The sequence below is a fragment of the Lycium barbarum genome, chromosome 11 (genome assembly GCF_019175385.1).
Source record: "Lycium barbarum isolate Lr01 chromosome 11, ASM1917538v2, whole genome shotgun sequence".
Classification (NCBI taxonomy): domain Eukaryota; kingdom Viridiplantae; phylum Streptophyta; class Magnoliopsida; order Solanales; family Solanaceae; genus Lycium; species Lycium barbarum.
Window position 1 is genome coordinate 117,046,454 of NC_083347.1, and position 72,089 is coordinate 117,118,542.

At 36.9% G+C, this 72,089-nt stretch overlaps 4 protein-coding genes across 4 annotated transcripts; 1 reads left to right on the forward strand and 3 right to left on the reverse strand.

Moving 5' to 3' along the window:
- Nucleotides 1-21,286: 21,286 nt before the first annotated feature.
- On the reverse strand, nt 21,287-27,724 carry LOC132620176 (beta-galactosidase 15). Its single transcript, XM_060334869.1, is given in 5 exon segments — nt 21,287-21,348; nt 21,451-21,500; nt 21,502-21,659; nt 21,745-21,921; nt 27,626-27,724. Coding segments are annotated over 5 exon segments (546 nt in total).
- A 4,420-nt stretch (nt 27,725-32,144) lies between these two features.
- LOC132617616 (uncharacterized) lies at nt 32,145-32,589 on the forward strand. The gene has a single exon (XM_060332663.1). The coding sequence runs from the start codon at nt 32,253-32,255 to the stop codon at nt 32,463-32,465; it is 213 nt and encodes a 70-aa protein (XP_060188646.1). The 5' UTR covers nt 32,145-32,252; the 3' UTR covers nt 32,466-32,589.
- A 4,800-nt stretch (nt 32,590-37,389) lies between these two features.
- On the reverse strand, nt 37,390-38,411 carry LOC132617795 (uncharacterized). The gene is made up of 2 exons (XM_060332874.1): nt 38,138-38,411; nt 37,390-37,893 (listed from the first exon to the last, which is right to left on the reverse strand). The coding sequence occupies exons 1-2, from the start codon at nt 38,193-38,195 to the stop codon at nt 37,739-37,741; spliced, it is 213 nt and encodes a 70-aa protein (XP_060188857.1). The 5' UTR covers nt 38,196-38,411; the 3' UTR covers nt 37,390-37,738.
- A 2,731-nt stretch (nt 38,412-41,142) lies between these two features.
- Nucleotides 41,143-41,941, reverse strand: LOC132618046 (uncharacterized). The gene is made up of 2 exons (XM_060333108.1): nt 41,720-41,941; nt 41,143-41,470 (listed from the first exon to the last, which is right to left on the reverse strand). Exons 1-2 carry the CDS (start codon nt 41,867-41,869, stop codon nt 41,192-41,194), a joined length of 429 nt encoding a protein of 142 aa, XP_060189091.1. The 5' UTR covers nt 41,870-41,941; the 3' UTR covers nt 41,143-41,191.
- Nucleotides 41,942-72,089: the final 30,148 nt, after the last annotated feature.

Consider the following 72,089-nt stretch of genomic DNA (forward strand, 5'->3'; position numbering starts at 1 on the left):
CAAGGATCGAAAAGCTGGGAAGCTTTACCTGTCTCAGGGGAAGTATTTTGAGAAAGTCCTCGATATGTTTAATATGTTTGATTGTAAACATGTTTCTACTCCGTTTGCTGCTCATTTCAAACTGTCTGCTGACTCTTGTCCTAAGTCCCAAGAGGACATTGAAAGGATATCTACTATCCCGTATGCTAGTGCTGTTGGTAGCCTTATATATGCTATAGTTTGCACTAGATCTAATTTAGCTTTTGCGGTAAGCATGGTGAGCCGATCCATGCATAATCCTGGAAAGAATCATTGGAATGCCGTGAAGTGGATTCTTCGTTGTGTGAAAGGGTCAGTTAATATTTGTTTGGTATTTGATAGAGCCAACGCATCGTCTTATGATGTTGTTGGGTTCGTTGATTCTGATTATGGTGGTGATCTCGATCGTAAGAGGTCTATTTCTAGTTATATTTTTTCACTATGCTCTGGCGCTATCTCTTGGAAATCACAATTACAGTCTATTGCAGCCCTTTCTACTACCGAAGCTGAGTATATCGCTGCAACTGAAGGTGTTAAAGAAGCTACATGGTTGCGAGATCTTCTTATTGATCTTGGTGTTCAACAGGGTACTACCGTTGTATTTTCTGATAGCCAGAGTGCTATTCATCTTACCAAGGCCGATTCTCATCGCTTGAAGACCAGACATATTAGCGGTAAATACCACTTTATCAGAGATACTACTGCTGTAGGGGAGATTGTGGTAAAGAAAGTTCACACGTTAGAGAATCTCATATATATGTTAACCAAGCCGCTTTCTATTACTAAGTTTAAGAATTGCTTAGACTTAGTTGGTGTTCTTCATGCTTAAATTGTCCTTCGGGGCTTTATGGGGCGACGAGTGTTGTTGTTGATGCATTTTGGTCCAAGGTGGAGATTGTTAGAATATGTCCCAAAAGGGTTTATCGAAATTGTCCCTTTCTAACTGGGATTCGATTGGCTTGTCCCATTCCAACTGGGATTTTGAACATCTTCAACCCCTATTTAAAGGAGATTTTCAGCCAGAACATCGAGAAAAAAGGAGAACAACTATCAAGACTATCAAGACTACACACAAGACTATATTCCACACTTAGGTTAGAGAGAGTTTTCATTGAGAGATTGTAATCTTTCGTTTCCTTTGATATCGTTGTGCTTCGACGCCCTGTTGAGATAGTTTTGTACTCCTCACCTTGTAGTTGATTTCTCTGCCCTTCGCGCCCCGTGATTTTTCCCGTCTTGGGTTTCTACGTAAATCTTGTGTTCATTACGTTTATTGCTTTCTTACAATATTGTTCTTGTGTTGGTGCATCATAATCGGTTCCACTGCATCGCTCACTTAATTCTTAACAACATGTTATTGTTGTAATCTAGTATTTTTAGATTGACTAATACATTACAGAAAATGGCATGTGGAGATGGTGGACCAGAAGAAAGACGAAGACAAACAAGAAGAAAGTGAAGATAGTGATACAAGACTACGCAAAAAACACAACAGATAAGGCAAAAAAGGAACAACCTGCTCACATTGCTAGAAATTCTGAAAGACAGAGTTGACTGCTGAGGAACTTGCAAAACACAACACAACACATGCTTGGTTAGTTCTGTCTAACCACATTAACTGAGGAAAAAAAGTACTATAGTCGTCTCAATCTATGTGGCACCTTTCCAATTTTGAATTCAAACAAGTCTTTGTTTGATCGTAATTTTTTCATATATCTTTATATTTTGAGTTAGTGCTGTGACTTATAGAATTTTTTACATAGTTTCCAAATGTGTAAATTTTATTTAAAAAAACTTACAGATTCCATGTCCGAATTCACGGGTCAAAATTAAACTGTTTGACTCTCTAAATCCGAACTGTGCCACATAAATTAGGACAGAGGGAGTATGACAGTTAAAAGAATTATCAACACTAACACTAATTTTTCTTGATGACAGAAGAGGATTATGAGGTTTCAAAGAATTTTTTGCATATCCTTGAACATTGTTTGTGCCTAAATGAGCTGGGTTAGGGGCATAGGACCCTAACGTAGCAAGTTCCATGATAAACGATAAAGATCTTTAATGATCATCCACATATGTATGCTCTCAAAGATGTCTAGCTCCTTGTCCAACAATTTTCACATATTTCGCTATTATTAAATGATAATCTTTAATGAAAATCCACAAGATTGAGAGGGCGGAAGTTCAAAATGCCATGTCGTGACCCAATTTCATAAGTCATGAGGCACTAACTCCCCGACTTAGCGAGCCATCCACAACTCACTAATTACATAGTTTAAGTATGGAATAAACGAAATAAACAAACAAGTCATTTGATAAGTCTTTTAAAACCTTATAGTCATAATATGCAGAAATAATAATGCAACCAACCCCGAATCTGGCATCACTTAGTATAAGAACTAGCTAGAATATTTATACAAGTCTGAGGACATACTTAGTACACTGTCTGAATGAAAATGACAAAAGTAGTAATGATAGAAGGGAATCTGGTGCTATGAATCTACGTGTAGCTCACTCTGAACTCTCGAGAAGGTCTCCTTAATGACTAACAACCTCGCGAACAACACTCGTACCAGGAATAGAATCTACACACAAAACGGTGCAGCAAGTGTAGCGTGAGTATGGGAAACAACATGTACTCAGCAGTATCGTCGATCGATCCTATTTTAAAGCGGAGATGACGGCTGGTCTTCCGAATACTTCTACACCAACCGCGGTTAGTACTCCGTAATAATAGTAATAATCCGATAATCACTTGGATCCTCAAGTTTCAAGCCTAGGTTGTAGCATCTAAACCCTTAAGTACAATCCAACAAGTCAATCCAAACAGTTGAAGAGCTCAATATCAGTTAAACACATCAAATAACAGAAGTAGAAGAAATGTTAAGAAATGCAAGTGATATGCAATGCAAGGCCTTTCCATCACCAGTACACACACGCTCCTTCAACAGGGAGCGCGACCCATGGGGGACTTGCGAGGTCCATATACCACCCGGAACCATTTCCCTTCAGGTTCCCTAGCCACATTTGGCTCTCAAACACATAATCTAGCCATTCTTAGGCTCATATTTCCTATCACTAGCCAATCGGCTCATATCAACTGCATCACTCGGCCAATCGGCCCATATACTCATATCAACCGTCCGAAATCATTTCCCTTCGGACCCAACATATGTATCCTCAAGTGTAATATGCATGAGATATCATATGAAAGTATAAATAAGGCATGTAACATAATAGAAATCAAGGCTAAGCAATAAAGACTCATTATTTAGCTTTTTTCCATTTTTAGACGAGTATGTAGGAGTGATGAGAAACACATAATTCATAACAGGACAAGTAATAAGCATGTAAACAACAAATATAAGGGACCTCATATCCCAAGCACAAACACTATCAATCTACACTACTAGCGCCCAAAGCATGGCATTCAGACAGGACTATACAATTTAAAGTACGCAAGTACCCCCATCATGGCACCGGTACCCGATACAAGTGATCGTCACCTCACAAGTATCGAGACCCCCTTAATTAACCCATTACTCCCTCTTAATTAGACCAATTATACCAACACAACGCTTTAAAACAAGGTCAAGATCTCAACTAGCCTGAACTTAGAGTCGGACAGTCACAATGGAGCGTTGCCCTTCCGTAGAGCCTCCAAATGATCCCAATATGTTGAAATATGGTATCTAGGTGAGAAAATGAGACTAACAATATTCATATTGATATACTTAGATTTCGAACCCCAAAAGTCACCCAAAGTAGGATTTCGAGCCACGAAGGGAGAAATAGGAAATTTGGTCCAAAATCGCTTTACCCAAGATGTATAGAGTCCATAAATCAAAAACCAATCAAAACCGTCCATGATTTTATGCTTAATTGAAGAATCTCTAAATTTAAGCCTAGGGTTTCAAATCCCCAAGTTACCACTCTTAATTCAAGAATCCTAGCATGAAAAACTTTGCTAAACTATGGAATAATCATAAAAAGAGGTTTAGAATCTTAGCCAAGAGATGATCTATGCAAAATCTCCCAAAATCCTCTCAACCCGAGCTTGTAAATGAGAATTATGTGAATGGGATGTCAAATTACGAAATGGGGTTTTCTAGAATCTGCCCAAGTAGTCTTTCTTCGCGATCGCGGGATCCATCCATGCAATCGCGATAACACAAAAAAATAAACCATCGCGATTGCGATGACTAGTCTGTCAGCAGCTAGCAGTCGCGCCATGTGGCATCGCGATTGCGATTAACAACACCAGCAACAGCTGAAATCGGATTTTTTTGGTTTTTCACCAACTCACCCCGAAATCCAAGATCCATCCAGAACCACCTGGATACAAACCAAATATGCATCTTAGCATAAAAACACGCTACAAATTCACTCGCGCACTCGGAGTTTCCAAAAGAGGTCATCTAGACCAGGTCAACCCCGAACGCGTTAAAACTAACTTACCAACCAAATGACCAAAGTACCCCCCGAAACCCTTGGGAATCGAACCAACTACTCAACCAAGCTATAATTGACATTTCGGAACTAACGAACTCGATGGAATTCCCAAAAAGACTCACTTACCCCCCGTGTTGACTTCGGTCAACCCAACACTTAAGAAAATCCAAAACTCTATTTTCTCATTCAACCTACACCCGATTGCCTCGGGAATTACACCAACCCTCCCCACAACTCAATTGTACTTTAACGAAGCTAGGGGAAAGGTCAAAAAGGGTAAAATACTTAAAATAGCCAAAATGACCTACCGCATGCCATTACTCAAAACTTTTAATACATGGCGATAATAATAGGCAAGAAGAAAACGGGTATGTCACAAAAGTGAAAATCGAGGAGAAAGTGAAGAATCAGAACCTGAAAGGCATGGCGACCTGAACGAGAAAATGATCAAAATGGTCCTTAATGTATTGGAGTTGCTTTATTTTGGTCCTTGATATATCCATGTTGACAGGTATAGTCTTTAATGTACGTATAAAAGGTGATCCATTTGGTCCTTATCCCTAAATCTAACAGCATTTGTAACTCTTTAAAAATAACGTCGAAGCCTTCTCCTAGTCAAAAGCATCAAAAACATTCTTATGGTCAAAAGATATCCTAAGCGAAGCATTTATCAGATAAGCTCTGGATTTTGATGACCTTTGAATGAGCCTCCTTCCAAACATAAAACACTAGCAAAAGCATAGTTATCATGTCTAAGACCCAAAAAAATGCATTTATTTGAAACAAAATTAAGCAATTTCTATTACACCCAGCAGTAATGCATTCCAAACAACCAGATTCATTTGTGGCATTCCATTAAACAGTTGACAAGGAATTACCAACTTCCCTCACCTTAGTACAGGCGTACAGGCAGACAATAATATTGTCGAAGAACAAATATCTGAGCTTTTCAATTTTCCCAAAGGCCCTTTTCATTTACCCAAAGAATAAAAATCCTCCATTCAGAGACAAAGAGACAAAAAGATGAATACTCGTTCCTATGTCTTCATCCGTTCACATTCATCGCTGTTAAACTTAGTGGAGCCTGTTTGAGTTAGTCGAGTAAAAGTATTTTTAACACATGGACTTAAAAGTAATTTTGAAGTGGTGGAGTGAATTTAAAAAGACATAGTTACATGTGTTGCAAGAAGTGTTAAAGTTGAAAATAAGCGTTTGACGTGTTTGGTGAAAAAATATTGAAAAACATTAGATTCTATTAGAAAGACTAAAATGCCTTTAAAATTGTTAACACTGAAAATGAATTAAGAATTGAATCTTTTTAATTATAGATTGATTTCCAGTATAAGTTAATTTATGGTTCAATTTATTTCTAGTTCTAAATTTATATATTAAGATAAAATTATTTTAATTTATGAGAACTTTTTTTCTCTTGGATCAGATGGTCTTTCATATATGTTCAATCAATGTAAATCTTATTTTAAAATCAAGAATAAGTTCTGCAAGTTCAGCTTACACTATACGCCCCTAAAATAGTGATGTTTCCATGTCTTTAATTAGTACGGAGTATTTGAATGTTTTATAATAGAGATTGAGAAGGAAAAAGCAAAATGTGGAAAAAATATTTCTAAAGGAAAAGATAAGCTACGAGAAGTGTGTAAACCAAGGAAATGACTGTTAACTAGGCTTTAAAGTTTAAAAGGAAAACTTACAGTCAAGCTGATCCTTCTCTCATTGCATAAAGAAAATATTACCGTACTAATGCTAATTTATGTTGATTATATTGTCCTCACGGGAAACAACGACATATTTTTAGAGGATCTTATCAAGAAACTACAATCAGAATTTTCTCTCAAGGATCTTGGCTAGTTTCGTTACTTCCTTGGCCTTGAAGTTCAGGAATTACTATTTCTCAAAGCAGGTACATAAGAGAACTTCTAGATCGAGCCAAGCTGACAAATTGCTCTCACTTCAACACTCCCATGCCACTAAAATCGCAGCCCTTACCTCTAGACTCAAAAACCATCGACTTAAAACAATATCGAAGCTTAGTAGGTGCTCTTCAATACCTCACCTACACGTGACCTGATATTATTCATGCAGTCAACAAAGACTGCCAACATCTCCATCATCCAACAGAAGAGCATATCAGAGCCGTCAAAAGAATTCTTCGCATTTCGAGATAGACTATCATTTTGTTCTAGAAAATGTTGCTCTTGGGGACTCACGACACGATATATTCCTTCTGGTCTTCATATTGCAGATGTATTCACAAAATCTCTTCCAAAGCTTCCCTTCCGGTCCTTTCGAGCCAAGCTAGAAGTACCTTCAATCATTACCTCTAGCTTGAAAAGGGTGAAAGGGAAAGAAGTTGAATGTACCAACTACGCAATCTGTCAACCAAGGAAAGAAATGTAAAGCAATATTCTGACCATAAGGAAATCAGCAATGTTGTTATATATATATATATATATTTGGAAGAGAATTATGCATTCAATATTCTCTCTTATATAGCCGTTAGCCTTTGTTTGGAAATCACTTCGCCTTTCTTTATTTATCCACCAATCTCTTGTGTATATATTGACATCTTGAATGTCATAACACAACACAAGGAATGAGATCACATCGTTATTATCTTTGATTGCCAAATATATCCATATATAGCTCTTGCGTCGAGCTGACATGAATTCTTCCAGAGTAAGTGAAGTTCTCCACTAATCCATGCTTTACCATAACATCTATCTTAAAACCTGCAAGTTTTTTATTGGCATGCTTCTATTGACTGATTTTTCTTATGCATGAGCACCCTTCATTTGCCTTTATACCTCCTGTCTGACTTCCTCTTAGCTTTGTGCATAACATGTAATAAGAGTTAATAAAAGTTTCTTTAAGAAATTAATGACACTGAATTATACTTGCATAAAGCTGTCTATTTAAATATCCTTAAATATGTTGATATATGAAAGAACAGAAGGAATTGCCTTTTAAGTTAAAAAAAGGTACGCTCATGGTTTGAAGGACTTTCACTTCATAAGAACAATATAACTTTTTCATGCTTTTGTTGGAATTTGTCTGTTTATTTAACAATGTGAGATCTTGATCACCACTCATCTATATACTTCTCATATGAAATTTTCCTCATAAAAATAACATAATTAACATTAATGAACCGGTGCAGATCCTACACACGTCATGTTGACACGGGTGCAGCACCGAAAGTGAAGAGTCCGAAAACTTAGCTCTTAGTTACCTATGTTTATATTTCTGTTCCATTATTCATTTTAACCACATATTTTTGCAAGCTTCTACTCCTAACTCAACATGGGAATTTCTCACAGTGTAATGATGGTTTTAGCTCCACGTACTACATAGCTGAAATTTCCTCTGGACTTATACCGGAAGTAAAGAGGCTCTTGGTTGGAAGATACCAAGGATTTCCCAAGTTCCATGCCAAGATTCGTAGCTAGAAGCAGAAGTCATCTCAATCTCAGTATACTAATCGGTTATTTTGCATGCGAGACAGACGTTCCTAATATATAATCATCTTCCCGGAGGTAACTTGGAGAAATTTATACTGGACAGAGCCAATGGAACCTTTGACTTTAAAGTGCTACACAAGATTGTCCGAGACATTGCTCTTGCAATTGCTTATCTCCACGATCAATGCATCCCAGGTATTATCCACCGCGATGTCAAGCCAAGTAAAATAATTTTGGACAATGAACTCAATGCTTATTTGTCAGATTTCGGGTTGTCAAGGATGATGGGCACAGGAACCTGCACAACCACAAACGTTGCAGGAACTTTCGGGTATGGGTCAATGTTTTATCCGACTGACAATCGACATATGCATACGACTTAAGGGGATTCTAGTGAAATTTGATTTTAGTACCGACAAGTCCAACGCTTTCCAGAGAAGTTGATCAGAACATGCCAATTGCCACGCACTATAAACTTGAGCAAGTCTAGAAGTCAACTCAAAAAGGTCAAAGCATTGGAGTATTTTCACCGAGATATCAATATCAAGGTCCTCCCATCTCCCTACAGAAGAAGATGGGATGTGCTGACCATATATGATCCCATTTTTGTGACAAGATACCCACCCTTGCTACTTCTTAGATGTTCAAGCTGTTCATCTATAACGTTTCTTGGTAACTCAGATATTTTGTCTATACCACGTCCTTCATTGTAATGATTCACATAGTTTTGGCCAATATGATTAGTTGTTCTCCCACGATTCTTCCTTAATCTGGTTACAAAACAAGTCAAAACATTAGCACACAACATAAGTAGTTGAAAATCATATATGAACCCCCTTAAATCAACCAATTAAAATTGTAACAATTTTTGGGTCGAAGTAGGACAAATATTAGTAGTCTCATCATAATAATCATGTATAAAGTTTGGGATGCTGAACTCAAATTGTAAATTTTTCTATATCGATGATCAATGGAAGCTTAATTAATTTTAAGAAAAAAGTAATAGAAAATCAAGAATGATCCTCTCTTAATTAATCTTTTTCAACTCAAAGTTATCAAAAACTAGTGGGGCAATGATAATTGAATGAAAATCTGAAGATTCACATAAATGAAAAGCCTATGAAAAACACAGGATAGAGTCAAATTAAACCTTTGATACAAATTTCTTTCTAGCCTTAAGAAATATATATATATATATATGCCTTAAATATTTTTGAATATTCTCTCATTTCTTCATTTAATAGACTATAGTTGATGTATACACGGGATAGTCAAATTAAATCATTGATACAAATTTTCTTTCAAACATTTAGAAATATTTATGCCTTAAATTTGTTGAATATTGTCTCATTCTTCATTTAATAGACTATAGTTGATATATTCTCGGGCTTTAAAATAAGCACTAATACAGAAGCAAAGTTGCTAAGTACGTGAAAGGTGATTTAATGAGATATAAAACTCCACACTTATCAAGCTCTTTTTAAAGAAGAGCAATGAAACAGTTTTTTGGGAATGTAATTATAGAAATAAATGAAATTTCCATATTAATTGAGTATTTTTCTTTTTAATATTTGGAAAATATCTTTTGGCGATTTGAATTTTGTAATATTATTTAATAAAATTTATTTTATTAAGACTAATGTCTATTTTTGGAGTTACTTGCTTTTTCTCTTTTGTAATTCTAGCTAGTACCACACAATCACAACCGTAGCGACTAATACCCCACCACCACTATTGTGACTCAGTGGCGGATTCAAGATTTTCATTTAGAGAATTTGAAAAAAATAATAAAAGCTAAATATAAAAAATAATGTTGTCAATGGGAATCAAACCTAGGACGCTAGAGGCAATCTTGAACACCCTGAACCCGCTTGAGCTAACCTTTTGCATTTTTTCAGGGTGTTCAAAAATTAATATATGTACATAAACACAGAAAATCTACCTTATATATACACTATAATTTTTTACCGAGGGTGTTCACCCCTTTAAATCCGCCCCTGCTGTGGCCAAACACCGACACCGCCAACCACAATTGCCAACCTTTACAACACCAACCATATGAATATAACATTGTAATACTTAATCAAATCTGTATGCAGATGCAAACTTTTTGATCTTTTTATACAAGAAGAGCGTTCTCTAATTTACCTGAAAGACATCTAATTTTTCCGAGTTTCTACTCCTTGGCTATGGAGTCACTGCACTAGTGACGGCTATGGGTGCGAAAAGAAGTTTCTTCAAAATGGAAAATCAGTGTCTTGGACTGAGTGGAAGCAGCGGCGGAGCTCAGCAAAGTCGAAGGTTCCAGAAATCACACTTTCCTATGTGTATCGATGGTGTGAAATGTTTGTGTTTGTTGGGTCTTTCTGTTTTTTTGCTTTATGTTATGAACTATTTTACTGGTTGATATTAGAATGTATTATTAAATGTAAATTATACCACATACACATTAAGTGATAAATACAAGTTGTAGAAGTTGTATATTAGTTGTATATTTTAGTTGTATCAAGTTGTAGAGCAACTTGTACAAGTTGTATATTGTAGGTTGAGGATCAAACTTCTTCTATAAATAAGGAGTTATGCCTTCTCATTTGTAATATCAAGAAAAGATGATAATACAATCTCTCCCTCTTCTCTACAAAATTGTTGATTAGCTTCTCTTATTTATTTGCAATTATCTATAGTTTTATAACACGTTATCAGCGCGAGTCTCTAATCTTTTATTAGAATTTAGTCTATATTAATGCTACCGTCTCGGAAAGCTTGACGGAACCACCCGTGGCTCACTGGAAATCAAGGTATGTTTAGAGGATTTGACTCTTAGTATGTTATGTTATGTATCAAAAGATAGAGATGGCCGATATAGGTAACGTAATCTGAGCCTTTTAATTTGCTTACTTTTAGATTTAATATCTTATCAACACTTGCCAAATTACTATGTATACGTATTAATATGAAAACATGCAGTAGCTATTTTGATGCTTGTCTTCATCATGACTATCTCAATGATGAATTTATTAAGAGTGATAATATTTTGAGAGGCGCCAAATTTGCTTCATTGTAATTGAATTTGTTAACTATCAGAAGTGATAATATTTTTATAGGCTTATGATTGCAATTGAAAATATGTTAGAGAAATTTTTTCTACAATATATATGTGCCTTGATTTGCTCTTGAAGTAGCCATATCTTAAAAGAGGCATGAAGCTATCATAATTTGATATGCTTAAAGCACGATAAGATATATTCCATTCCTGAAAAATGAGAACTTTTGATAAATGTTGCAAATGCGGATCCGTTCCCTGAAGTGAATGAGACAATATGTAGTAAAGCTTATAACATTAGACGTGCGCTAATTTGATTGTGAAATTATCACGATTTATCTCCAGAAGAGGTAGAATAATTGAGGAAAAAAATCAAATACTCTATGCTTTACTCTCGAAGTATTAAACTCAGAAATCGGCTCACGAAGTAGCAAACTCAGAAATCTGCTCCCGAAGTAGCATACTTTGAAGTCTAATCCCGAAGTAGTAGAACTTTGAACTATACTCGGGAAGTAGTAGAACTTTGAACTCTACTCCGGAAGTAGTAGAACTTTGAACTCTACTCCGGAAGTAGTAGAACTCTGAAATCTACTTCTTAAGTAGTAGAACTCTGATATTTATTCCTGAAGTAGTAAATATTAATCTACTCCCGAACTATTAAGACTCTGCATTCTACTCCCAAAGTAGTAGGACCCTGAAATTTACTCCTGAAGAAGTAGAACTTTAAACTTTACTCCTGAAGTAGTAAAACTCTAAAACTTTACTCTTGAAGTAGAAAGAATTGATAGTATATCTGAGACAATATATGAAACAATGTCTTCTTGTGCATGAGGAAAATAATGAACTATTGTTGAACATCGTATTTCAAGCACATTTGAATAAATGAGTTTCATTTCCTGAAGTGAACGAAGAAATATCACAACCTATCTCCTGTAGAGATAAAATACAAGGAATACATGTTGTTTTTTGTGCTATGAAATTAAGATATTGCAACACGTACCTGTTGTACGTATAAACATCTTGAGTAATTTTATTAAAGTATCATTTCAAAGAAAAAGGAAGCAGAGTAAAATGCTTTCTAGTATAACCACATTGATACATTATGGTTAGCTGTTATTGATTTCCTTGAAGGAAATAAAAATTAATGTATCTCTTCCTGAAGGATGTAATTATTATGTGGTTGCCGTTTTGATACAAAATATTCAGATGTTAATGGCTCATCTTCTTGAAGGAGATATTTAAAATACATAAGTTTGGAGCTTAACGTTTACTTTCATAATTTACAGTTTAAAATTGTGTTTAAATTTTCATTTGATTACTGTTTTCCATCATGACACCAGTAGTGTCTAGCTAAATTTTCTTTCATAGTACCAGAAGTATCTAAAAATATTTGGTAGTGGAAACTAATGATCAAGGGCTCTAGAAGAGCTAATTGTTTAGTTATAAGTATCATGACAGCAACAATTTCCAAATAGTATCTGATTATGGTAAATACATTAAAGTCTCTCGAAGAGGATATATATGATAGCATCATTTGTCCTAGATCGTAATCGTTACGATCAGAACAAAGATTATAGTAAACCTGAAGTTTACTATTGGTTATCATATTGGGACTACAAATGATTAGAAAATTGAATGTCTTTAAGTTACTACGGGTAAGAAATATGTATATGCAACGTTACCCGAGCATGATGGATCACATGTCACAATAAACCAGAAGTGTATGACATAAAATCTCATGCAATAGTAAACCAGAAGTTTACTAAACTAAATAGCACTCGTTATGGTAAACTTGAAGTTTATGGGTATAAATAATTTTATCAATTGACAAGACTATTTTGGTCGTCCTGATTTAAATATGATGTGCTGATTGAGTATTCAAAATATATTGAAGAACTAGAACATTCTTCAAGAATTTGTTTGTATTGCTTGTTCTCATGATAAGTTGATTACACGAGCTAATGTTGGGACTGAATCTTGTAAAATTCTGGAAAATATAAAAGGTGAATATGGGCCCCTTCACCTTCAATGTGGTGTCTTAATTAATAGATGCATCTATAAGACGGTCACATGCACGTTTATTGTCAACTGGCAGTTTGACATTTACGAAGTTGCTTGCTCAAAATAATTGAGTTGGAAGCACAATTTTCAGATTATATAATCAAGACAATTCATCTTGATAATGCTAGTTTATATGTAAACTGGTTTGGCACTGGATGCCTCCATAATATAGCTAAACCATTTCTTATGAGAACAGAGTTTCAGACCTGGTTAGAGATATGATATATTGCATACAACGACACTTGTAAGCTTCAGACCAATAAATTATGATAAATTCTCCCCTCATAATTGGTTCAGGGTCAGGAACTAGATGTTTCCATCTTATAGCTTTTGATGTGCGGTAGATGATTAATTGATATACCATGATGCACACAAATGGATTCCCAAAGAAAATGGGGATATGTGTTAGTTTTTTCTAACATAAGGGGGAGAGAATATGCAGCTAAGAAATATGTTGTGAATTATCATCAGTATGATCCTCAGATAATTCAAGTCAAATGCTGGAGGCATTCGCTGACCCAACTATTTCATATTTCATCTGCAAAATGCTCATAATGTCCTTGAAGGACAGAGTCTACAGCATGCATGAAGCATGGTAGACCAATTGGTTCCGAATGTAATAATCAGTGAAAAGGGAGATGAGCAAATGATCAAAATGATCATAATAAAGAGGCAATGTGCTCTTGAAGAGCCTACGACATAACACTTCATGAAACCTTATGAGAGGTTCAGGTACCTGAAAATAATAAAGTGATGAGATCTTAGTAAGTTATGTCGAATTGCGAACCAATACAAAACTATATCTCGTCGACGGTATTTTTGGTACAATATGGCTCTCAATATTATATAACATTGTAAGGATCCGAGTTCTACGTCTCTTAAAGCATGCCAACGTAGAAATAATTACCAAGTGATATGATACATCTTGGTAAGCATAAAGCTTATTGGACCTGCAGTCCAGACACCAGAAGATGTCACATTATTTAACTACTAAATGGATGTTGTCACAGTCTATATGTTTTACTTGATAAGATTAAAAAAAATGAATAATTCAAAATGCCTGAAGCATATACAAGTTTTTGGAAAACTTGTTCATAATCCTTATATGGATTAAATCACGTAAGGTGAATGTATTTTCATCATCTTAGTGAATATTTATTGACGAATGGTATTGTCACACCCCGACGAGGAGTATGACAGGCTCCGACCCGTAAGTCGAAGTCACATGACTTATCTGTTACTTGGACATCACATACCATAACTCAAGAACGTCTGCTCTCGGAAAAGGAGCCAACATAAATGTATTCGATAAAGCAGCACATATATACACATGCGGACCGACAAGGTCGCTACAACATCAAGTATATCTCAAAGCCGACAAGGCGATCAAAACATATCAAGAAGCCAAAACAAGGCCGACAAGGCCATACATAACATTTACATATCCCACAATGTCCATGAGCCTCTAGGAGTATACCTATGAACATATATTACACCAAAAGAAAAATACCAAAAGATAGCAAGCCCGGAGTAAAGGTACTTGCTAGCACCGCTGGAGCTGGGAAGTCCTACTGTGGTTGCTCTTCAACAAATCTGTCAGGACCTGCAGCACGAAATGCAGCGTCCCGTGCAAAGGGACGTCAGTACGGATAAATGTACTGAGTATGTAAGGCAGGAGGGCAACAACACAATTAAGATAAAATGGGACATTAGTATAGGCAAAGAAAAATCCAACATCTGGAAGTAGCACCAAATGCAATGCATGATAAAATCATTTATATGCTCATATGTATATATAATAAATAGTATCCATGCCCGGCCGTAAGGCTCGGTGTCATATATGTAAAATCATGCCCGGCCATTAAGGCTCGGTGTTATCATCATTAGCCTGCGTCCAGGCCTCCCGCGTCCGGAGAAATATCAAAACATGCCCACTGCAGTGGTGTGCGCATCTACGCGCCATGCCCGACCGACTATAGCGCGGCACGGTGTAGTAAAATAGTGCAATACATGTATATATACGTATATACCATTATTGGACTGGACTGAAAAAAAAGAACTGCGCAGAGTTCCGCTTTCCTTCCGCGATGCGGAAGGAAAGTACAGAGTTCTGAGGGCTTCCGCTTTTCTTCCGCGATGCGGAAGGAAAGCGCAATTCCCTAGAGCTTTCTGCACAGAACTCTGTTTTCCTTCCGTAGCACTGTTCTGAGGCTGGTTTTGAATGAGAAAAACTAGGATCTGATTCTTGTCCTTTCGGGGGTGACATAAGGTCGTTAACCCCCGAATAGTTTATGGAATTCATCTCGAGTCCAAGGAATAATCGATGACGACGAGTGAAATAATGTCTTAAAACCAATCAAACAACAAGACCTTAAGATTGAAAATACAAGCATGGAATGAAGCGGCATTTGTTATGGAACGCTCGTGTTTATGTACTAATTGTATTCGTGCCAAAGAAAGGGGGAACGAACACCTTACATACCTTATCCGTCGAGCCACCACTTAAGAATTCCTTATATCGACGCTTGCCCTTCACCCGAGCCTATATATCGAGAACGATATCATTAATCACACCTTCATCATAAATCCATCAACTTATAAGTATTAATTGTGGAAGACTAATTTTGCATATTTCCATCAACTCATGAGCACCAATTTATGGAAGTCCAATTTGGGTTACAAAAATTTGGGCAGCATTTCCCCTATATCGTCGACTTCTTCCAAATACCCAAAACAACTCCCAAACAATACCAACAACATCAACAACAACATTCTTAACATTCTACAAGACAAATATATGTATTTTCACTCAAAATCTTCTTCAAACCTCAATCCATAAGCCAACAACATCAATACAACAAACTACAACTCTTATTCTTGTAACTATTCCTTAATCAAAGTAAATAAGAAAAAGATTAAATGATTCATACCTTATTTTTCCCTAAAGTGGCAAGATCTTCAATACCCACTTGTTTCCAATCTAGCTTCAACACAAAACGATATGATACTCGTGACTACAAGTTGTCCGGTCTTCGATTAGTACTCCGGAGCTTGAATTTTTCTCAAGATCCTCACTTCTATGTAATATTTAAGAGACTTTTTGGAGCTGAACTTTCTGGAACAATTTAGAGAGTTTTTGGATGAAAAAAAAATGAGGGTTTGATCCTTTTTATAGGGGCTGGGCCGCAGCACTGTAGCTACAGTACTGTAGCAGTGTTGTTTCTGCTTGTTGGCTCAGTTTGTAACGTCTATAATTCTCTACTCCGATGTCCTATCAACGAGTGGTTTGTTGCATTAGAAACTAGACTCGATGAACTTCATCTTAGAATTTTGAAGCACCTTAAAACTCCTAATATTCATGGAGATATACCCCTCCAAAGTTGACTCAAAACCCTGTTTCAAATTTTTCGACACACTTAATTTCCTTGATTTTCTTGGTCCCCGAGTCTTCCGTAGATTATTATATGAACTCAAACCCGCGTAACCATGAGATGAATGCGCCACGTCTAGACTTAACCAACTAACGCCCAATAGATCCCACATACGCGACTACGAGGTGTAACAGGTACAAAGACCCTGTTTACCCTTGTCTCTTTATCATAATCAGAACATTTCATATTACTGTGCAAGTTGATGACTTGAATATTATTGAAGCTCTTGAAGAGTTTTCCAAAGTAGTAGATTATTTGCTAAAAGAGGTTGAAATGAGAAAATTGAATTGGTCCTGAAGTACCATATATTTGTGCAATTGATACATTTATATATCTTGCTATAACTACGAGCATGATATAGTTTTACTTCTAAATGGAGATATTGAAATAGATCAATTGCATATTGCAGATGAAAGCCCAGACATGAATGTGTTTATCCTAACAAATATTGTCAAGTGTTTTGGATATACAGGACATTCATATGATCTACATACGAGTTCGATACAGATATGTTATCTATATCCATGAAGGATTACTGTCATACCATGTTATTTATCGACAGTCAAATCACAGGAAGATAACTGTAGTTTATAAAGCAAGTCAAGAATGTACTTGGCGTGACTGCAACAAATATTATATGGCGATGATGTAACTCTATCTAAGGAATGAAGATGCAGATCATCAAGCAGTTAGTCAAATGATCATTTGACAGATGTGATCACAAATGCTCTGTCAACCTCAAGACATGATAAGTTGGTATACAAGATCGGAGTACATCATCTTCAAGAATTATGCGATGCTTTAATCAGGGGGAGCAAATACGCGTTGTACTCTTTTTCCCTTAATCAAGATTTTGTCTCATTTGAGTTTTCCTGATAAGGTTTTTAATGAGGCAACTAGCAATGCATATTACTAGATACGTGTACTCTTTTTCCTTCACTAGGATTTTTTTCCACTGGGTTTTTCCTAGTAAGGTTTTAACGAGGCACATTATCTATTAATAAAACATCCAAGGGGGAGTGTTATGAACTATTTTACAAGTTGATATTTGAATGTATTATTAAATGTAAATTATACCACCTACACATTAAGTGATAAATACAAGTTGTAGAAAGTTGTATATTAGTTGTATATCTTAGTTGTACCAAGTTGTATATTGTAGGTTGAGGATCAAACTTCTTCTATAAATAAGGAGCTATGCCTTCTCATTTGTAATATCAAGAAAAGATGATAATACAATCTCTCCCTCTTCTCTACAAAGTTATTGATTAGCTTCTCTTATTTATTTGCAATTATATATAGTTTTATAACACTTTACTATTTTTTTTTTATGACTTTATTTATTTCTCCTCCTTCCGTTCTAATTTATGTGATATAATTTGATTTGACACAGAGTTTAAAAAAGAATGAAAGATTTTTGAAAATTTGTGGTCTAAAACAAGCCATAGATATTTGTGTGACTGTAAATTATTTCATTAAAGGTAAACGGAGAAGTTTTAAGTTAAATTATTTCTAAATATATAAATGTATCATTCTTTTTGAGACATATTAAAAAGAAAAGTTCATTACATAAATTGGGACAGAGGGAGTATTAATAAATATCCCTCTAGGTGTTTCTTAGTGGTTTCAAAAAAAAAGAAAGGTCTCTAAAACATAATCCTATCTGCCTTGTGCACTGGGATCAACTGAGTGAAGCTCATGCTACTTGGGAAGATGCCAATGCTCTCAAAGTGAGGTTTCCTACATTTATTCCTTGAGGTCAAGGAATATTTTGAGAGGGAAGTACTGATATGACCTGTTCTATTTTGCTGCTTTAGAGGGTTGTACGTTTGCTTGAGTGGTTGTACATGCTCAAGTGGTTTAGTTAGTTAGCAAGTTATTATGCTTACACTTTAGTCCTTTATTTCTTATTTGCAAAGTCAGTCCCTAGTTCCATCTGGATGGGGAATATATGTAGCTCACATGTTCATTGAGCAGGTTATCAATCAAGAAATACCAATTAGTTTTCTCATGTTCTTACTTTAATTCCTTTATTTTCTTCAATTCAATACTAATTACATCAGAAATAGTATTGCAAATTTGTTACTTTTGCTATTCTAACAAATTAATCAATTAATGCAAAACATAGCATAAACCAAAAATTATAATGAAATAGAAGCTGACCGTATAATAGTTTTGGAATGTTCCACCAGTTTGGAAAAATCGTGCAACAGAATAAGCAAGGTCCTCGGCTGTTCTTAAAGGATCTTTGCCACCCCAATTCTTGAACCATTATAATTTAAATAAAAGTAACATATAGTCAATTGTCAATATTAATTCTAGTACAATAAAAATAACATACTGATTGAACAACTGAACATCATATCAGATCTACATAATCCATTAAAAAACTTAACATCCAGTCCAATTTTCAGTCCACATCTTTGGGCTATTTGGATTGTTGGGGGTAAACCGATCGCAGTAATAACCATTGCAGGTGTTTATCTGGAAACAAAGTATGATTTTATTACATCAATACACTAAAAGAAAACGAGAACAAGAAAAGGCCTCGACTACGGTATATGCGTATATATAATCGTGTATAATTTTTAGTAGCGAATTTATGTATATCGCTGCTAAGAAAGTAAACAATGAATTCGTCCAGACTTAAACTAAAAATAGCCGGCGAATGTATAATATATGTATAATTCATGTAAAATATGTATATAATCACATATCATTAATCTATAATCTATATATATCAGCTAGGAAATTAAAATTGCCATGGGTTGGGGAGCATCAGGCTGTTGGCACATGATCCATGGGACACCAACATCAAGTGATTGAGCCATGTTAGAACACCATTCAACATAAGCTTTGCCAGCATCACCATAAGCTGATTGTGCGTTTCCATATTCATTCTCAATCTGTGCTAGAATAATTGGACCTCCTTGAGATGCAAATAGCTTCTCTTGTTTCACCATGTCCACTATTAGGGTGTGTTCGGTACGGAGGAAAACATTTTCCGGAAAATGTTTTCAATTTTCTCATGTTTGTTTGGTCAAAAATTTTGGAAAACATTTTCCTCAAAATTGGGGAAAATGACTTCCCTAATAAAAGTAGAGAAAACAAGTTCACAAGTTCATTCCACCAACCACCCTATCACCACCCAACTCAATCCCAACCACCAAACCCCAACCACTCCCAACCCCCACCCACGCCACCCCCACGCACCACCCCCCCCCCCTCGCGGCCAAAAATATTTTTTTTTTGAAAAAAATGTTTTGACATTATTTTTGGTTTTTTATTCTAGAGGTTGGTGCATCAATGGGAGCTCATGTGTGGCTCCGCCACTTTGGGATTGAGTTGGGTGGTGATAGGGTGGTTGGTGGATTGAACTTGTGAACTTGTTTTCCCTACTTTTATTAGGGAAGTCATTTTTCCCAATTTTGAGGAAAATGTTTTCCAAAAATTTTGACCAAACAAACATGAGAAAATTGAAAAACATTTTCCAGAAAATGTTTTCCTCCGTACCGAACACACCCTAATAGTGGACATGGTGAAACAAGAGAAGCCCCCCCCGCAAAAAAATTACTTTTTTTTGCACCCCACCCCGCACCTCCTCACCCACTCCCACACCCCTACCCCCCAGCAAAAAAATATTTTTTTTGAAAAAAAAAAAAAAAAAAATCCACCCCCACCCCAACCCGCACCCTACCCCTTCCCCACGCCCGCACCCCTACCCCCGTCACCCTCCCCCCCCCCCCCCCCCCCCCCGCAAAAAAAAATTAATATTTTTGAAAAAAAAGTTTTGACATTGTTTTTGGTTTTTTGCACCCCCACCCCACCCCGCACCCTACCCACCCCCACCACAAAAAATATTTAAAAAAAAAGAAAAAGTTTTGACATTTGTTTTGTTTTGGTGTTCTGGGGTGTAGAAACCCGCAAAAGACAATAAAAACTTCCAAAAAGAAAGTTGGGGTTGGGGTTGGGGGGGGGGGGGTGTTGGTATGGTATGGTTTCCACGCAAGGGGGGAGGGGGTGATGCGGGATGTGGTTGTGTAGAAAATTTAGAAAAAAATTAAAAACTTCAAAAAAAAATGTCGTGGGAGGGGGTGGGTGGGTGCGGGGGAGGGGGTGCAAAAAATAAAAAAAATAAAAAAATGGAAGGGGGGGGGGTGCGGGCGTAGGGGTGGGTGAGTGGGAGCGGGGTGTGGGTGGGGTTGGGTTGGAGTTGGTGAGGGTTGGGGTGGGGGTGCAAAAAACAAAAAAAAAACAAAAAAAAAAATCAAAAGAAAATTTTTTTTGGAGGGGGGTTGGGGGAGTTGGGGGGGGGGGGGGTGGGAGTGGGGTGTGGGTTGGGTTGGAGTTGGTGAGGGTTGGGGTTGGGGTGCAAAAAACAAAAAAAAACAAAAAAAAAAATCAAAAGAAATTTTTTTTGGGGGGGGGGGGGGGTGGGGGTGGGGGGAGTGGGGTGTGGGTGGGGTTGGGGTTGGGGTTGGGAGAATGGTGTTGGGTTGGAGTTGGTGAGACTTGAATGAGTATTTTCCGGAAAACGTTTTCTATCAATCAAAGGAACATGAAAAAATAAGTAAGAAATTCACTTATTTTCCACTACCCAAACGAATATGAGAAAATAAGTGGAAATTCACTTATTTTCTAAGAAAACATTTTCCTTGGAAAACATTTTCCTCCATACCGAGCACACCCTTAATTGGGTAATTTTTTTCGTTCTATCATAAAACCACAACATTATTTAGTTTACATTAGATATATCCAGGGCATAACCAAAATTGTAGTAATTTAATCTCATGATACTCAATTTATACCATATAAACTTGGTTAGCCGTGCGAAGCTCAATTCCAGGCATATTGTGTAACCATACTGGAAATCCTCTGAAGAAATTTGTACAACTTAGTATTTTAAGAAAGAAAAATAAACAAAAAGAAAGTCATATCGTTGATTTAAGAGGCTTTTATCACGTACCCGTAGTTTCATTCAGCACAAACATAAGGTCCAATACGAAGAACAACATAAAGTCCTTCATCTTGAATTGTTTTCAAGAACCTTATGAGATCCAAATTCCCAGAAAAGTCATATTCGCGACGAGATGGCTCGTGTGCATTCCAAAACACATAGGTTTCAATTGCATCCAATCCACCTTCTTTTGCTTTCTTTATCAAATCTGGCCACATCTAACAAAACCAAATAAACACAATACAAAGTTTACACAATTTTTTTTAAAAGAAAATAATAAAGCAAAAATATACATGTATTTACCTCGGCAGTGCTCCTTGGGTAATGAATGGAACCAGATAGAAGAATTCTCCGTTCTCCATTGATGGTAATAGCTCTTCCATCATGAGAAACTTGATATGCAACTAATAATGAATAGCAAAAAAACAAAAGAAAAGCAGCTCTTGAGAGAAGCCATGATGGCAATGGGCGTGAAATTAACTGGAATAAAAAACCTTAGAGCGTATATTTATAAGATTAAACAAGTTGTAATTTTAGTCGAACTCAGATTTAATTCAAACAGTTTATAACCGGTTAGGAATGTGATTTTTTATAATAATAAAAACAAGTATATTAGGAAAAAACATGATTCTAATATAGTTTTTATCTTTATCCTACAAGTATACGCGTCTATCCGGATAATCCTACAGAAACAATATTATACCAGGCTTTTAATTAAGTTACCTATCATGGCAGGAACTAATTTTGGATAAGATATACTATCATACGAGAAATCTAATTACGTTACCATATATACTGACAAGAGGGAAATTAAAGGTTATCCTATATCACGTTCAAACGAGTAACTCTCTACTGACTCATAAGTAAATAGTAGAATTTTTAACCTAAATAATATAATATAAAACAAATAAAAAAAACTAATACACGAATTAAAAATAACCAAAATAACGCAATATACGGTAACGTTTTAAATGATATTCTATAAAAACCATTTACTTTCTCCTATTAGGATTCTACGATTCCTCATGGTACTTATCTACCTCCTTATGTTTATCTCATGTCATATATACTAAATAGCTTATAAAATTATCTGAGAACGTGATGAATCAATTACCTGCATATATTTCACATTGATCAAATATTTAACCACCCAAGGTCACCTTCCACTTGTCCGGCAAGCACCTAATTTCTAATATGATTTCTATTTTTAAACTTCTAGCTAAAACAATTAATTATTACTTCAATTCTAACACTTAATCAAGAAATAAATGTAGGGTATATAGTTTATCCAAATGTATTTACAAATCCTCTTGTTTGAAGATCACTTTTTAGATTAAACTCTGTATTAATGGATATGTATATTCCATATATCGTTCCGGCTTTCATTTTTTCTTAACGTGACACTATTTTTTCAACATAAAACTTCAAAGTCCAGAGCCTAAAGGGCACGTTTTTTGAGTCAAAACTCCAAAAGGGGTTGTGGACTACACGATAAACTAAAAGGGGTTTATCGTGTGCTAGTTCACGATTTGTGGCCTCCTTTAACGGCCTCCTCTATTGTCCGTCTGTCAGTCCCCAATTTTTTTGAAAAAAAAACAATATTTTGCTTGCAAATTGTGTACCCCTACACGATTTGCAAAGCATTACAAAAAAAAAAAAACACTAATAGCAAATTATGTTTTTTTCTTTCTTTTTTGGTTTCAATAAACACATACTAATAAAAGAGAAAAATATGATAGTTAGTCCTTTTATTTGCAAACCATAATAAAAAGGAATTTTGTCCCTCTAATAAATAACTATCATATTTAATACATTTGAAATCTGTGATTTAATTAGTCTTTTATTTAGGATGTATATATATATCTATATGGACTATTTTTATAATGATATTACCGTCAAATATGAAGTAACCTTACAAGTATACCATAACATACGGGTAATTAAGTAATAAAACAACAATAATTATGGTAAAATTGTGAATATGACAAACAAAAGTATCAAAAAATGCATATTATAATTAATTAAGGATTAAATATACTTAATCAGATATCAGATTAAATATAAAATTTACCACTTACGGTTAATTACTTACCACATCACATGTAATCTAGGAAATTTTCTTATTTATTATTACCCAAGATGAAGTCATCTAACAAATTCAAAATGTCTAAGCTTTTTCTCCAAATTATTATAATCTTGTTTAAACAGTTTGAGCAAACAATTTGAGAACTTCAATTTTAATGATTCAACTAAAAATCTAACCCATATTCAATTTTGATAACAAAATCCTTTTTATTATGGTTTGCAAATAAAAGGACTAACTATCATATTTTCTCTTTCATTATGTGTTTATTGAAAAAAAAAAAAAAAGGATAAGCCATGTGTAGGGGTACACAATTTGCTATTAGTTTTTTTTTTTTTGTTTTAAAAATACTTCGCAAATTGTGTAGGAATACACGATTTGCAAGCAAAATAAATTTTGTTTTAAAAAATTGGGGACTCACATACAGACGGTAGAGGAGACAAGCTACAATCGTGGACAAGGACATGATAAAAAGGGGTTTAATGTGTAGTCCACAACCCCTTTTGAAATTTTGGCTTAAAAAACATGCTCTTTAGGCGCCGGTCTCTAAAACTTCATAGTCTCTAACCATCAGCATTGATAACCTTCATCATTTTTTGGTTGATTTTAAAGGGAGTCAATAATTCAGTTACTTTTATATATATCATTTAAAATCTAATATTTTTCTAGCTTTTGAGATGCAAAGTTATTAATAATTCTTTTTAATAATCACTATCTTGTAAAAATATTTTTTTAATTGATAGTATCGCTAATCTGCTTAATCTATCTTGAGACATTTCTAATCTTAAGTATACCCGCATAAAGAAGTTTCAAATAAATAAATTACACTGTCAGTGTATATAAGTTAAATTGATGACAGATGATTCTTGCAACATTGTTGATCTTAAGTAAATATTTATAAATTTTAAGTTTGAAAAATTTGTTCACGCTAAGACAATCTATTAAGTATATTAGCCATCTTCTATCATGCTTTTCCCATTTGCTTATTTTTTAATATAAAGTGTATTAGAAAAATGTCTAGAAAATGCATCATTTGGAAATTTTATATCAGTAATTCTAATTGATTCATTTTCTACTAATAGATCTCTCAACATTGTATATATGCTAGTCCATTGACTAGGTGTGTGTTATCTATCTATCTATCTATCTATCTATATATATATATATATATATATATATATATATATATAAGAATTGAATTATTTAATTCATTTAAAACCTATTGATTTTCTTGAGGATCTATATCTGATTTTTCACTAATTTATTATTATAATTGTTGTTGTTGTTGTTGTTGTTATTGTTCTTATTATAACACAACTAAACTACAAACGTGTTCATCTAAAGAAATTTTTTCCCTATTTTCATAGTAACATTTTTATTATTCACTAAAAATTTATCAAGAGCTCTTTTTTGGGATTGTATTAAAGTTTCTACTTTTCTCTTTTTCTTTAGCTTTGAAAACCCGGATTCATATCTTCTAGTTGACATAATTTTATTATAATACATAATTAAAAAGTCACTATATATGTGAAACAACAATATTAAAAATCACAAATTTTACATGAAAAATGATAAAAAGGATAGAACAATAGAACTTGATAGAGAAGGTCAATAACGTGCTATCAAAATTCAATATCATTGTTGTAACGCTAAAAACTTGATTAATAGATTTAAAGATGAACTTTTGATTTGATCTGTGAGAATCTAAGAATAAGGAGAAAGTAAGGCTAAATTGCACAAACGATTAGAATAATATTTTTATATAATAATTAGTATTGATTGCCTTTCATTAAAAAAATCTCTATCAAAAAATCATTAATGAAAGTTGCATATCTTTTTTTATGCCAACAAACTCTTGAAAATATAGTAAAAAGTAGGCTCAAAAAGTAATATTTTTTTTTAATGAAATATTCAATATTGAAAATATATACAAAGAAAAAGTGGGTCCCGAAAATTATGGGGCCAAGGCAATGACGTTATTGGCCTAAATGCAGAAGACCCCTTGAATCGAAGTAAGCAAACAAAATATATTATTAATTTTCTTTTTAAAGAAATGGGGGGAAAAAAGTATAGAAAACGAAAAAAGAAAAGAGAGAGAAAGTCAAGGGGCAAGGGAAGTAGGTTGTGCGCTAGGTTGCTTTTTTTTTTTTTTTTTGGAAACTCCAGGAAAACTCACAGCCTCTACCCGTTGGGTGCGCACTGGATAAACCTCCCACTGTGGAATAGCCTGCAAACCCCACAGGGGATGTAAACCGCACTAGACAAGCCCTGTGCGATAGGCTCGACTGAGAAGGCATTAGGGGGGGTTCGAACCCGCGACCTCCCTTAGGAAAGTCTCCCCTCAAACCCACTCAGCCACACCCGAAGGTGCGTGCGCTAGGTTGCTTGGTTTTAACTAAAATGAGTTTATATTTTTAAATTTTATCTGATTTAGCTCGTTTTGTATATAATTTGAGATACGTTTTCACCCATCAACAAAGTGTTAAGGAACATACAGTTGTTACTCCTCTTCCTTTTGCTTCATTTCATAGTTGTTTCCGTTCGTCTGTCATTACTCTTCAATTGACAAGTAGAAAATTCATCTTCTTCTTTTTGTTTGTATTTTTTTTTTTTTTTTTTTTTTTTTGCGCATGGTTTGGATAGGAAGAGAAATCTTGGAATTGCCATTATGTTGAAATTTTTGAGTTCATATCTTCAAAGTTGAATCTGAAAATTGTTAGTGCTATTGATTGTGAATTGACAAACTGATTTGTTGTTGTGTTTGGAGCTCAAATCGTGATTAAAGTACCGATGTTGTAAGATTTGGGTGGTGAACATATTAAAAAGACAAACATTGTTGAACAAGCTTGACGAACTGGATTTAAATTTAGAATTTGATATTTTGTGAGAAATTTGAAGTGGATGTCATTTAGACTCGTTGACAATAGTCTAATAAGATTGTCTACAAAATTTGAAGTTATTTGGTGGAGATTTGAACTGGTTTTAAACAAAAATTGCTACTTAAAATCGCAAAAGAAATTTGTAACGGTAGCTACAACGTTTATACATCATTATATGCTTTATACAAAATTAATACATTTTTATTCACTATTATGTATTTTTACTAAGATAAATACATTGCTTATATAGATATATAAATATTGAATAATCATTATTGTTTATTCCAAGAAAATATTGGCTATGCGAGTGTAAACTAGAAATATGGCTAGGTGAATACAATGCTGTGTTAGGGTACATATCTTTGAAAAGTTCTCATTAAACAATTAGCTTCCCTTTCAGTCTAATTTTATATATATATATATATATATATATAATTGTATAAACATTATTGTTTATTGCAAGAAAATATTGGCTATGCGAGTGTAAACTAGAAATATGGCTAGGTGAATACAATGTTGTGTTAGGGTATATATCTTTGAAAATTTCTCATTAAACAATTAGCTTCCCTTTCAATCTAATTTTACGTTTTCCTCTTCTTTTATCTCTTTTTTTAAGCAAGTTGCAATTTGCACCTATAACGTATGCACTTTGGTGTGATTTATACCCTATCCTATTTCTTTTAATGATTTGCATCCTAATCTCCTTAGTTCATTGCAAAACTTTTAAAAGATTCATTTTCTCCATTACGTATAAGGGTAATAGGAAAATACACAAGTAATATTGTTGACTTCTCCTTCTCCATTATTCACAAGTTCATTAATTCAATTTAAACCATCATTTTTACGTCTGCACAACAAAAAGAAAAGATTCAACCCCAACGATCAATTAAAAAACAGTGGAAATAAAAAACAAAATTCAAGTGTTCTTAGAATTCAAGGACTGGTATCTAACTCAACACCATAATGGAATTGGGACACCGAATAAGTTACAGAGATAAAATTAACTTTTTATATTTTTATGATAAAAATTAGATTTGAAAAAGTTAATTAAATGAAGGGATTTTTACACTCTAATTAGGGTTAAATAATTACCCCATTTAGCCAATATATTTTTTTACCTGTTGTAGCTGCCGGAGAGGTCGTCTCCTTGATCCTCTTCGCTGTACCACCGAATCTTCATCTTCTCTGTTGTACCACCGGATCTTCATCCTCTCTGATGTACCATCGAATCTCCACCAAAGAGGTTATCTCCTTCGTCCTCTCCCTTGTACCATTGGATCTCCACGAAGAGGTCGTCTCCTTCATCCTCTCCTTGTACCATTAGATCTTCATTACTATACAATTTTATACAATGTAAAAGTGTGTATAAACACCTCTTGTATAAGTTTGTACAATACTAGTGAATTTGACCGTGCTTCGCGCAGTTGAAAAAAATCTTATTAAATTCATGAAGTGAACCATTTTTTTAATATTTGAGTATTTAAAATTATAATTTAAAAAATAGGTTGTACGCACGTAAAAAATTGCCCTCACTTTTCACAACTATATGTTTTGATAAAATTTAAAATGCATTCCTTTGATTTCAATTTTTTACATAATTTTTCGAACTCCATAGGTAAATATTATATTTTAAAATAGGTACATATTTGATTTTGTTTCATTAAACGTCGAAAATTTGTTCTTCTATAACTTTCTCCTAAATTAACATGTCATAAAGAAATTGAGAAAAAAAAAGTAAAAACATTATTACCGCACCCCTTAAACCATATTTCAGCCTCTAAGGTATATCGAAAACCCTAAAATGATTCATTTGTAATAATCACAAAACATACTTATATATCAATAATCTAATACAATTTATCAAGACGCACGACCAAGAAGCGCAATAAATGCTTGTCTCAGATATTATTAAAAATAAAATGTCATATTCTCAACATGAAAATGCCATATGTGTGGTTAGAAATTTGAATATGTCTCAGTTGAAACATTGAAATTTATTATGCCTTTGATCTTAGTGCTAAGAATTTGACTTGATTTATAATCCCACAACCTTTTTTTTTAATTGCCACAGAATAAAAAAATTGTTTCAAGCAAAAGAGTAAAGGATTATAATTTGAAAGGGATGCCAATGAATTAAATCTCAGGTTATGTATCAGTGACGATACACAATACATGATATATTACATGATACATAATACATTATTGCAAGCCCACTCGAGTAAGTAATTCCACAAATGAGGGAAACTTTGTTCTAAATTCTCCTAGCAGACTAATCTTTTTTTTTTTTCATTTTGCCATCTTTATGGATTCATGGATGCATTGTCTTTTCTTGTTTGTAAAATCGCGCAAATTCAGACTTCTAAAATAAATCTACGAGCTTTGTATCTTCTTTGGGTGGCGATAGCCCTTGCTTCAGATTTTCCTTGTCACAGAAAAACTTTCTCAAACCTAACATTAAGAATTGTGGGGGAAAGGGCATTTTGACTCAATAAAGTAACAATATGGGCATTTTTGGACCAATCTATTAATGGCGGGGGCCTTTTTTGGATCAAACTATTGACAGAGTACATTTTTGCCCAATTTCTCATAGTTTAAGTGCATTTTGACCCTTTTCCGTAAATAAAAGAGAAAATTGTCAAATGCCCCCTCAATGTTTGGCCGGTTTAATTATGACACACCCAACCTTTATGGGCGACCTATTCCCCCCCCCCCCCCCCCCCCCCCCCCTCGGGACAATTTTAAAGTGAATTAATTTCACCCTAGATGGTGAGGTGGCACAGAGAGTGAGAAGCAAATAAAAATATTTCTTATTATTTTCCTTTTTTCTTTATCTTTTATCCCTTTCTTCTTCTTTGTTACACACACTTCCCCTCACTGGAAGTATGCAATTTCCGGCGATTTTTTTTATTTTTGGTCTTTTGTTCCCCTTCGAGTTTCACAACTTCCAAACTAATTTTCAGTAATCACAAATCATTTTTTAGAAAAAACAAGATGAGAAAATGAAATATCAAGAGACCCAATTAGTAATTTCATTCCATTACAAACTAATTCAAAACTCAAATCAAGAAAAACTAAAAGAAGAGGTAATTTTTTAACAATGGCCATGCTCTATAGTCTAAAAAATCAACTTTGATCTTTGATCTTTCAAAACCCAATTTTGAAAACGCAAATTTCAAAACTGAATGGAAACCCAATTTTCATTCCACTACAATATAATTCAAAACCCAATTTTACTATTCTCAAATTCGATCTTTCAATTTTCCCTTCGAATTTATTTTTTGGACTATAGAGCATGGCAAAATTGAAAGATCGAAGAAGTTGGAACAGTCGAAAGAGATCATTGGTGAAGATAAAGGGAAATAAAAAATCAAAGGTTATTTAGTGCTCAAGATAAATAGAAAAGTTAATTTCTTTGGCCAAGTCTTTTAATGGTGATTTTTGGTGTGGTGGATGGTGGAAGAAGACAGACTAGGAAAAGAAACAAAAAGAAGATGAAGAAAAAAAAATTAAAAAAAATTTAACTGGTAAAATACACATGTAAGGTGCGTGTATTTCACCACTTAAATACAGATTTGGTGGTAGCGTTTTAGGGGGTAATAATTCCGTTTAAAAAATAGTCAGGGGGTAATAGATCACCGGTAAAGGTTGAGTGTGTCATAATTAATCCGACTAAACGTTGAGGGGGCATTTGACGATTTTCTCTAAATAAAATAAAGGTAAAAACAGTAATCGCTACATTTAGTTTAATTTTTTTTGTACCAACGAAATGAAATTTGTATGATATAAATGCATAAAATTAGAATTAATTACATGCTAATACGCATAAAAATTGCAGTTTCACATAACAGTAAGGCAGAAATATGGAGGAAAAAAGGAAAAAAAAAAAACGTGGGTAAAAATATGACACATCTTTGAATCTCATTCTAAAAACTAAAACAATGAATTTTTCAAGGCTGTCAAAGTTACTTGAAAATTCTCATAATATCTAAATACACAAGGCATCGGATAACATCAAGGAAAAAAAAAATCCATGAATACATCAATGATAGTGGTGAGCCTTTTATGAGAGCATGAAATCACAAAAAGTTACAGCCCCATAAACACAAAGTATTTAGAGAATGAAAATTGCATTCAACTAAGTAACAATGGAAAGGAAAAACATAAGGGAATATTATAAAAAGAATCATACTCTTAATGATGATTGATGACTAATGCAACTACTTTGTTGCCCGTAAAATTCTTGTATTCTTTGTGACGTTCAAACACAAAAGCATTAAAGGGGAGTTAACATGGAAATGGACCGTATTTGTAAATTTAGTAAGAAATACATTCGCTCATGTCAGCCTTTCTTGCAATCTCATACCCAAAAATCTAGTGATTGTTTACATAAATACTTTTTGCCAACAGGAAAATGATAAGAAGAAGAATAAAGTTACCTGCAGAAAAGAGGAAGAAAGAACTGGTTCAAAGTTAAAAGGGGAAGATAAAAGAGGTATAATTAAGAGGCTTAAAAGATGTGACTGTTGAAGTTTGAAACGTATGTCTTCTGGAGAGTTTTGAAACGGTATTTTCATGTCATTAAACCTTAATTGTTTAAATTTTAAAATAGGAGGAAAAACAAATAAAAATATGGAAAAATTCAAAAAAAATGAGAAAAAAGATAAATGTGATTCTTGGCCATAGAGAAGTGCCACATCACTCTCATAATGCCTAGCTTTATTATATATATAGAATATAGATTGTTTCCTTTCCTTTTGTTATCCTCAAAATTTATACTATCAATATTTTTCTTTCTTCAATACTTTCATCATAGCTTTTACTCAGTGCCGGCTCCAGGCTAAGGTAGCCAAAGCAATGGCTTTAGGTCCCAAAATTTTTGGGGGCCCCATTTTCACTAATAATAAATTTATGAATATTTTTTTTAAAAAAAATTACTCATCTTAATATATGTGATACTTTTTGTTTTTTAAGATTCAGATAGTAGTAACTTTGACCAATATTATAAGATGTATTTTTTAATCATATTGATATGACAAAAGTTATAACTTAGTATTACTTTTATTGTAGTTTTCAAATATATAAATATTAATCTTGAAGTTTTACTTCAAAATTTAGTCAAATTAATTCTCGATAAGCAAAAAGTATCACATAAATTGGGACAGAGGGAGTAATATTTAAAAGTAAAAAGGCAGTACTTATAATTTTAACTAAAAAAAGGGAAGAAAACTTTATATTTGTTACTAATGTTGATTGCACCGGTAAGAAAAATAGATTTCATAATAAAAATTTATATATAAAAAAAATTTAAAGAAAAGTTAAGGCCTCTCATCAAGATTTAGCTTTAGGCCACTGAGGATGTTGAGCCAGCCCTGCTTTTACTCTTGCATTTCTTTCAAAGCATTTTTTGAAAAATAATTTTCTTGAGCGGAAATCTATCGAAAGCAACCTCTCTACCCTACAAATGTTAGGATAAGGCCTACGTACACCTCACTCTCCCAATTCACACCTATGGGAATATTTTGGGTACGTTGTTTTTGTTGTCGTACATTTTAAAACAAAATAAAATGTGAAAGAAAAGGCATAAAGAAGGATTGCATTAATGTTCAATTATTGGAAACAAAGTCTGTATTTTCTGTCGACTTCCATGCATAAAGCAAAGTGAATCTCCACTATACCACACAATATTTTTCTTCATTTTTAAATTGACTGCCTGCTTTACACCCTTAATTCTAAGTACACTCCTTCTCCTTCTTCACTAAGAAAGATCACTATATTTGCTTTAAATATCCTACTACTCGTTTCCAATCAATACATACTAAAAACCAAGCAAGAGAGAAAACTAAATAGAAATGCTAGTAGACTGGGGACCAGTAGTGGTGGCAGTGGTGATGTTCATCTTATTATCACCAGGACTCCTATGTCAGCTACCAGCAAGAATTAGGGTCATCGAGTTTGGGAACATGACCACTAGTGGAATTGCTATCCTGGTTCATGCCATCTTATATTTCTGTTTATATACCATCTTGATAGTTGCCGTTGGTGTCCACATACGATCTGGTTGATACCTTACTACTTCATGTGTATATTATCCCGTAGTTGAAAGTGACTATTGGTCTATTTGAGCATTTTAATATTATTAAGTATTGTATTAAAGTGACTCATACTAAAGTACCACAATTTGCTGCATTTTCCCATTTCACGTTGGTAGCCGAAGGTGTGGTTGTGTTTGTCCCTTTGAAATTCTTGTACCACCATCTCGTTACTCATTTTAGTTAGCGGAAGAATGTGACAATAATTTTACTTGCAACTCTTTTCACCATTATCATATTAATTCACTCATATTCTCTCAATTTACTCCACCATGCATATTCTCTCAATCGATTACCCCGCTCTTCCACTTTTCTTCCAATTAATTACAAGGATGAATTTCTTCACCTATCAATAGAAGTCATCCTTAACTTGTGGTGTGTGAAAAAATATTGGAGAGTTCTTAAAAAGTGAGAAAAAAAGAGAGTTTTATTTAATTGAAGGATGATTTTTTATTTTTTGTGGAGCTTTGGACGCAACATTTTGTCCAAAGTTTGTTAAATTGTACGACGTTGTCAGGCTGTTATATCCTAGAGGGGACAAGTCAGGAAGATTACTGCTCGACCAGAAAAATTTGCTACAAAGAGCTGTGAATCTCCTTGTGTTTCATATACTTTTGTACTATTTCTCATTCCTGGAGTAATCTGATAATTATGTGCTTGACATAATGGTTATCGAAATCATGATAATGAAATGAAACAAGTTATCCGACTGAGTTCCCTTTACATGTTCATATTGGTGTATATTTAAGTTTGTTCATAGTGCAAATGTTTTTTGGCTTAAACATGTTCGTCCTCTTAAACTTGTCAATAAGTTTTATATGGACATTTGAACTACGGTTTGTTGCACTCGAACACATATAATAAAGGGTTTCTATTAGGCACTTTTGATTCAATTATTGAAAAAACTTTTGCGCCTATTGTCAAACGTCTATTAGGTATAAGTTAACCATAATAAATATGTCATCTCCTTTAATTATATCCACATCAGCCTCAATTAGAACAAGCCTGAAGTTTTATGGCTTACTCAGGCTAGCTAATGCATATAATCAAAGAAGTTAACATACTTTAAGTGGATAATTTATTTACGTAATATGCACTTGAGAACACAGGCAAAAGTTTTTCCAAAATTTAAATCGAAGGATCTAATAGGAACACTTTACTATGTGTTCAAGCTCGATTGAAACAAACCGTAATTCGAATTATTAAATGAAGTTACTGGCAAGTTCAAGGGATTGTCTATGTGTTAAGCCAATTTTTTTCTGTTTGGCAATTTTTTCATATTAGCACTACAATTATTAGCTCGTTGGAACTGCAACAATATTAGGAAAAAAACATCACTTACTCAAAATATAAAATGGTCACGAGCTTATAAAACGTCTTTGGTCCAAGAATATTCTAAAGTCCTGCCTCGCCGCGAGAATGAATGAGAAGTACTCCTATCTAATTACTACTCCCTCCATCTCAATTTATGTGAGACATTTTCTTTTTTAGTATATCTAAAAAAGAATGATACATTTCTTTATTAGACAACCATTTAACTTTAAATTTTACTTTTTACGTTTAACGAGATGATCTATAAGCACACACATATATATATATATATGGCTCATTTAAGCTCACAAAATTCAAAAGTCTTCCTTTATTTCTTAAACTTTGTGTCCAGTCAAACTATATCACACAAAATTGGGATGGAAGGAGTACTTTGTTAATTCAATATCAATACTTAACTTCCTTGAATTTCTTTATTTAAACGAATCCACTAGACGGGGTTTCTAGGACTAATTTGTTATCTATATCTATATATAATATAAAGCTAGGTATAGACAAGGTGATGTGGCACCTCTCTATGGCCAAGAAACCTATTTATCTTTTTTCTCCTTTTTTTGATATTTTCCTTTCACTTTTCCCATTTATCTTATTCTAAAAAATCACATTCATAACCTATTTCATGTGTTTAATCACACCTAATTAATTGGCAGTTATGACTTTTCAAGTCTATGACTCCCCATTGTTTCACGTTTTATAAACTGGACCTATCTTTTTCTTACCTCAGTAAATCGCATCACCCCTATGTGATAAGAAAGGTCGTGCAGGGCTGACTTTAATTTCCCCTGCCAAAGCATGAAACAACATGACACCAATTACAACATGCGAATGGTGGAATGCAAGAATTCAGAAGGAAGAGTAAAATGAATCATCACCAAGACACCAACAACTTCCACGACATCTAAACATCAATTCTTTGAATGGTAATTTGTAGGTTACTTCTGTGAGTATTTAGTTGTGTAATTGATTACTGGAAATCAGTGGCTATTCTGTGGGTTTCATCCGTATATTTTTTCTTCCTTTTGTTTGAGGTGCGTGCTGTCACCTGGACTAATTTTATGTGGTACCTGCTATCACTCGACAGTATAGGTACGAGATAACTCTATCCATCAAAATTTAAATAGATGAACAAAATTACATAATGTTTATTTCCTCCCACTAGGATTTAAACCTGAGAACTTCTTATCTAAATTGAATTGTTGTTCTTTTGTCTCTTTTTGTTTCTGCTAATAATTTGGATACGAAGTTGGAATAGCTTAAAGTAATTTGATATTTATCTTTTCTTACAAGTACTTTTTATCCTCTTTACATTGGTTATATTTATGAAATTGTGCGCTTTATTTTTGTAACCTGAGAACTTCCTTTCTAAATTGAATTGTTGTTCTTTTGTCTTTTTTTGTTTCTGCAAATACTTTAGATACAATGTTGGAATAGCGATTGGTATTAATCTTAATCTTTCCTCACAAGTATTTTTTCATTCTTTTTACATTGGTTATATAATTGTGTGCTTTATTTTTGCTATTCATACAATTTTGAGTATTGTCTTTTATTAAAGTTGTGTTTACATAAAAAATTAGTGCAACTAGTAGAATCTTGAGGTTCTTTTCAAGGAATCTCAATACTGGTGGCACCCTTCTTTGGCTTGGAAACAAAGTTATTTTTTTGTTTTCCCTCTCATTCTTATTTTTAAGTTAAATATAATTATGTTTTTTCTTCAAAAATAAAGTGAACAGTTACAACTACTAATGAATAAAGATACATCTATTATTATTATTATTATTATTATTATTATTATTATTATTATTATTATTATTATTATTATTTAAGAGCAACTGTTAGAGGTCTAAAAGCCACTACTCATCAACAATCGTTGGATCTCTCAATTGCCATATTTCCCTACTGTTTTCATTCAATGCAACTTAATATTTGGAAGTCTGAAAGTCACCACTAATTAAACTAACCATTGTACCCCTCAATAAAATAAATAAATAAAAAAAAAACCACATTAACTTGGCTGTTAGAAGTTCTATTTCAAAGGTCTCTGAAATAAAGTCATTTTATAACTTTTCTATGGCACCCAACATAGCAAGGAAATCATTGAAGGAGAAGAAACACAAAAGTGGTATCCATCGACATATAGAACGAAAAGCTCAAATGGGAATATACATACCAACCATTAACGTACGTTTGGATCTTCTTCTCATCAGTTTTAATTGTTGACTACGAATTGTTTATATATGATAATTCCGGGGAGTAAGGTTATTCATAAATTTTTCATGTATATGAATATACTTTAAATCTATTTTTTTTTTAATAACAGCGATTTTCATTTCATTGGTTCATAAAAATATATATGCGTCTAAAATGATTTTATTAAGAGACACGACTAGATATTACTTAGGTTTAATACTTCTAATTTTATATGATATGAGCAATTCACATGCATGTAACAAAGTATGAATTTAGTAATATCGTTTATGATTTTGAAGCATAGACAAATGTATTGAACATATTAAGGAAAACGAAAGTGAATTATTTTAAGTGAAGTATAGACATTAATCAACACCACAATTTTATAAAAGGTTGGTTGATCATATTTTTGTATTATTTGATTTAGTTTTCTTTTTTATCAAGTGTAATTTTTTTATATAGTCTCATCTCAATGATTATGTACAAAGTTTGGAATGCCAAACTCAAATCTGTAATTTTTGCCCATCAATGATCAATGGAGACAACGTTTAAACCAAAAAAAAAAAAGTGTAATTTTTTATTTTTTAAGTTAGTAGAAATAGTTTAGTGTTTAAATTCGAGGGTTAACTGGGGCAAATCTACTAGTTAGTAAATAAAAGGAACCTCAAGGAAAAAGTACTAAGTAAGGAGAATAAGCCTTACCTTGCTTAATCTTAATAAGGAAGGTAAGGTAATGGAAATGAGACTAGTCACTTTTAATTCTCAGGGGAGCACTTTGGTACTAGCTCCTTTACAGTACTTTTCTTTCAAATTAATGTTGGGCTGATTGTAATTCTAATACGATAAGACGTCTTTGGGCATTAGACATGATGAGGTCACTGCATGGAATGATGCGTCAATATCCATCAAAATTATTAAAATTTTCATTGCTTGCGTATACTTCTTATCCAAGTTAGTGATGGCCAAATGAATATTGTACATTTTTTGCGAATAATGAAATAAGTACCCTGCTTATGGCAGAGGGGCCCCTTAGTTTGGTAGTTTGGTCGAGATAAAAAGGTATTTAGATAAAAAAAAACTCTTTTTTTTTTAAGCTCATTTAAAAAAGAATGATATTTTCTTATATTTAATAATAATTTAATTTATACTTCTCATTTTACCTAATTTATAGCCATAGAAATATCTATAGCTTATTTTAAGAAAACATCATCCATAGAAAACATTTTCCTTACTACCAAACACATCCAAAATCATAATTCCGTCATCACAAGTCACAACAACCATAGACAGCTGATCTGAGTGCGCAGCTATTTCATTTCGTAGTGTTTTTATGACAAGGAAAAAAGCGGGAAATGCACTCTTACGCCCATGCACAGTCAACAGCACATAATTAATATTATTATATATTGGTCTTAATTTTCATCAGCCATACATCTCAGAAGAGTAAAAAGAAGGCAATTAGTAAAAACAAGAGACCCCTCAAGATGTATGATACATCAGATCACATCATAATTTCCTACAGAAGCACAAGCAAAAGTTCAACAAGAAAAGAAAAGACAAGTAAACCGCCCATCAGTGGCGGAGCGAGAAATTTCCCTAAAGAGTTCAAAAATATAAAAAACACGTGAAAAAGCCAAAGAATTCATTATCTACTATATATTAATAAAATAAAATAAAATGTAACCTTATATATATGGTGTAACTTTGCCCCTACCGACCATGCATGCTTACTAGGAACCCATGTACATATGGACTCCAATGGCTAATAAGAAGATGCACATAAGGACGAAGTAGACAACTGAGTGAACCAGAATGGACACCCCACTCGTTTGAAAGGTTCCAAATTCAACAAATCGGTTGCGACCCGGTGCTTGAATCAGCAAACCTGGTTTTGAAAAAAATAATTCAAAGTGTTAGACAATCAAAATTGGTTTGGATTTAGTTTTTAATTCATGTTTAAATGAGATTTATTGTCAGAATTGTGTAGGAATATAGATTTTCCTATTTTTAGCCAAAGTAGATTTCGTACTATTATAAATAGGGATATTGCTAGCTATTTTCATATTGTAGAGAATTATAGAGAGCATTCAAAGATTTATTGAGTTCATGAATATAATATTTTCATTCACCTGGTGTTAACAGCACAAACAGCACCACCGCCACGAACACCGGACCCCAATCCGACATCTTCCCTCTATAATATTGTTATCAACCTGTACAGCACCCTTTTTCAATTCTGGCTATTTGAATTCTTTGCTTCTATACTAGGCAAGAGAAATGGTACGTAGAGAATGGTATTTATAAAGGATTGATTTCAGCAACAATTGAATCATGAATGGAATGGTTATGAAGAAACAGAAGGCTGCCAAATGAAGCTATTCTATTTCATACTTTATGATTTGCTTGTATCACAAACTTTGTGAGTTAGCGCAGGGGCAACTTTAAAAAGGTTACAAGCACTTTCAAGGTTGGTTGCTTATGAGATCAACTTTCTGATTCCCTTCACCTACCTGCCACCCCCCAACACCCCCCCCCCCCTCCCACCAAAAAACAAACACACACACACACAATCCGCAAACAAAATATAAATATGGCGCCAAGGTGCGGAGCTAGCCTTTGGAGCGTGGGTTCGGCCGAACCCAGTAGCTTTGGTCCAAACCACCCACAAGCTTTAAATAATGGCTCCGCCTAGCGTCTATCAACAAAGGCTAGCTACAACACTTATGAGGATAAATTAGCACTTAAACAGAATACTTCTGGATCAAGTAGAAGCATCCATAAGCTACAATTCTATTTCACTTCACAAAATTTACTAAGAAATTTTTTAGCCATAAGGTTGTATGCCAAGTGAAGTGCAAAACTTCTATAAAAAAAAACTCACATGCTAGCTCTTTGACCATTATTATAATAGTACTAGGTTTGTGCACAATTCGGATAAAACCAAAAACCCGAACCCATCTACCCTTTTTGATCTATCGGATTTTGGATTTAAGTTATCTGGATCGGTTATTGGATTTGGCTTTAACGATTTCGGATAATCGGATCGGTTTACGGTTTACCATAATATAAAACCGAACTGACCGAAAATACGAATTAGTTATGTGCTCCCTCTGTATTAATTTATGTGGCACAATAGAAATTTCGAGAGTGAAAGCTGTTAATCTTGACTGTGTACTCAAAAAAAGAGTTTTAAGTTTTTCGACACAAAATTTACATATGTGAAAACTTCGTAAAAAGTACTAAGTCACAATATTTAACAATTCAAAATATTTAAAAGATAAATGAAAAAATTGTGGTAAAAAAGAACTTGTTTGAATGTCGAAATCCGAAAGGTGCCACATAAATTGGGACGGAGAAACTTTTATTTCTCTTTGCCGGCTAAGTCTCACTATGTCTGATTTCTCTTCCATTTCTTTTGGGCTCTGGCTTCTCCAGCGCTCCTCTAGTTTTGAGAAGTGATCCAAGATCTCTAGTGCAATTTTTGATATAGGAATTAGATTTAATAGTTGCATACAAAATTGTCCAATGTCTTCTAATTTAAGTACCAATGATCTGTTGGGCAAAAATAGATTTGGGGGCAATTGGATAACACCAATTTTGATAAAGTAATCTTTATCGTTAAGGAATTTAAGCTACTACTATGTTACTGCATGACTTCCGTGGAAGAATTCCTTTAAGATGTTACAAAGCTAACGAAATTTAAGTTTTAGCAATAAATTTGAATATTCCACAACAATGACAATGTGAATCTTTTGCGAAGAAAAGTAATCGATGTTAAACAAATATGGTAAGTTGTATGTTGTACTTAGGAGGCAAAGACAGGTATTAATAATACCTTTGGAGTGCCTGTTATTTGTTAAGATAGTTTTCTTAACGAACATATATAAATTTCTCTTAATAGACATGACGTTTAAAGACATCTTTTAATTTAACTAGAATTCAAACTTGCCTTCTCTTCTGTCTCAACTTTCAATCACATACACTAACATGGTACTCACATATACGATTTCCTTTAAGAAGTACTGTATGAGAAATGCTTAGATAGTTTACAAACTAAAGGTATAGGCGGAGAGTTTCTATATAATAGATGTGTGTTCAGTTCTCGTTGTCCATCTTTCTTCTTCCCCTCCTTAATCTTCCAATATAATACTGTAGTAGAATTTCTCTTATTAAAAAGAAAAACAGAAAATGGCTGAACAAATTGATAATGCTCTCACAGAAAACCATATAATTAAGACAAGATCTTCAACTAGAGGAGTTCTTTTGGCATTTGTTCTTGACTCATTTGATGCCCATTAGCCCATAGAAGTACTATTCTACTTCACGTTTTGTGCTCCGGCCAATGCTACTGCTTTGACCAGGGCTGGATCCAGCTTATCGGGTGTCGTGAAGGTTCACGAGAAACCAATAGCTTTTAAAAGGTTTATTAAATATTTGACTGTGCACTCGATTATTGTCATATATCAAGTTGAAATCATTTTAAGAACCCATAAACTTTAAATCTTGAATTTGTATCTGGCTTTGTCAAGTGCTGATAATGATGAATTGGTGGTGAAACTCCTCCCTTCCCCTAGAATCCACTCCGAATCGGAGGAGTAACTGGTCAAACTTTTTGAGTAGCCGAGATATTTAACAATGAACATTTTCTTCATTGTCGTTTTGTTTTAGCTGTGCCTTACTGATGGTATTCCTAATAAGCAAGTGTCATCAAAGCGTTTGTAGTCCAATGGTATGGATAATTGCCTTCCAAGCAATCGACTCGGGTTCGACTCACGGCAGACGCAACTCCCCATGTTTTAATAGATAGATAAAATAATCTATTCTAGATTTTAATATTAAAGGATATTTTGGTATATGTGTTAGTTTTGGACTAAAATCAGGGAGATAATAAAGAATCAAACACAAGTTAATCAAAGAGAGATTCAACAACAAAAAAAGAAAAATCAATTCTTTGGGATCCTTCCTTTCTTCAAACGGAACGAAAAGAGATAGTATCAGGCCGATTTCTGGTCCTTTTGAAGTTAGTACGAAATAAAACTCATATTTAATAGTAATTCATAATGTGAAATTTATTCAAAAAAAGTTACAGCTCAAATTTCTATTGATATTGCATAAAACATGTGTAGAGAAAATTGATACGACAAAATATAAGATTTTTAGCAATTACTGTATTACTGAATAATTTAAGCAGCAACATGTGGAGCACTAATGATCATCAATTCCCTATCAACAGCTTTCTTCAAGAAACTGTTCTCTTCAAGTACCATCTGAACTGGCAAGAACCCTAAACCATTGGCCATTGCCACCATCATCTCTTTCGTCTCCTGTTTAAATTCCTCCAAATCCACCGTCCCATTTGAGTCGCGATCGAACTGAACAAAGATTGAGCTATAAACTCGAGAAACCTCATTTGGATCCGTTTTCACGTCGATACCAAAATGTGTATCGAAGACCCTTAGCCCCTGCAACCAATGGCAAAATCAAGAATCTTGTTAAGATTGTTCAAGATTCAATACATATCTATAAAAAGTAAATTTTGACTTATATATGCAGTATAATTATCCGACAAAGATTATTCAATAAATATCTATAAAAAGTAAATTTTGACCTATACATACAATATTATTTTCTATATACAAAATATAAGTTTTTCGACAAAGGGTGTTCAACTGATCACCCTTTAGCCTATGTGGCTCGACCACTACATATACCTGCAGCTCCTTCAGCATTTCCGGATAAGAAAGCATGCCATCATGGTCTTTATCGAGGTTGCTGAAGCGCTCCGCGATAAATTCGCTAAACGCTTCTTCGTCTTCCACGAAGCTAAGAATGGTGGCACCGTCCAAAATTTGTACGCTCATTTTGTGGTGTTGATTTGTAGCAGCTGAAATACACTGAATATATTTTGTTGTGCTGATGGAGAAGACTCATGCTTTATGATTCTATTTATAGGCAGGTAAAAGAAGCTTCGAAGCTACCAATTAAATACTTTTTGGCAAGTGTTATAAGACTAACAATATTGAGTTGCTAGTTTCGGCTGTTTTACTAGTGAGAAAGTGGAATGAATTGTAGGCCCACAGCCGGTTATTTTGAATTATCGCACACAGACTACTAGTAATAAAATATTTTTTGTAGGAGTCAACAACAGCATTTATATTTGGTCACAGGCAAATCTCAAGACTGGTCAACGCGGATGTCTGACTTTCTTCTATATTTTATAATTGAGAGATCATAAGAATATAAAAGTTATGGCATATTATAATCACAAACATTTTGACATAAGTATTAAGACTGCAATTTCAGTATTATTTCTTTGGTTCTTAAATTATCAGTACAAAAAATGAGGTAATTTGTGGAGGTTGAAAGTTATAATTCGCGGAGGTTTTAGCCTTCACTATTTGTTAGCGGAGCTTAAAACCTCCTCGAATTGCAACTTTCAACCTCCACAAATTATCAATTTGAGTTGCAAATTAAAACGAGTTGGGAAGTAACACCTTTCGTTAATTGTTTTGGAAAACTATCAATTTGAGTTGCTAGTTTCGATAGTGCACCAGATTACCAATAAGTTTTGTTTTGTAAGAGTCAACCTGTGCCCCATTTATATTCGTATATCACTGGCAAGTCTCTGCACCGGTCAACGCGAATGTTGACTTCTTTTTCTATTTTCATATTTTAAAATAATTGAGAAATATCGAGAGGTTTAAAATTTGGTAAGTAACGAGCCTGTTTCTCTACTAGTGTTAGTTCTCACACGTAAATAAGTGTACTTTCTTTGGTGATAAAATTCAAATTCCATGATAGATGTCTAACTCACATATCAGAAGGTGCACTAATATATCTTAACACTAGGCCAAGTCCTCTGGCATAAGTGGATAATGGCGATTTGGAATGAGATCATCTAATTAATTAACATACAAAAAATGTATATATATATATATATATATATATATATATATATATATATATATATATATATATATATATATAGTAGTATAATTTTGTGAACAAGATCATCAAGGAGTGTAGTGGGATGAATAAAATCATTTACTGTTAATAAGTGCGGAGCCATAATCAATAATTTGGTTTCAATTGAATCCCCTTCAATGAAATATTGTGCAAATTAAGCAAAAGATAGTGACAATGGTAATTCAAAAATTACTTTAGCTAGGCTGCAGTTCAGTTGAATTCCCTTATTAATTTTTTTATTGATAAAATGAACTCTTTGATTCTAACTCTGAAAATAAAATATGAGATTTGGAATGTTAAAAAAAAGATATGTTATCAATTACAAGTTGCAACAAATAAAAATGACATGTTGATGTAAAAATTATTTACACTGACTAATGCATATTACTTAAAATCTTTCGATATATGACTTCGCATGACGTCTAAAAAATTCACGGGACATCTTTAAAACATCTTAAGGCCAATGAAGAGAAATAAAATTGTCCGACCAAAATGTTGGCTAAACATCTTAACAACAATTATGTGCCTCAGTCCTAAATAAATTGAAACCGGTTATACATAATTTCTCACTTTTCTTGTTTCTATTTAAACTCAATCATGCTATTAGCATATCAAATAAAATAAAAAATTATCTATAATAATTATATTAAAATTATCGAAATTACTAACATATAAATCTATAATAAGATCAAAATATTCATAGAATCTTTACATTACATTAATTTATTTCAAAATGTTACAACTCAAATTTCTGCTGTTCTTGTATAAACTTCACATGTGATGAAAATCTAGACAAAAAAAGTACATATAACTGATGTTCGTACAACACGACATAGCATAAAAACATGTAATAATCAAAGCAAATGCACTACTAAAAAAACAGTGAAAATCAACCAAAATTTAGCCAAATTTTCGACCTCAAGGGCAGTTCGTTAATTGATAGGGTGAAATTTTTTCGACCTCATGTGGTCGAAAAAAAATCTGCCTACATTAAGAAAATACGGTTTTCGACCTTGTGTGGTCAAAAACTGCATTTTTATTTAAATATTATTAAAAAATTTCGACCGCACGAGGTCGAAAAATAATTTTTATTTAAATATTAATTAATATTTTAATATTAATTAATATTGGGGTAGGGTGGATGAAATGGAGGCTAGCTTCAGGAGTGCTATGTGACAAGAAGGTGCCACCACAACTGAAGGGCAAGTTCTACAGAGTGGTGGTTAGACCGGCTATGTTGTATGGGGCGGAGTGTTGGCCAGTTAAGATCTCTCACGTTCAAAAGATGAAAGTTGCCGAGATGAGAATGTTGAGATGGATGTGTGGGCACACTAGGAGCGAAAGGATTAGAAATGAGGCTATTCGGGATAAGGTGGGAGTGGCCTCGGTGGAAGACAAGATGCGGGAAATGCGACTGAGATGGTTTGGGCATGTGAAGAGGAGAGACATAGATGCCCCAGTGCGGAGGTGTGAGAGGTTAGCCATGGATGGTTTCAGAAGAGGTAGGGGTAGGCCAAAGAAATATTGGGGAGAGGTGATTAGACAGGACATGACGCAGTTACAGCTTACCGAGGACATGACCTTAGATAGGAAGGTGTGGAGGACCCACATTAGGGTAGAAGGCTAGTATATAAGTCTCGTTATCTTTCCTTATTAGTAGGCGCATTAGCGCATTATAATTTCTTGTGCTTTGATTTATGTTATTATTTGCTACTTTCTGTACTTTGATTACTCTATTTTATCTGTGCCGCTTTCGTGATTTGCATTTCCATATCGCTTTGAATTCCTTGATTATCCTGTTTTACTGTGTCGCTTGCATTATTTCATTGCAATATCGTTTTAAATCTTTTAACCTTATCTGACCCCCTTTTTATGCTTCTATTGAGCCGAGGGTCTCTCGGAAACAGCCATCCTACCTTGGTAGGAGTAAGGTCTGCGTACATTATACCCTCCCCAGACCCCAAGATGTGGGATTTCACTGGGCTGTTGTTGTTGTTGTTGTAATATTTTCGACCGCATGTAGTCAAAAAGTCTATTTTTATATAAATATTATTTAAGTTTGTAGACCGTATGTTGTCGAAATGGGAAAGAATATACATTAAAAAACATTTATTTTTTTATTTCAACCTCGTGCGGTCGAAATGTAGCAATATTGTTGCCAGATCTCCACCGCATGAGGTCAAATCCTGGCCAGCATTTTAAATTTCGACCACAGGAGGTCGAAATTCAATATGTTGCCTAGAATTTCGACTGCCCGTGGTCGAAATCTGGCAACATTATTGCTAAATTTTGACTTCATGTGGTCGAAATCTAATTCGATTTGGATTCGGATTACATTTTTTGAAATCCAAACACCGATATATAAAACTGACATTTCCCATATCCGATCCGTGCGCAACCCTAGTTTTAGTAATAGTAAAGAATAACCACCAAATTAAGGCATCAAAAAGTTCTCCTAAGACCACTTTTCATGTTTCAAAATCTACTTATCATCTAGCTCCAAGGTTTAAATTATCAATAAGAACGAGGGAGGAGAAACATCCAATCAAAAAGTGTAGAGAGAGAAATCAATATCGAATCAAAAAGTGTAGAGAGAGAAATCAATATCGAATCAAAAAGTGTAGAGAGAGAAATCAATATCGAATCAAAAAGTGTAGAGAGAGAGAGAGAGCGAGAGAGGGGAGGAGGGGGGGGGGGGGGGAGTGTGTGCGCGTATGTGTGACAGAGAGAGAGGAGCACAGTAGGTAGAGCTCATTTGTTTTTTTTCTTTTTGGACACGGTAGAGCTCATTCAATTAAATTCCTTAAAACTCAAAAACATAACCGAGTCATTAATCAACTTGCACAACACAGAAGAACTAGTCTTTTATAGGTTGATATATCCAACTGGAGTAATATCTTTTAATTCCAAGAATTCTATAAACTTTTTCAGTTTTTGACAAGAAAACACGACCAGGAGACAACACAAGCCAACACCTTTCATGCATAACTCAAACAAACTATGTCATTCAACATATAAAGACTTCCTTGCATTGGCTCTAGTTTGACTGTGATTGATAAGTATTGAGATGTTACACCTCGTAGTCGTGTACGTGAAGTCTATTAGGCGTTAGTTGTTTAAGTCTAGACGTAGAGCATTTATCTCATGGTTACGAGGGTTTGAGTTCATATAATAAGCTATGAAAGACTCTGGGACCAAGCAAATCAAGGAAAATAAGTTTGTCGAAAATTTGAAATAGTATTTTGAGTCAACTTTGGAGGGGTATATCTCCATGTATATTAGGAGTATTAAGGTGTTTCAAAATCCTAAAATGAAGTTCGTCGAGTCTAGTTTCTAATGCAATAAACCGCTCGTCGATAGGACATCAGAGTAGAGAATTATAGACGTTACAAACTGAGCTGACAAAGCAGAAAACAGGGCTGCTACAGTACCTCTACAGTACTGCTACAGTACAACCGACCTTAGCTACTATAAAAGGGGTTAAAACCCCATTTTTCATCATCAAAATTGTCCAAAATCTTCCAGAAAATTCAGCACACAAAAAGGGCTCTTATACCACCTAGAAGTGAGGATTTTGAGTGAAATATAAGCTACGGAATATCAATCGAGGTCCGGACAACGTGTAGTCGCAATTATAATTCCGTTTGGTGTTGGAGTGAGCTTGGAAACAAGTAGATATTGAAGATCTTTCCACTTTAGTAAATATAAGGTATGAATCCTTGAATCTTCTTCTTTATCAACATTGATTAAGGAATAATTGCAAGAATAAAAGTTATAGTTTGTTGTGTTGGTGTTGTTGGTTTATGGATTGAGGTTTGAAGAGGATTTTGGATGAGAATACATATATTTATCTTGTAGAATGTTGAGGATGTTGTTGTTGATGTTGTTGGTGTAATTTGGGAGTTGTTTTGATATTTGGAGGAAGTCGATGATATAAGGGAGATGCTGCCTAAATTTTCGTAACCCAAATTAGACTTCCATAAATTAATGCTTATGAGTTGATGGAAATATGCAAATTAGACTTCCATAAATTAGTGCTTATAAGTTGATGGAAATGCGATGAAAGTATGATTAATGATATATTTCTCGATATATAGGCTCGGGTGAAGGGCAAGCTTCAGCGTAAGGAATTCTTAAGTGGTGGCTCGACGGATAAGGTAGGTAAGGTGTTCATTTCCCCTTTTTCTTTGGCACGAATCCAACGAAAACATAGACATGAGCGTTCCATAACAAATCCACTCTATTCCCATGCCTTGTAATTCAATCTTAATATCTTGTTATTTTAATGATTCTTAAAGTATTATTTGATTTATCATCATCGATTACTCCTTTGGACTCGATACGAATTCCATAAGCTATTCGGAGGCTTCCGACCTTATGTCACTCCGAAAGGCCAAGATCAGATCATGGACTTCTCATTCAAAAATCAGCCTCAGAACATTGCGCAGAAAGCCTCAGGACATTGCGCTTTCCGTCCGCATCGCAGAAGGAAAGCGGAAGGTCTCAGAATATTGTACTTTCCTTCCGCATCGCGGAAGGAAAGCAGAATCCTGCACAGTTTTTCCGGTCCAGACCAATATTGGTATGTACATATATATAAATGTATTGCACTATTTTACTACACCGTGCCGCGCTATAATCGGTCGGGCATGGCGCGTAGATGCGCACACCACTGCAGTGGGCATGTTTTGATATTGCCCCGGACGCGGGCTAATGATGATAACACTGAGCCTTAATGGCTGGGCATGATTTTACATATATAACACCGAGCCTTACTGCCGAGCATGGATACTAGCTGTTACATATATATATATATATATAAGCATACAAATGATTTTATCATGCATTACATTTTGTGCTACTTCTACATGTTCGGTTTTCTTTTGCCTATATTAATGTCACATTTTATCTTAATTATGTTGTTGCCCTCCTGACTTACATACTCAATACTTTTATCCGTACTGACGTCCCATTGCCCGGGACGCTGCATTTCGTGCTGCAGGCTCTGACAGAGTTATCGAGGAGCAACCGCAGTAGGATTTTACAGCTTCAGCGGTGTTAGCAAGTACCACTACTCCGGGCTTGCTATCTTTTGGTACTTTTCTGTTAGTATAATATATATGTTCATATGTATACTCTTAGAGGCTCATGGACATTGTGGGATATGTAAATATTATGTATGGCCTTGTCGGCCTTGTTTTGGCTTATTGATATTTTTCTGACAGCCTCGTCGGCTTCACGATATACTTTATGTTGTAGTGACCTTGCCGGTCCACCTATGTATATATGTGTTGAATTATCGAATATTTCTATGTGAGCCCCTTTTCCGCGAGTAGATGCTCTTTGAGTTATGGTATGTGATGTCCAAGTAACGGTTAAGTCAGGCGACTTCGGCCTACGGGTCGGAGCCTGTCATACTCCTCGTCGAGGGTGTGACAAATTGGTATCAGAGCTGTTCAGTCCTAGGGATGTCCATGAGCCGTGTCCAGTAGAGTCCTGGTTATCGATATGTCGTGCACCATATCTATAGTTAGGAGGGCACAGGACATTTAGGAAGATACTTTTCTTCATGATCTAGATCGTGCGATAGAGCCAAGTTAAGAATACAGCTATCTAATCCTTCCGTGTTTAATTTTCAGCGATGCCTCCGAGGAAGAAGAAAGTCAGTAGTATACTGGGCACTGCTGGGGAAGGCCCAAGCCGAGAACCTCCACCTGAGTTAGGGCATAGCGAGGCTCAGAGCGCTACCCCCTCGCATGCTACCTCTATTCCATCAGGTGCAGGAGGGCAAGATAGGGCTCCAGACCCTCCGGTTCCTCAGCCTCCAGCTCCTCACCCTGCTGCTACAGAACAGGATTTACGAGACGCAGTCCAGTTATTGACTAGATTGGTGGCTGCTCAAACTCAGCGGCAGGCTGGCCTTCCGGATAGGGCTGTTAGTTCCCGTGTACATGATTTTTATACCTTGGACCCTCTAGTGTTCACGGGGCAAACCCGAAGGATGACCCTCAGAATTTTAATGATCGAATGAGCCGCGCCTTGAGGGTAATGCATGCTTCTGACATAGAATCAGTGGAGCTAGCTTCTCATAGACTGTGGGATGTGGCCGCGGTATGGTATGAGTCTTGGCAGCAATCGAGAGGGCCGAACGCACCTCCAGCAGTATGGTCGGAATTCACCAGAGCTAGAGCTGATGAATTTCTATTGCTTCGCAAGAATAATATGAGCGTTCGAGAATATAGTTTGAAGTTTAATTCCTTGGCTAGATATGCCCCGGCGATGGTAGCTGAAATGGAAGATAGGGTACATCGTTTTGTGACGGGACTTGGGCCTCACTTGATTAAGGATTATATGACGGCTTCATTACAAAGTGGTATGGATATTGCTCGTATTCAGGCGTACGCTCAAAATTTGGAGGACCTTGAACGCCGACAGCGGACTGAGCAAGACCCGAGGAGGGGCAATTATAAGCGGGCCAGATCCGCAAGTTATTTAGGTGCTTATCAGGAAGATTATAGGCCCCATTCTTATAGAAGATCAGATCCTTCAGCGGTTGGTGCACCTTCCAGGTTCCAGAGGCAGCGTTGTGATATACCCACTTATTCTGGACCGAGTCGAAGCTCGAGAGCATCAGTTCCTTCTTACAGAGGAGAATCTAGCCAGGCAAGGCCTCCCTTGCCCTGTTGTGACCAATGCGGTAAAGGCCACTCTGGCTAGTGCCGCCAAGGGATGAGGGTGTGTTACTCTTGTGGGCAGCCTAGTCATGTTGTTACACCTTGGAAAATCCCCCGTACAAGTACACTGAATAGGATAACATAGGGCGTAGCGTATACGATGTTTTAACGAGTAAGAAAGAGTATTAGATGACCCTCAACTAGGTTTCAAAGGCATATAATGCAAGGAAAGAAAGTTGCTAAGGAAAGCGAACCATATGTTGTGTATCGGACAAAGAATGACGAGTAACGGTTTGGTGACGGTATAATGATGTCTTAGAGAAGTGTAATGATGTCCCTAAGATTGATATTGAGGTGTTAAACAAGTGCCAAGAAGGTTCCATAAGGATCGGAGATCAAACGAGACAACGAGAACGAAAACGGAACCACTGGGCATTATACAGTCCAATCTACGGACCGTATAATTTATACCAGCCGTAGATTTGGCCGTATAATTGGCCAAAGAGAGGACCAGCCACTGGACCAAATGTACGCCAGTACATACGGTCCGTATAAATAGTGCGGACCGTATATTGGTCCGTATAAGTTGGCTCGGCCAACTTTTTAATTTAAGTGTAGGGGACCTTTTCCATTCATTTTTTTCATTTCATACTCCCTCTCCTCTCTTCAATAAAATTCTAGAATATTCCCTACTACTCATCCACAAATATTCAAAGGGAATCCATGATCAACAACACAAAATCCATGAATCAAAGTGTATGAAACCCAAGTAAAGTTCATCTTCTTCAAGAAATTCCAAAAGAGGTGAAGAAGGGTTTTAGTGCTAGAGGAGTATTCTCATTCAAGACTTGTTCAACCATCATCCAAGGTAAGTTTCATTACCATTTCATGTTGTTTAAGGTATTGGAAGGTTAAGATACCCGAATTGTAGAGAAGCATAGCAAATGGGTCATTCAAGAGTGAGTAGTGTCATGAGTGAATGGTAGTTGAATTGAATCATGAGTGTTGGTGCGTTGTGAGTATGAATACGTTATAAATGACATGTAGACCATGAGATAAGTGTGATACATGAGAAAAATACGATAGCGAACCCAAAACCATAAATGTGAAGAAAATTGGAGAGAAATAGTGGGTTTTGCCTAAAGTATATAAATGATGATTGTTGCTTGCGATATTGTGAGTTGTGTTGTAGATGTTTGGGAGTAGAAATATAACATGGGAAAAGTAGTATAAACAAAGGAAGTGCTGCCCAATTTTCTCTAGAATTAGTAGTGCGTTCTTATAGATGATTGACTAATGTTAGTACGAATCCTCTTTTGAAGTTAGAGACGCGACATTGAAGGAGAATAAGCGAGCGCTAGATTGCTTAAACGAGAAAGGTATGTGAGGCTTAACTCTTCTTTCAAAAGGCATGAATCCTTCAAGCTTTCTATAATCCTCCTATGAGATGAAGCTTATGAGTCCTTCTATATATTAAATCACCTATGAGCATGATGACGATGTCAATAAGCTAAAGTATAGAGATTCAAGAAATTGTGACACGATATCCCTAAAATGCTAATGATGTTACTATTGTTAACACTCGCCTTATGTTTTATTTCCCTTCAAGGCGATGCATGATACTCATAAATGTCCATAATACGATCGGGGGTTCACGACCTTACTGTCACGACCCAGCTAGGGGCCGCGACGGGTACCCGGGACTAGCCACCGAGCACCGCTCGCTATACTGCTTATCCTATCCATTTAGTGCTTCTTTATCCATTTTATACACAATTTATGGAAAAACATAACTTATATAGATGCATAAATACTTATATACCTTGCCTCTCGGCCATCAAAATAATATATATACATATTATTACAACATCTGTGAGACCATCTAACCCACACTGCGTATCTACGAGCCTCTACTGACATACTGTATCTACATAGACGGAACAAGACTCCGTCGTGCCCAAAATGTGCATATATACCAAAAGAATAATCGTAAGCACCTCCGGACGATGGAGTGCTTTCAATCAGCTGACTGCTACTGAGAATCTGGACCAAGCTCACCTCCCTGCCTACCTGTGGGCATGAACACAGCGTCCAAGGAAAGAGGACGTCAGTACGAATATTGTACTGAGTATGAGAGGCATAAACAATGAAAGGAGGCATTAATAATATAGTGAAAATATCAATAAGAAACATCGGGGTCTGACTGATAATCATAAAAGAAGTAATGCATGCTGTCTTACTCATACTCATCATCATAACATGTATGCATCATATGAAAGCTGCCCGTCCATATCGGAATGGTGTAATAATCAATAACATTAGCCCGCGTCCAGGCCTCCCGCGTCCGGGGTACCGTCTCGTGCCGTCCACTAGTGGTGCTGCCCATGCCAAAAGGTCATGGTGTATCCGTATAGCTGCCCGCCTTGGCGGTGACTGCCCGGCCAACTAGGCACGGTGTGATATGCTCATGACATGCTCATCGTAAAATACTCATAATAATATGCTCATCATAAAATATTCATAATATTATGCTCGTCATAAAACACTTACCTTATCAAAATACATACATAAGGCTCGAGGTCAACTTTATCCTATCGGGGTGACGTAAGGTCGTGATCCCCCGATTTCATTATGGAGCAATTTCTGATATTCTGCCTCACCTTGAAGGAACTAGTGTATAAGGTGAGTGTAGGCGATGAATAACCTCATTATCATACTAGCATCATCATATCATATCTCTTACATTATATAGACATTATGGATCTAGACTTTTAGCTTTTCGAACTATAGAAACCCATGAAGAAGATGGGAAATTCGTGCCATAAGATTCATGCCATTAGAAGGAAAGGACTAGCCTCACATACCTTAGTCACTTAGTTAAGTTATTGCACGCTTGTTCGCCTTCGATGTCACGTCGTCACCTTCACGGGATAATATGAATTACATTAGCTAATCGGCTATAAGAACGCATCGCTAGTTCTAGGAAAAATTGGACAGCACTTCCTTTGTTTATACTACTTTTCCCATGTTCTACATCAACTCCGAACATTCACAATACCACTCACAATATCACAATCAACAATCGTCATTTAGTTACTCTTAGCAAAATCCACCACTTTCTTCCAATTAACTCACAATTATGGTTTATAGCTCATCATCATGATTGGCATGCTTCACACTCATTTTATGGTCTACAAGTCATTTGCAACATATTCATAACCACAACATTCCAACATTCATGATTCAATTCCACTATCACCCAATTATGTCACTATTCATTCAATAATGACCCATTTCCTATGTTCTTCTACATTTCAAGCATCTAAGCTTTACAATACTTTAAACAACATGGAATGATCATGAAACTCACCTTGGGTGATGGTTGAACAATCCTTGGAAGAGAATACCTCTATAGCACCAAAACCCTACCTCAACCTTCCTTGGATTTCTTGGTTTGGATGACTTCCAATGAAGTTTCATACACTTTACTTCATAGATTTGGTGTTAATGATCCTTGATTTCCTTGGTATTCTTGTGTTTGAAGTGTGTGGAGAATAATCTAGAGTGTTCTAGAGAGAGGGAGAGAAGAATGAAATGAAGATGAAATGAAATGGATCCTTATATTAAAAATATAAAGCTGGCCGAGACACTTTATACGGACCAACATACGGTCCGTACTATTTATACGGACCGTATGTATGGGCGTACATTTGGTCCAGTGGCTGGTCCTCTCCTTGGCCAATTATACGGCCAATTCTACGGCCAGTACAATTTATACGGTCCGTAGGTTGGACCGTATAATGCCCAGTGATTCCGTTTTCGTTCTCGTTGCCTCGTTTGATCTCCGATCCTTATGGAACCTTCTTGGAACTTGTTTAACACCCCAATATCGATCTTAGGGACATCATCACATTTCTCTAAGACATCATTATGTCATCATAGACTCAATACTCGAAATTCTTACCAGATACGCAACATATGGTTCCCTTTCCTTAGCAACTTTCTTTCCTTGCATCGTATGCTAGTAAAACCTCGTTGAGGGTCATCTAATACCCCTTTCTTACTCGTCAAAACATCGTATACACTACGTCCTCTGTTAGCCTATTCACTGTACATGTACGGGGATTTTCCGAGGTGTAACACTCTTTCCCCCTTTTGGAACATTCGTCCTCGAATGTTGAACACTCGGGATCCTATAAATATTTCGCCAGAGTTTCCCTTGTAACTTGGCACTACCAACCTGTCACAACAACCCATAATATCATCGCCACACAGGGCTATGTCATAATAGCAACATATCTATGGCCACACACGACCAACACATAAAAGTAAAGTAGACATACCTCATATTGTCGGCGTTTCACCCTGTGTCTCTTCCGGGGGTTGGAATAAGTGTGGATATTTGGCCTTCATGTTTTCTTCTGCTTCCCAAGTCATTTCTTCCCGATTGTTGTTGCGCTATCGGACTTTAATCGACGCTACCTCTTTATTCCGAAGCTTTCTCACTTGCCTATCCAAGATGGCCATGGGCTCCTCTTCATAAGTTAGCTTTTCCGTTATTTGCACATCATCAACCGGAACTATTCTCGCCGAGTCTCCAATACACTTGCGGAGCATTGAAACATGAAAGACTGCGTGGACTGATTCTAGCTCCGAGGGTAAGTCCAACTCATAGGCTACCTGTCCCACTTTGCGGATGATTTTGTAGGGTCCGATGTACCTCAGACTTAACTTCCCTTTCTTACCAAACCTCATCACCCCTTTCATTGGTGAAACTTTCAGAAATACCCAATCATTGATTTGAAACTCCAAGTCTCGTCGGTGGTTATCTGCATAGGACTTTTGGCGACTTTGAGCTGTCAACAACCGATCTCGAATCAATTTAACCTTTTCTAGTGCTTGTTGCATCAATTCGGGACCCACTAACTGTGCTTCTCCTATTTCGAATCATTCGATTGGAGATCTACACTTCCTCCCATATAATGCCTCATACGGGGCCATTTGTATACTAGAATGATAGCTATTGTTGTACGCGAACTCAATCAATGGCAAATGATCATCCCAACTACCACCAAAATCCAGTACACATGCTCGTAGCATATCCTCTAAGGTTTGAATGGTACGTTCAGCCTGCCCATCAGTCTGTGGATGAAATGCTGTGCTAAATTTCACTTGCGTGCCCAAACCTTCTTGAAAAGACTTCCAAAACTTAGCCGTGAACTGTGCTCCCCTGTCGGTGATAATAGACAATGGAATACCGTGGAGTCGCACAATTTCCTTAAGATACAGCCTTGCATAATCCTCTGCTGCGTACGTGGTCTTAACCGGGAGAAAATGGGCTGCTTTCGTCAACCTATCCACGATCACCCATATCGATTCATATTTACCACGAGAACGAGGTAATCCCATTATGAAATCCATGTTGATCATATCCCATTTCCAAGTAGGTATTTCCATAGCCTGCAATAAGCCTCCCGGCTTCTGATGCTCAACTTTCACTTGTTGGCAATTTGGACATTGTGCTACGAATTCTGCTATGTCTCTCCTCATACCGTCCCACCAGTACATTATCTTGAGGTCATGATACATTTTAGTCGTACCTGGGTGGATAGAATACCGGGAACAATGTGCTTCTTCTAAAATTTGTCGGCGCAGACCCGCCACATTCGGCACACATAACCTGCCTCGGTATCTAAGAATCCCATCAATAGAAACTTCAAACGGGGACTTTTCCTTCCCATGAGATGCGTCTCTATAACGACATAATTGAGGGTCTTCATATTGTCGTTCCTTCACTTCCATGTCTAGTGAAGAAATTGTGGAGTCTTTGATACTAATGCCTGTATCACCTGAATCGAGCACACACACTCCGAGATTAGCCAACCGATGAAATTCTTGAACCATCTCTTTTCTTTCTGGAGGGACTTCACATAAACTGCCCATGGATCGGCGGCTGAGTGCATCGGCTACTACATTCGCTTTTCCGGGGTGGTACAAAATGTCAACATCATAATCTTTCAATAATTCTAACCACCGCCTCTGTCGCAGATTCAGCTCCTTCTGCTTGAAGATATATTGGAGGCTCTTGTGATCTGTATAGATGTCGACATGCACACCGTACAAGTAATGTCTCCACATCTTTAAGGCATAAATAACCGCAGCCAATTCGAGATCATGCGTTGGGTAATTCCTCTCATTTTTCCGCAATTGTCTCGAAGCATATGCAATGACTTTCCCATGCTGCATCAGTACGCTTCCCAATCCAACACCCGAAGCGTCGCAATACACAACATAGCCATCTGGCCCTTCTGGAAGTGTTAAAACTGGAGCGGAGGTCAATATGTTTTTCAATTCTTGGAAACTGCGCTCACAGGTGTCATTCCATTGGAATTTAGCTGCTTTCTGAGTTAACTTCGTCAACGAGGCAGAGATAGATGAAAAACCCTCTACAAACCTTCTATAATATCCGGCCAAACCAGGAAACTACGAACTTCTGTCGGCGTCGTAGGCCTTGGCCAAGTTTTCACCGCTTCAATTTTTTGAGTGTCAACTCGAATACCATCGTCAGAAATAACATGACCCAGAAATGTCATGGAATTCAGCCAGAACCCGCACTTCGAGAACTTTGCATATAATTCTCGGGCTTGAAGAATACCAAGAACAATTCTCAAATGGTCTGCGTGTTCTGATTCTGTGCGAGAATACACCAGAATGTCATCAATAAATACTATCACGAAAAGATCTAGGAGTGTCCTGAATACGTTGTTCATCAAATTCATAAATACAGCCGGAGCATTAATCAACCCGAACGACATCACTCGAAATTCGTAGTGGCCATATCTCGTTCTGAAGGCTGTTTTAGGAATATCTGTTTCTCTAACTCTCACCTGATGATAACCCGACCTCAAATCTATTTTAGAAAACCACTTGGCACCTTGCAGTTGATCGAATAAGTCATCAATCCTTGGGAGAGGATATATGTTCTTTATTGTCACCTTTTTCAATTGCCTATAATCAATACACATTCGTAGGGATCCGTCTTTCTTTCTCACGAACAAAACCGGTGCTCCCCACGGTGATGAACTGGGTCTAATGAAACCCTTCTCGAGCAAGTCTTTCAACTGTACTTTCAGCTCCTTCAATTCTGCCGGAGGCATTCGATAAGGAGGGATAGAAATGGGCTCCGTGTCCGGCAATACATCGATAGTGAAGTCAATTTCTCTCTCAGGAGGAAGACCTGGTAGCTCATCTGGAAATACATCTGGGAATTCATTCACTACTGGAACATATTGGAAAGATGGGGACTTTGCCTCGGTGTCCTGAACCCGAACTAGATGACAAATATAGCCTTTAGCTATCATCTTTCTTGCCTTAAGGTAGGAAATAAACCTACCTTTTGGAGAAGCTGTGTTACCCTTCCACTCAAGTACGGGCTCTCCCGGAAATTGGAATCGAACTACTTTTGTCCGACAACAAACATTAGCATAACACGATGCCAACCAATCCATACCCATGATCACATCGAAGTCTATCATTTCTAGCTCAATTAAATCAGCGTTGGTCTGGCGATCACATATCACAATGACACAATTTCTATATACTTTCCTTGCTATCACAGGATCACCAACCGGATTGAACACCTCAAAAGGTTTAATTGGCTCGGGTCTCACCCTAATACAATCAGCAATATACGGAGTAACATAAGAGAAAGTAGAACCCGGATCAATCAGAGCATATACATCGCGGAAAAATATAGTCAAGGTACCTGTAACAACATCTGGGGAGGACTCCAGATCCTGTCGCCCTGTAAAGCATATACGCTGGGCTGAACAGCACCTGAGGCAGATACTCCCCCTCTGCCTCTACCTCTACCGGCTGAAGTCTGGGAAACCTGTGTTGTCGGGCATGCTGAGGAAGAACCCGCTACGGATCCTGTAGGCTGAGTCCCAGCCCTATCTCTCGCTGAAGGGCAATCTCTCATCATGTGACCAACTTTCCCGCAGGTATAGCAAGCATCCGAACCCTGACGACATTGCCCGGAATGCAATCTACCGCACTGGCTACACCGTGGTACTGGAGGTCTCCTCTGGCGAAAATCTCCCCTATACTGAGAGTATAAAGCCCTTGAACTCTGACCCTGCCCTGACTGAAAAGAACGATCAAACCTCCTATCTGAGAATCTGGGAGGTGCACTAGTCGCTGACTGACCTGAGGGCCTGGAATGCATCTGTCTCGGTCCCCTTCTATACTCACTGCTCTCTCCCATAGATCTAGCCCTCTTACCTTGTCTTCCGTCACCATCACGATCACTTCTTTGCTGTCGTTGTCGTTTCTCGAGGTTCTGAGCATGGGCCTGTATTCGGGAAATATCCATCCCGTCTTGCAAACAGGCCGTCAGACAATCTCTAAATAAATGTGACCCCAAACCACTCACGAATCGATAGACCCGGTCTCCCATGTCGGCCACCATAGTGGAAGTATATCTAGCCAAGGCGTTAAATTGCATACTATACTCTCGGGCACTCATGCTTCCTTGCTTTAAATTCAAGAACCTGTCTGCTCTAGCTCGGCGGACATCGGGTGGCAAGTAATGACGAATAAAGGCATCCACAAACTCTTGCCAAACGGGAGGTGGTGCATTCTCTCCTCTCGATGCCATCCAATTTTTGTACCATAACACTGCCACATCGCGGAGTCTATAAGAAGCCAACTCTATGGATTCGGTCTCGGAGGCATGGATAATCCTTAAAGTCCTCAACATCTCATCAATAAAGTTTTGCGGATCTTCATCCGGTTTCGACCTAAAGAATTCCGGAGGGTTTAAGGTCATACTGTCGCACTAGCTGAACGATCACTTGGGCCCGCATTCTGTCGCTGTGCCTGAGCGGCATCCAATTGTGCCAATAAATGTATAGCCTCGGACACTTGTTGACCCGAAGCACCCGGTGGAGGGATCGGAGCTGAGGATCCTTCTTGCCCCTCTACATTAGGCGAGGCCTCATTTTGCGATTCACCTTCCTCTACATTCGCCGGAGGCTCTCTTTCCGCCCGCTTTTTCGTCGCAGCTTTGCCCTTCTGGGTGGCGGTAGCTTTTCCCTTTGGCAGCATTTTCTGAAATTATAACACACTTTTAGGAGGGATAAAATCCTATGCATGGCTCTATCGCACGATCTCATAAGAAGAAGGATGGTCATTTTCCTAGATGCCCTGTAGCCTCCTGTTTATTGATGTGGCGCGCTACACATCATAAACAAGACTCTACTAGACACGGCTCGTAGACACTCCCTAGGGCGAACTGCTCTGATACCACTTCTGTCACGACCCAGCTAGGGGCCGCGACGGGTACCCGGGACTAGCCACCGAGCACCGCTCGCTATACTGCTTATCCTATCCATTTAGTGCTTCTTTATCCATTTTATACACAATTTATGGAAAAACATAACTTATATAGATGCATAAATACTTATATACCTTGCCTCTCGGCCATCAAAATAATATATATACATATTATTACAACATCTGTGAGACCATCTAACCCACACTGCGTATCTACGAGCCTCTATTGACATACTGTATCTACATAGACGGATCAAGACTCCGTCGTGCCCAAAATGTGCATATATACCAAAAGAATAATCGTAAGCACCTCCGGACGATGGAGTGCTTTCAATCAGCTGACTGCTACTGAGAATCTGGACCAAGCTCACCTCCCTGCCTACCTGTGGGCATGAACACAGCGTCCAAGGAAAGAGGACGTCAGTACGAATATTGTACTGAGTATGAGAGGCATAAACAATGAAAGGAGGCATTAATAATATAGTGAAAACATCAATACGAAACATCGGGGTCTGACTGATAATCATAAAAGAAGTAATGCATGCTGTCTTACTCATACTCATCATCATAACATGTATGCATCATATGCAAGCTGCCCGTCCATATCGGAACGGTGTAATAATCAATAACATTAGCCCGCGTCCAGGCCTCCCGCGTCCGGGGTACCGTCTCGTGCCGTCCACTAGTGGTGCTGCCCATGCCAAAAGGTCATGGTGTATCCGTATCGCTGCCCGCCTTGGCGGTGACTACCCGACCAACTAGGCACGGTGTGATATGCTCATGACATGCTCATCGTAAAATACTCATAATAATATGCTCATCATAAAATATTCATAATAATATGCTCGTCATAAAACACTTACCTTATCAAAATACATACATAAGGCTCGAGGTCAACTTTATCCTATCGGGGTGACGTAAGGTCGTGATTCCCCGATTTCATTATGGAGCAATTTCTGATATTCTGCCTCACCTTGAAGGAACTAGTGTATAAGGTGAGTGTAGGCGATGAATAACCTCATTATCATACTAGCATCATCATATCATATCTCTTACATTATATAGACATTATGGATCTAGACTTTTAGCTTTTCGGACTATAGAAACTCATGAAGAAGATGGGAAATTCGTGCCATAAGATTCATGCCATTAGAAGGAAAGGACTATCCTCACATACCTTAGTCACTTAGTTAAGTTATTGCTCGCTTGTTCGCCTTCGATGTCACGTCGTCACCTTCACGGGATAATATGAATTACATTAGCTAATCGGCTATAAGAACGCATCGCTAGTTCTAGGAAAAATTGGACAGCACTTCCTTTGTTTATACTACTTTTCCCATGTTCTACATCAACTCCGAACATTCACAATACCACTCACAATATCACAATCAACAATCGTCATTTAGTTACTCTTAGCAAAATCCACCACTTTCTTCCAATTAACTCACAATTATGGTTTATAGCTCATCATCATAATTGGCATGCTTCACACTCATTTTATGGTCTACAAGTCATTTACAACATATTCATAACCACAACATTCCAACATTCATGATTCAATTCCACTATCACCCAATTATGTCACTATTCATTCAATAATGACCCATTTCCTATGTTCTTCTACATTTCAAGCATCTAAGCTTTACAATACTTTAAACAACATGGAATGATCATGAAACTCACCTTGGGTGATGGTTGAACAAGCCTTGGAAGATAATACCTCTATAGCACCAAAACCCTACCTCAATCTTCCTTGGATTTCTTGGTTTGGATGACTTCCAATGAAGTTTCATACACTTTACTTCATAGATTTGGTGTTAATGATCCTTGATTTCCTTGGTATTCTTGTGTTTGAAGAGTGTGGAGAATAATCTAGAGTGTTCTAGAGAGAGGGAGAGAAGAATGAAATGAAGATGAAATGAAATGGATCCTTATATTAAAAATATAAAGCTGGCCGAGACACTTTATACGGACCAACATACGGTCCGTACTATTTATACGGACCGTATGTATGGGCGTACATTTGGTCCAGTGGCTGGTCCTCTCCTTGGCCAATTATACGGCCAATTCTACGGCCAGTACAATTTATACGGTCCGTAGGTTGGACCGTATAATGCCCAGTGATTCCGTTTTCGTTCTCGTTGCCTCGTTTGATCTCCGATCCTTATGGAACCTTCTTGGAACTTGTTTAACACCCCAATATCGATCTTAGGGACATCATCACATTTCTCTAACACATCATTATGTCATCATAGACTCAATACTCGAAATTCTTACCCGATACGCAACATATGGTTCCCTTTCCTTAGCAACTTTCTTTCCTTGCATCGTATGCTATTAAAACCTCGTTGAGGGTCATCTAATACCCCTTTCTTACTCGTCAAAACATCGTATACGCTACGTCCTCTGTTAGCCTATTCATTGTACATGTACGGGGATTTTCCGAGGTGTAACACTTACGTCACCCCGACATGGTGTGGTTGTCTTAAGGCCTAATGTATGATCTTAATGCTAATGTACGCTATGACAGTAAAATGATAAATAATACTAACTTGTAATACGACCATAGAATGTATGGCATATCAAGGAATGATAACATGATGCTATGGCAAGTGATGTATAATGGTAATGTGTTATGATTGATGTTGTGATGAGATTTCCACCGCGCCTATATGGCCGGACATGTCACCGCTAATGCGGGCTGCATATGATTCCACCGCGCCTATATGGCCGGGCATGTCACCGCTAATGCGGGCTGCTATGTTTACACCGAGCCGAGAGGGCCGGGCATGATCACCATTAGTGGGCGGCATATGAGGGTTACCCGGATGCGGGTGACGATACAGATGATGATGTGATGATGTATATGATGATGTATGCGATGATGTATGGGGTGTGCTAACATGTATACTATGATTATGTAAAATGTGAGATATGTAAGTAATATGATTGCCTATGACACTTGTACAGGTTATATCTTTGTCTCGGGACCCATGATCTTTCTACTATGCTTGCTTATTTCATTCCTGCCTTACATACTCAGTACAATATTCGTACTGACGTCCTTTTTCTTTGGACGTTGTGTTCATGCCCACAGGTAGACAGGGAGGAGATCTTGCTCCGGATTCTTAGAGGCTGCTAGCTGATTGAAAGCCCTCCATTGTCCCGGAAGTGCCTATGATGATTCTTTTGTGTACAATTGTAGATGTCATCTCATAGAGGCTCGTAGATACTCGATGTGGGTCGTGTGGTTTCATGGCAGGGTCATTATATATATATATATATATATATATATATATATATATGTATTATTTTACTAGCCTAAGGGCTCATGTGTATAAAAGCATTTTGTTTCTAAATGAAAATGGATTCATTTCTTATAAATGATTGTTAATTAAGCCTAAGAAGTAGTAATACGAGCGGTGATCGGTGGTTAGCCCCGGGTACCCGTCGCGGCCCCTAGCTGGGTCGTGACACATGTTATAGGAAACTGTCCATCTCGTGGTAGAGGAGGCCTGGCTCAGCCAATAGGTTCGATCGCAGGTTCTTCATCTTCTGTTTGCCCACCTGGACAAGGTTCTTCTCCAGCCCCAGCAGGTAGAGGTAGGGGAAACGGTCAGGTGTCTGCTTCCGGCAGCAACCAGAATCGTATTTATGCACTTGCAGGACGGCAGGATCTTGAGTCGTCTCCAGATGTTGTGACAGGTATTTTATCCATTTGTTCTTATGATGTCTATGCATTGATCGATCCGGGTTCCACGCTATCTTATATCACACCTTATATTGCTGATAAGTTCGGTATAAATCCCGAATCTTTGTCCAAGTCTTTCTCGGTTTCTACTCCGGTCGGGGAACTTGTTATTGCAATACGAATTTATCGTAGATGTGTGGTTACGATATGTGGTCGTGAAACAGTTGCTGATCTAGTGGAGTTAGAAATGGTGGACTTTGACGCTATCATGGGAATGGATTGGCTAGCCTCTTGCTATGCCAATGTGGAATGTTGGTCCAAAACTGTGAAATTTCAGTTTCCGGGTGAACCAGTTCTTAAATGGATGGGCAATACCCCAACACCAAAGGGTAGGTTTATTTCTTACCTTAAGGCGCGAAAAATGATTTCCAAAGGTTATATTTATCATTTGGTTCGAGTTAGGAGCACTGAAGCGGAACCGCCAACTTTCCAATCCGTTCCTGTAGTTAATGAATTTCAGGATGTATTCCCCGATGAATTACCAGGCCTCCCTCCCGAAAGGGAAATTGAATTTGCGATTGATGTGTATCCGGACACCCAGCCCATCTCTATTCCTCCTTATCATATGTCCCCCGCCAAGTTGTGCGAATTGAAGGTGCAATTACAGGACTTATTAGACAAGGGCTTTATTAGGCCCAGTACTTCTCCATGGGGAGCACCAGTATTATTTGTGCGCAAGAAGGATGGCTCACAAAGAATGTGTATTGACTACCGGCAGCTGAATAAGGTGACTATCAAGAACTAATATTCATTTCCTAGAATTGATGATTTGTTTGATCAGCTACAGGGTGCTAAATGCTTCTCGAAGATTGACTTAAGGTCAGGGTATCATCAGCTACGAGTAAAAGGGTAAGACATTCCGAAGACAGCTTTCCGAACGAGATGTAGGCACTTTGAATTCTTAGTCATGTCTTTCAGATTGACAAATGCTCCTGCGGCGTTTATGGTGCTAATGAACACCATATTCCGACCCTTCTTGGATATTTTTGTTATTATATTCATTGACGACATCTTGGTATATTCTCGTTCGGAGAGGGAACATGCTGATCACCTCCGAAAGGTGTTGCAAACATTGCGAGATCAAAGGTTGTATGCCAAATTTTCCAAATGTGAATTTTAGCTAACTTCAGTGGCTTTTCTAGGCCATATTGTGTCCGATGAAGGTATTAAAGTTGATGATCGGAAGATTGAAGCCGCTAAGAATTGGCCTCGACCAACAACCTCTTCGGAATTCCGAAGTTTCTTGGGTCTTGCTGGATATTCTCGAAGATTTGTAGAGGGATTTTATTCTACAGCAGCTCCCCTTACAAAATTAACTCAGAAGGGGGCCAAGTTTCAATGGTCAGAAACGTGCGACCGGAGTTTCCAGAAATTGAAAGACAAGTTGATATCTGCTCCTATCCTCACCCTTCCAGAAGACACCGAGGGTTACACTGTATACTGTGATGCGTCACACACCGGCCTGGGTTGTGTGTTGATGCAAAATGGTAAGGTGATTGCTTATGCCTCCCGACAACTACGGAAACATGAGCAAAATTATCCAACCCATGATCTAGAGCTGGCAGCAGTGATTCACGCTCTAAAGATACGGCGGCATTATTTATATGGAGTTCATGTCGATATCTATACGGACCATAAAAGCCTTCAATATATATTTAGGCAAAAGGAATTGAATTTGAGGCAATGAAGATGGCTCGAATTGCTAAAGGATTACGCTGCTGAGATCTTATATCACCCCGGCAAAGCCAATGTTGTAGCTGATGCCCTAAGTCGCAAATCAATGGGAAGTCTATTGTATGTGCCAGTAGAAAATTTGGAAATGACCAGAGAACTTCATCGCTTAGCAAATTTAGGAGTTCACTTACTAGATTCGGAAGACACTGGAATTGCTTTACAGAATATATCCCAATTGACTCTTGCCTCAGAAGTAAAGACTCAACAGTATGAAGATTCAGTTTTACTTAACATTAAGGAAGGAGTGCAACAAAATCGGATTTCAGCCTTCGAACTGGATTCAAATGGGTTTCTCAAACATCGAGGTCGTTTGTGCGTTCCAAATGTAACTGGGCTTCGGGACAGGATCATGTTAGAATTTCATTCCTCCCGGTATTTGATTCATCCCGGGTCCACCAAGATGTATCATGACCTCAAGAGATTTTACTGGTGGAATGATATGAAGAAAGATATTGCTAACTTTGTAGCTCAATGCCCCGCTTGCCAATAGGTGAAGATTGAGCATCAGAAACCTAGTAGCTTATTACAAGAAATGGAGATCCTAGCATGGAAGTGGGAAGTGATTAATATGGATTTTGTCACGGGATTGCCCCGTTCTCGCCGCAAATTCGATTCTATTTGGGTGATTGTTGATAGGCTAAGTAAATCAGCTCATTTCTTGCCAGTAAGAACTACCTATACTGCTGAAGACTACGCTAAGCTATATCTTAAGGAGATTGTGCGCCTTCATGGCATTCCGATGTCAATTATTTCAGACAGAGGCGCACAGTTTACAGCAAAGTTCTGGAAATCTTTTCAGGAAGGTCTTGGTACTCGAGTAAATCTTAGTACGGCTTTCTATCCGCAGTCAGTCGGGCAAGCTGAGTGGACTATTCAGACCTTAGAAGATATGTTACGGGCTTGTGTACTGGATTTCCAAGGAAGTTGGGATGATCATTTGCCTTGGATAGAGTTTGCTTATAACAATAGTTATCATGCCAGTGTCAAAATGGCTCCGTATAAAGCTCTTTATGGTAGGAAGTGTAGGTATCCTGCCGGTTGGTTTGAAGTTGGAGAAGCAAATTTATTGGGGCCAGACCTTGTTCATCAAGCTATTGAAAAGGTAAAGCTTATTCAGGAACGATTGCGTACAGCTCAGAGTCGTCAGAAATCTTATGCAGATGTATGACGACGAGAATTAGAATTTCAGGTAGGTGATTGGGTGTTTCTGAATATATCACCTATGAAGGGTGTGATGCGATTTGGTAAGAAAGGAAAACTTAATCCCCGATATGTCGGACCTTATAAGATCATCCGAAGGGTAGGCCAGGTGGCTTATGAATTGGAGCTGCCATCAGAACTGCAAGCGGTTCATCCAGTTTTCTATGTGTCCATGCTTAGGAAGTGTATTGGAGATCCATCCAGAATCGTACCTGTTGACGATATACAAGTTACAGAAAATCTGACATATGAGGAAGAGCCAATTTCTATTCTCGACAGACAAGTTAGCAGACTCCGAAACAAAGACATGGCTTCAGTGAAGGTTCTATGGAGGAGTAAAGATAGAGAAGAGATGACATGGGAAGTCGAAGCAGAAATGAAGTCCAAGTATCCCCATTTATTCCCCGTCACAAATGATACTACTCCGAAAGAATTCTTGCAAGGCTCTGCTACATCTGCAAATCACTTACAAGGTAAGAGTTATATTTAAACCCCTTTTGAGACTCAATAAGATGAAAAATATTATTCTAATTATCGTGTGACCGCGTGTCATTGATTACGGTATCATGTAGGACTTGTGATATGTAGGAGACTAGAGGTTCTCCAATCACGAGAGATACCTTATTAACATTTCGTGGAAAAATTTATTAACCCTCGGGTACTCCAACATTCGAGGACGAATGTTTTAAAAGGGGGGGGGGGAATGTTATACCTCGTAGTCGTGTACGTGAAGTCTATTAGGCGCTAGTTGTTTAAGTCTAGACGTGGAGCATTTATCTCATGGTTACGAGGGTTTGAGTTCATATAATAAGCTATGAAAGACTCTGGGACCAAGCAAATCAAGGAAAATAAGTTTGTCGAAAATTTGAAACAGGATTTTGACTCAACTTTGGAGGGGTATATCTCCATGTATATTAGGAGTTTTAAGCTGTTTCAAGATCCTAAAATGAAGTTCGGCGAGTCTAGTTTCTAATGCAACAAACCTCTCGTCGATAGGTTATCGGAGTATAGAATTATAGACGTTACAAACTGATCTGACAAAGTAGAAAACAGGGCTGCTACAGTACCGCTACAGTACTCCTACAGTGTAGCCGAGCTTAGCTACTATAAAAGGGGTTAATTGTCCAAAACCTTCCAGAAAATTCAGCACACAAAAGGGGCTCTTATACCACCTAGAAGTGAGGATTTTGAGTGATATTTAAGCTACGGAATCTCAATCGAGGTCCGGACAACGTGTAGGCGCACTTATAATTCCGTTTGGTGTTGGATACTAGCTGTTACACACACACACACACACACACACACACACACACACACATATATGTAAGCATACAAATGATTTTATCATGCATTGCATTTTGTGCTACTACCACATGTTCGGTTTTCTTTTGCATATATTAATGTCACATTTTATCTTAATTATTTTGTTGCCCTCCTGCCTTACATACTCAATACGTTTATCCGTACTGACGTCCCATTGCCCAGGACGCTGCATTTCGTGTTGCAGGCTCTGATAGAGTTATCGAGGAGCAACCACGGTAGGATTTTACAGCTTCAGCGGTGTTAGCAAGTACCACTACTCCGGGCTTGCTATCTTTTGGTACTTTTCTGTTAGTATAATATATATGTTCATATGTATACTCTTAGACGCTCATGGACATTGTGGGATATGTAAATATTATGTATGGCCTTGTCGGCCTTGTTTTGGCTTATTGATATTTTTCTGACAGCCTCATCGGCTTCATGATATACTTTATGTTGTAGCGACCTTACCAGTCCGCCTATGTACATATGTGTTGAATTATCGAATATTTCTATGTGAGCCCCTTTTCCGCGAGTAGATGCTCTTTGAGTTATGGTATGTGATGTCCAAGTAACGGTTAAGTCAGGCGACTTCGGCCTACGGGTCGGAGCCTGTCATACTCCTCGTCGGGGGTGTGACATGAGACTGCATATACGAAGACCCTATTCTAGTCTAAATGCAATAGTTTCGTCTATTTATCGTACAATTATAATAATGGTAAATATAGGATTTGTAGTCCTGATAGAATACGGTTACCTTATTAGACTAGGTTAAGGAGGACCATACTTGTATATAAGGAGGTCATTATGATGAATACATAGCAAAAAGAAATCTCTCATTATTCTTGTCTCTCACAAACTCAAACTCTTGTCACTGCCTCAATTTTAACATGGTATCAAAGCTACGTTAGAAAGAACAGAAAACCCCTAAAATAGTGGAAGGTGACGAAAAGGAAGAAAACGAAGATAAAAACAAAGGAATCGCCAGTGAAAAAATAAAACCCAAAGAAAAACAATGTCTCCTTATGACATTACGTCGAATGATAACCCTACAATGTAGTGAAACAAGTTCAATTGTGTCACGACCCAACCCCGTAGGCCGCGACTAGTGTCCGTGCTGGACACCCGTACGTACCCAATAACCCAAACCAGTAAATAAGCAGAATATACAGATACAGAAGCCGAATGACGTTACTAACTGTTGTAGTAAAACAGATATAGCGCGTGGAAGCCGATAAGGCTATCCTAAAACATAGCGACCCAAAACATATACACAACCCACATGTATGTCTACAGACCTCTACGAACAACAATAAAATCATAAGACGAGACAGGGCCCCGTCATACCCCTGAATAACATACATATGTGCAACAGAAGAGTCTGTACCCAAAATATAGGCTCCGGACAAAGGAGCACTCCAAGATAGCAGAATAGAATCCTAAGCGGGCGGATCAGCAAATCGATCGTCTGTACCTGCGTGGCATGAAACGCAGCCCCCGAAGAAAGGGGGTCAGTACGGAATATGTACTGAATATGTAAAGCCTGAAGTACAGAAACAAAATCATAGTCGAAACAGAACTTGCAGAAAATGAGTGTAATATCCAGATTATCAAATGCATATTTCCAAAACATAAAGAACGTATGCAGAAACATATGCCATATCATATCCGGCCCCCGTCAAGGGACACGGTGAACAGAACGTGGTCACCACCCCGACAATGGCGCCACAACACATCATTCTCCAGAATAGGGAATAACTCCGTATCATAACATATCATATCAGATGGTCATATCAAATCATATCATGTCATATCAGAATGTGTGTACATGGCACAGCATACTCCACAACCCATGTACAAGTAAACCTGCCCCCTCACATCGAGGCACGACGAACAATGCAGTGGAATACGCTTGACAACATATCCTGGCCCGGGCTCAGTGAGGGAAACATTGAGGCATCCACGAATGGAGTAGTGAGAAAATAAATGCAACATAAAATACCATATATTTCCAGAGGCTCAACAAGACATATCGAATGACAAATCGAAAGAATGAAATCGGACAAAATCATAGTAAGTGTATTCCGGATGTCATAATAAGTTACGGAGAAATAATCTTTCTGAGGTCGCTCCCATATTCCAAAATAGTTTACAAGACTCACGGGAACTATTAAACAATTGTCCTTTAGTAGATAGAAGGATAGTTAAAACGTTTCATTTTACATGGCTTGGAAATAAGACATTAGTACAATAAGAGACAAGTCGGGAATAGTGGGCCCACCTCGGGTCAACTGAAGGGATGGGCGCAAATTATGTATATTAAGTCTATAGAGTCACCCATGGAGGTCCTAGGGACATTCCCTAATTTTCTAGGCAATTTGTGAAAGCTTACACAATTCTTTCAACAAAACATGCTTATAGGATTCAATTCTATTGAATGAAAAAGGGACATTTTCAAACTCAGTTTTCTATGAACAGAATATCCCCCGAGGCTCAATTTCAGACTTAGTACATCTAGGACATGCCAAGAGAAGGAAAAGGATAGCTTTACATACCTTTTTCGCGTCTTAGGCCTCTCCAAGCTCAATCCCAGTTTTCTCCAAAATCTGCTTTTGGTCACAATTACCAACTATCAATTTCAAGCCTTTAGGACTTGAATCTTAAATTACACTTTTCTACAGAAATTTGGGCAGCATCTCCCCTATAAATACAACATCCCCGAGATTTAACTCGGCTCCAAACATCAACAATCAAACCAACAACAATACCAACAACATCAATAATCGACTAGAAACGCATTCTAACTTAAATAGTCTTCTTTTCCAATAATGCTACAATTTCCAATCTAACTTGCATTTTCAAACCAATATCAACATTTCCATATACATTAACAATCAAGATCACTCCAATTCCATTCGGGAGCATTTCCTCTCTTTTAACATAATGTTTACAATTACCCCAAATTTCCATAAAACCATAATTCTTTCGAAACTTCAAACTTTCAACATAAACGTTCCTAACATATTTTTGTCACCTCGTTTCATTAACAATAATCATGATTTACACCTTAACACTTCATTTTCATAATATCATAAGATCATTCTAAAATGACATAATCTTCTACATTCCATTTCAATACCAACTTAAACCATTTAACCTTCATTTACATGATAAGGATCACAACAACATAACTAACATATTAAACAAAATTAATTCAATTCCATTCTCACTTCCATACCACACGGCCAAATGCACCCATATACACCCACTTTGCAAACTTCCATATTTTCATAATTTCTACTTATTTCTACATGCTACAACACACATATATATATATATTCCAAAGTAAAAGGAGCAAGATCTTACCTTTGTTCTTCCAAGCTTCTTCACTAAACCCACTTGTTAATTTGAAGAAACAAGCTCCCTATCTTCCAAAATAACTACACCAAGTTGTAAAGGACCCTTAAATTAGTAGGATTATCACAAGACAATAATTTTAGAGGCAAAAGTTTGAGGGGTGATTTTTGAGAGCTCATGGCCGAATGGCCTTCAACTATGGCTCTTGGTATTTTGTTTTTCTCCTTATTTGACTTCTTGAAGCTTCTTTGGATAAATGATGAATATATAACCCTTTTTATCTTATTTAGCACATGGGAATTTAATTAAAAACCATGGGTTGGGCCTTGGCCATGTTGTGGCCGGCCACCCCTCTCTATTGGGCTTGATTTTCTCTTCATTTTTTTTGGGCCTAACCCGGTTGGTCCCGAGTTGGGCCTAGCCCACTGACCTTTCGACCTTAAAACGTCCATATCTCCTTGTACCGACGTCACCTGGGAACCCACGACCTATGGTTGGAAAGCTAACTCAATTATCTACAACTTCTATTTCATGGTAATTTTCCAAATTCCAAACTTATAATACCGTTTTTGCCCCTCAAAGTCAGGTCACCCGAAAATGTTTTCTTAAAAATATTCGTTTGGAGGGCTTCCACTTTGATTTGGCCCAAGGGTCCTTCATGAGTTGTGTTTAACTTTACATATGTGATTCATATAATTTGTCACATGTTCTGAAAAAAAATCTTGACGTGTGGGCCCCACCTCAGCTTACAAATAATCCGACGTTCAAAAATACGGGATGTAACATCCTCCCCCCCCTTTAGAACATTCGTCCTCGAATGTTAAATTAATCTTATAGGGTCTTGTAAGCATTTTGGGTAAGGTTCCTCATATGGACAGCACATATAACTTATTCATTAACCAATATAACCAGTTACGGAATTTGAATTACCTGCAGGCACAGGAAACAGGTGAGGTTACTTCTTCTTCATCTCCTCTTCAGCTTCCCAGGTCATCTCCTCCCTGTTATTGTTCCGCCACAGCACCTTAACGAAAGCTACGTCCTTATTACGTAATCTCCTCACCTGGCGGTCGGTACAGTCATGGATGGGGTGTCACATGCACATTTATACCTTTACTACCATTTTGCTTACAAAATATTTCCCAAACGCTTATTCAAACTTACTCTTATTCCCAGGTTGCATTGCTCTATCTTCTTCTTCTCCGGCTTATTTTGCCTTAGTCTCCCCGACTTCTTTAAGGTTTCTAATCACTCCACATATTCTAATTTCCTTTAGGTTGCCCCAAATTTCCCATTCGTCCCTTATTCCCATAATTGTGAAAATTTTTGTTTACTTCCCAGGGGGTCACCCATCCCAGAATTACTCTGGCCCTAGCACGCTTAACCTAGAAACTTTAGTGCATTTCGATACGTTAATGCCGGTATGATTGTACCCAATTCTATTAATTACTAGGAGGGGAAAATATATCACAAAGAAGAGGCTAGATCTGTCAATACACTTATATTTCGAAAAAAACATTAGTATACCTGTATCCGCGTTTGGTAGCGCCTCCGGGTCCTGTCGACTAGTCAAGGCATAGATGCGGTTCGAAGGACCGCTGGAACTGGGAGCTCCGCCACGACCTCTGCCGCGGCCTGCTGATGTCGACGTACCCTGCCCCGCAGGGCGCATGGCTATCGAAGGAGACGATGACCTAGCGACTGATCCGGTAGGCTGCGCTACACCTCCCAAATTACCCTTATACGGACACTCTCTCACAG

Excerpts from the sequence above, each read along its gene's own strand:
- LOC132617616 (XM_060332663.1), top strand. The coding sequence starts at position 32,253 with ATGCTAGTAGACTGGGGACCAGTAGTGGTGGCAGTGGTGATGTTCATC.
- LOC132617795 (XM_060332874.1), bottom strand. The coding sequence starts at position 38,195 with ATGTCGGATTGGGGTCCGGTGTTCGTGGCGGTGGTGCTGTTTGTGCTG. Across the intron at positions 37,894-38,137 it reads GTTTGTGCTGTTAACACCAG|GTTTGCTGATTCAAGCACCG; the intron begins GTGAATGAAAAT and ends TTTCAAAACCAG.
- LOC132618046 (XM_060333108.1), bottom strand. The coding sequence starts at position 41,869 with ATGAGCGTACAAATTTTGGACGGTGCCACCATTCTTAGCTTCGTGGAA. Across the intron at positions 41,471-41,719 it reads AAATGCTGAAGGAGCTGCAG|GGGCTAAGGGTCTTCGATAC; the intron begins GTATATGTAGTG and ends CATTGGTTGCAG.